The sequence below is a fragment of the Lepisma saccharinum genome, unplaced genomic scaffold (assembly GCF_977018435.1).
Source record: "Lepisma saccharinum unplaced genomic scaffold, izLepSacc3.1 HAP1_SCAFFOLD_182, whole genome shotgun sequence".
NCBI classification, from domain to species: Eukaryota; Metazoa; Arthropoda; class Insecta; order Zygentoma; family Lepismatidae; genus Lepisma; species Lepisma saccharinum.
Genome location: NW_028142979.1, coordinates 600,836 through 672,924, shown reverse-complemented (window position 1 = coordinate 672,924; position 72,089 = coordinate 600,836). Strand labels below are relative to the sequence as shown.

The 72,089-nt window shown below is 38.5% G+C and overlaps 1 protein-coding gene and 1 pseudogene across 1 annotated transcript; both read left to right on the top strand.

Moving 5' to 3' along the window:
- The first annotated feature begins 12,841 nt into the window (after positions 1–12,841).
- Positions 12,842–15,829, top strand: LOC145982463 (dynamin-1-like protein pseudogene; annotated as a pseudogene).
- Positions 15,830–19,635: 3,806 nt separating this feature from the next.
- LOC145982455 (uncharacterized) lies at positions 19,636–46,018 on the top strand. Its single transcript, XM_083115930.1, has 6 exons — positions 19,636–19,700; positions 22,978–23,182; positions 27,678–27,859; positions 35,739–35,812; positions 41,206–41,300; positions 45,881–46,018. Exons 1-5 carry the CDS (start codon positions 19,636–19,638, stop codon positions 41,247–41,249), a joined length of 570 nt encoding a protein of 189 aa, XP_082972056.1. The 3' UTR covers positions 41,250–41,300; positions 45,881–46,018.
- The last annotated feature ends 26,071 nt before the right edge of the window (positions 46,019–72,089 follow it).

Genomic DNA, 72,089 nt, shown 5'->3' with positions numbered 1-72,089 from the left:
TACAAGTAATCAATAACATAATCAATAATGAAATTAAACAATCTGGCCCTTTCCCTTGTCTTTCACCATACAAGAACAAAGACTTGTGCAATAATTACAGGCATAAAATACCTATAGATATACAATTGTAGAATATAATGGAAAATAATGGGGAAAGTAGTGATACCGGAATGATTACAGTGTATTTTTGTCATAATTCTGATTCAATCATTTTTTTATATAGTTTGAATGGCAATGATAAATCTAAGGCCTGGTTATTCATTGAAAGCGTATTATACAAATCACACATTCTACTTAATGGGCTGCTTTTATATTTCTCAGTTTTAGGAATTTTCGGAATCGGTAAGTTTCGCCCACGTAAATTACTTTTTTCTCGTATTGAATTGTAGTTGACTGAGGAAATAACTATTGTCTAATATACCGTTTTATGTAAGTATAAGTGATACAGAATATTCCGCCTATTACAAAGGCTCTTCAAATTAAATTCATAGAGCAAATTTTGATATGGCACATTATATTGTACTGGCTTAATTTTATATAATATAAATACCTCAAAAAATTCTTCTATGTTCTCTCTACGGTATTTTCATGTGATTTGTAGATTGGTGACCAGATAATAGAAGCATATTCCAGTCTACTTCTTACAATACTGTTGTATATGGTTGTTATACAGTTTATACTTCTGAAATTCTTAGTATTTCTAAAAACAAAGCCTAGTATTTTGTATGCGTTATTAACAGCATGTGAGATATGCTGTTTGAACATCAAGGAAGAATCAATAAGAACACCAAGGTATTTTACTACGTACACCTGAGGAAGCAATTGACCATTTACAGTGAATGTATAATGAATGGTATTTATCTTATTTGTTAACTGCAAAAAGCAACACTTGTTTATATTAAAACTAAGATCATTTATACAACTCCACTCATATAATGCATTTAGATCTTCTTGAAGATTTAATGTATCCTCTACACTAGTAATTTCTTTATATAATTTTACATCATCAGCGTAAATAAGGCATTTTGAATACTTAACATAAGATGGCAAATCATTTATAAACAACATAAATAATAGATGCCCGAGATTTGATCCTTGGGGCACACCAGAGTTCACATAATACTCACGAGATATTGATTGTTTATATGTTACATATTGCTTTCTTCACTGAAGATATGATTTGAATAAGTTTATTAAATTGATTGTGAACCTAAAACTTGATAACTTACGTAAAAAAAGATTATGGTTAATTCTATCAAATGCTTTAGCAAAATCAATATAAATTGAATGCACACTTGATCTATTATAAAAGGCATTGTGGACATCTTGGACAAAATTTACTAGGTTAGTTGTAGTGGATCGGCATGGATAAAAGCCATGTTGATTGCTACTTATATAGCTTCTAACATATTTAAAAATACATGAATACAAAATTTGTTCCCACATTTTTGCTGGAGCACACAGAATGGCAATCGGTCTGTAGTTTTCAATTTTTGCATTTTCACCTGATTTAAAGATAGGACATATTCTTGTTAGCTTCCAGATTGTAGGAAAGGTTTGCGTCCTCATAATTAGATTAAATATTAAACACAGAGGCGTTTCAAGCACTTCAGCGCACCCTTTAAGTAAATATGGAGGGAATCCATCAGGCCCACTAGATTTCTTGGGTTTTAATTTTTTTATTGCCTCCCAGTATTACAGTTCAGTAATTTTGTTGCTTGAGAGTGAATTAGATACGCATAATTCCATTTGCTCTGTTACATCATACGTGCTTGGAAACTAGGATTAGACAGATTTAAAGTAACAAGCAAAGTTATTTATCGACCATGCCTTGATTTGTTTCTTTAACATTATCTATATATGTCCTACTTTGGTTTGAATAAGTATTTCCATGTTTTCTGGTTTTTACGTAACTCCAAAATAATTTACTATTATTCTCAATACTTCCTTCGGTTTCTCTTAGATACATATTATATGCCTTATCTATGAGTGTTTTTACTTTTTTACGAGTATCTTTATACTTAATTCTACTGTCGCTATCGTATTTCATGCGCCTTCTATGTCGTTCTTTAAGTTTAAGTGTTTCAATGATCTCTCGCGTAAACCAACAAGGATATTTATTATTTGCATAGATTTTCTTTGTTGGTACTTTAAGATTAAATATTGAGTTAATATTGTCATTAAAGAACTTTACAGCATCATCTACATTATCCATGCTACTAATAAGTGCCAAGTTTACATCACGTAACATTTCGTAAATTCCAAGAAAGTTTGCCTTTCTAAAATTCAACGATCTGACTGGGTTATTTTCTATATTATTTGTTGATTTTGCGAAATGTAGAATTATTACTAATGCTGGGTGGTGTGCATCTTCCTTAACAAGAGGGAGTTCTTCTCTGTTAATAGTAACACCATCATTCACGTTAGCTAAGATTAAATCCAGTGTCCTATCATTATGATTTTGTATGTTGTTTAATGAGCGTAAGCCATATAGACTCAAAAAGTTATCTAGGGCTCTGTAACACGGTTCACCTAGTTGCGGGTTGTAACTCGAATCAGAGATTTTTGGCAGATTAAAATCACCATCAATAATAATGTTGGCATTATGAAATTCATTACAATTCTCAAACAAATTATAAAAATGCATATAATTATCAATCGTTGAGGAAGGAGTAAAATACACAGCTACTATATAGTATACCTTATTTCTTAAATTCATTCTCACACAAAAAACATCGAAATTATCATCTAAAATAACATTCCTAGATGTTATGTTTTGCCTCACTGCTATTATTACTCCACCTCCTCCATTTCGGTGTTTCTTATCGTGACGAAATATTGTATAATTATCACTAAACAACTCACTACTAAAGGCACCTTCATGTAACCAGGTTTCTGTAATAATAACTATGTCATAGCCATTTTCAATATTGTTTACATAGAATTCTTGAGTCTTTGTGTTAAGCCCCCTTACATTTTGATAATAATCTGTTATGTTATCAATAGTCGTCATCTAGAAGTAATTAGTGGCAATTACATCAATTTAAGTTAAATACATCTTCAAGTGTTCTCAATATATAGCCTATACATTTTTCTCTCCCTCATTCTTTCGCAGTTTAATAGTGTCTGTATTATCCACCCATAGGTAGGCGTAATTTCTTTCGCGTTTAAGTTTCCTAGCTTCACTATAAATATTCCTTCTATATGGGGTAAGATTCTGATTAACATATACCATCTCATTGCTTTCATAACCTAAATGAATACAATTTAAATTTATCTTCACCTCTGGCCTTTCCAGAAACCTATCCGTGTCTGCACGTCTTACAAATTTAACAATTATACCTCCTGCTTTTTGAGTCGGTAGTTTTCTTAACCTATGACACACATCTATCATATCATTTGTCATCTCAATATCCAATGCCCTTCCAACACATTTTACAATTTCATACGAGTCTTCATTTTTCTTCTCCGGAATACCATAGATTTCAAGCGTGTTTCTTCTTCCATATTGATCGAGATCATCGTGTTGTTGCTGAGTTTCCTTCAGTTGTTTTTTCAAGAGAAGATTCTCCTCCTTCAGTTCCTGAATTTGTGCTGGACAAGCACTGATACTCTCAGATTGTTTCTTCATAAAGTTCGCATTCTCGTCATGTGCCAGGTTTAGGAATTTTCCCAGCTCACGCTCAGCCTTCTCATTACCCTTCTCTACTTCTGTCTTTAAATCCCGTAACATGTTGTAAACATCTGATATTGATGGAGTTGATGAATGCGAAGGTAGTGACATGTTATTATCTTGCAAGCTACTCCTCCTCGTATTTGAGCATTTTTTGCACCGCTATGTTTCATTTACGGACTCCATATATTCTACATCAGTTTCTTTTAGACAAACACATTTTATGTGAAACCAATTGTAACAGTCACAACACTGTATTTTTTATGTGATGTCTTGTCTTGGTAACTATTCTCTATTGTCAGAAAATAAGCAGCAGTAAATAATCTTTGCACCTATCAATTTTCTTTTAAAATGTTGATTGTGAACGGATATTAGGAGGGGGAAGCCAAAACGTATGTCAAGACCTTTATTTATTTAAGTCCACTTTGTGCTCATATAAGCTAATTGAGACTGGACCTTCAGTTGAAAGTGTGTATTCGAACTTCTGTGTAATATCCCTCTACACTGGAAGCAGAGGCGTATATTCGGGGCTACCTAGGCTATCTGCGAAGCCCAGACTCGGGGAATAAAATACAGAAAAAATATCTATCAGAAAATGTGCATAAAATTGTTCATTTCAATAAGAAGATGGACCTGATTTCTTAGAAGTTGGAAACATTGCCCGCTTTCTTTGAATTCGCGAGACGGCTGACCCAGCTGGAGGGCAACTCCACGGGGGTGACGGGTAAGCTTGACAGGGCTCCGATCAATGTTGCAAACCAATTTTTCCCACCATGTAATTTCCCCAGGATCGGTGAATTGTGGAGTCAAACTGTTACAGGAGAGAGAACAGGGTTGAATATGGCGGGGAAAAAACTCTCTGAACTTCCTCAACAGTCTGGGTCAATGTTGCAAACCATTTTTTCCCAGCATGTATTCTTCTCAGGAATGGGGACTTTTGAAGCCAAATTATCGCGACCAAAGGGGAAAAGTGTCATGCCGCAAGGACAAGAACATCATTGAACGCTTGCAGAGGAGTTGAAAAAGAGATCGTTGACCTTCAAACAACTAGATACAGTGGGGAGTAGAAAATTGTTGGCTGAGCGGGAATGGTTTACCGAAATGACAAGGACCAGTTTTAGTCTAGATCGCGTCGAGTGGACTTGGTGCGTGGAATTTATTTAGAGGCAGCGTGTGAATACAGTAGTGAGTGGATTGTATTTTTGTGAATGATATGTGCTGTGTGTTGTGTAGTGAACTGAAATGAGGCACATAATTAACAAGCTGTCTTTTCGGCTTACGAATTACGATAAGCTCCAAATCGTTGTGGATTTTTCTTGTATGTCCACTTTATGAACAGATAAGCTAATGGGGATCGGACCTACAGTTAAAGTGGTATCTAAACCACCATGCATCGAACCCGTAACCTCTTAGTTTCAAGGCAACGACGTTATTACTGCGCCAACAAGGAGTACCCGAACTTAAAATCGTGAAAATAGGTAGGTTGAAATTTTATTTTTATTCTCGTATAAAGGCCTATATAATATTTCACAATATGGACCTCTCATTTATGCAAATAAGAATGAAATTCTTGAAATCCGTTCCTTACTGACAGTGTATATTTCCATGTTTTATTTATGAGGTATATATTTTTAATCACAGAGTCACATCACTTCAACTCGCCACCCCAAATGAATTAAAAAAACAAAAACATCCCCACCAACAAATGTTTGTCCATTCGAACACTATGATATGGTGCGATAGCCCAGGTTCTTAACCCAGTATACGCCACTGACTGGAAGGTTTGATTACAGGGCAACATCGAATACATCATCGGGGAGGTTTTTAAGAGGAACCCAAAAACTAACTTTACTTTCTCATACAGTAATGTTGGGAAGCAGAAAGGGTTTGTCTCCCAGCTCCTCATCCCAAAGTCAGAACTCATGTAAAGATTGATTTTTTTACCTTTATGTGCAATGTTACCACAACCGCAATGCACAATTTTCCTTTAAAAGTTTCCACCAAAATTTCCCCTTCAACTTAGATTTAAAAAATAGACTCTACTTTATGCACAGATTAAGCTAATCGAGACTGGACCTAGAGTTTTAAGTTAAATCGGAACCTCCACCAGGGATCTAGAAAATCCGAAACCATAGTCACTTTATTAACTACAATTATTAATACTCCGAATGAAATTTCCCTTTATTTGGCAACACTGATTATGAGGCAACTCATTTGACATTCGCCGTATACCACGGGGTTGCGTTCGTTTCTCGTCTCAGCGTTGAACTTTAGCATTCAGTGTCACAAAGGAGAGAAAAATGGAGCTAAGCACTGAAGGGAACGAAGAAAGAAATGCTCTCCGTCACTCGAGCAACCCCCTCCCCAAAAAAAGGAGGGGGTTGAAGTTGATTGTTTTATACTCGCTTACAGTCAATGGATTCCATCTTCCAGCCCAATTTCAGAGTGTAACAACCTCAATTTCTTGCCACCCGAGCACTCCTAAAGGGTAAATGGGAAACACAATGCAACGCAATCTGCGAAAACTCTTGCTGAAAATACACCCCCCATTATAGGAAGTAATTAAAGCGAACCTGGCGGTGAAGAAGGGAACTAACTCAGTCGAAGCCTTTGATAAGTTCATCATTAATTATTTTCTTCGTCAAGAGATGTCGCTGTAGCTATTTCAGCATAAAATTAAACTTGGAAGCGTAAAAGCAAATCATGATAGAGATAACTTCATGCAAAAGAGAGTACTAATTTTAATGAGTAAATATTGTGAAGCTATTTCTTAAATTATGCTTTTCAAGCACATAAGAGTGAAATAGATATTCACTGCACATGCAATAAAGGCACTGTCCTGCTTCTATAATTAAATTTAAATTCTAACGGGTTAGGGTGTCGTTTTCAAAATGGACGTATTAAAGTTACAGTAGAGTAAGTCACTTTTTTAAAAAAAAACAGACACAGAAACCAGATCGAGATAAGTCAATCTGCTAACTGAGCACGTGAAGTAAGTCAGAGATTCATTCAACTGCCAACAGATGGCAGTGGAAGTTCAAGTGATAAAGGTAACAGCTGTTGTGTTGATCAGCAAAGTGCTGTTTTACTCTTTTTTTTACATTTTCCTTTCGTCCTAATAGCACAATAATTTCAGGTCCATTTCTCTCTCTCCCTCTCTTCCCTATTTCTCTTTTTTCCCTCTCTTTCCTCTTCTGTCTCCTCATTTCTGTGTCCCTTTATCTTTTCCTTTTACATTTTTCTTCGTCTGTACCTCTCCATCTCCTTCTTTCTCCTAATATTTATCTCCACCTTTCATTCTTTAATTTGTTATTTTTCTACCTGTTTCTCCCTTTCAATATTTTATCTTTATATCCTCTATTATTTCCCTTTCTGTCTGTCCTCTACTCTCTATGTCTGTTTCTATTACGTTCTCTTTCTTTTTTCTGCCTTGCTTTATCATTCTACATGCTCTTTCACATTGTGCATATTTCTCAGGTTTTACGGCATATCTGCATGCACATTTTGCATTCATATAATTCCCCAGGGTTGTCCCACAGCCTGATATAAGAAAATCTTCCCAGAAACTTAGTTTGGTTGGCGGAAACAGTCGTCTCTGTTGCGGAAGCAGCGTCTCTCAAAAGCAGAAGCAGACCAATGACGTCACAGTGCGGACTGGCAGCCTGCGATGTGAATCAGTGAAATACGAACACCTCTCCGAGGGCATCGATGTATGCATCGGTGATTTCTGGCAAGTGGACGATTTGCTTCACTTGCAAGTTTGTATTTTGAGACGTTTGGCCTCGCCAGATAAGAACGCTCTGGCCAGAGTTCTTGAAGGTCGAAATTGCATCGATTCTCAAGGGCTTAATGCACCTTAACACCTTCGCCTTAATCAGCTTGGTAACAGAATCCTGTTTTACACATGGTCGCTTATATTTCGGGGTAGTCTGGAGATTAGTAGTTTAAAGCTGCTTTAGAGGATTGGATGTTTCCAAGCGGTCCTTTTACAGGAAGGATTAAGTTTCTTTTATTATTACTAAAGTACAAGGACATATTCAGAGATGTGTGGGAATATTAGCCGAAAGAACCACATGGTCTGATTTGCGGCCTTCAGAACTTTAGAGCTGGTTAGATAAATGGACAGGAAGAGGGGGGGTGGGGAGGTTACTCGACCGTAACCCTGGATATGGGAATGTTGCTAATTCTTCTGTTCTTTCTTTTGTTTGTATTCCTTTTCTCCCTTTTAAGTCTTTTGTATTCCTTTCAAGATATTCGCCTTCCTCTTTGTGACTTAGAATCTACTGCTACATTCTTACTGCCTCTTGTTGGCAGTTTGTTTTACTTCTCTGATTTTCATATAATTTTCTAGATTATCCCCTCTATCCCTCTCTCACTCTCTCTCTCTTTGTCTCTTTCTCACTCACTCTCTCTCTCTCTCTCTCTTTCCCTATCAGTCTATGTGGACTACTTTCTTTCCTTCTCTGTGACTCACTCACTTATCACTAATTATTTTTTATTTCTCTCTCTCTCTCTCTCTCTCTCTCTCTCTCTCTCTCTCTCTCTCTCTCTCTCTCTTCCTCTTTCTCTTCCTCCTTAATCTCTGAATGTATTTTCTCTTCTTCTCTCTTTTCTGTGAGCTATTTGCAACTTTCTATTTCCTTCTCTCTCTTTCTCTCTTTTGATCTGGTTTCTTTCTCCCACTTTTATTTTCTTCTTTGCTCACTCTATATGTCAGTTTTCTTCTCTCTCTCTTTCTCTCACTTTTATTTATTTCTTTCCTGACTCTGTTTTTCTGTGTTTATTGTTCTTCTATTTCTCTCTCTCTCTCTCTCTTTCTCTCTCTCTCTTCCTCTTTCTCTTCCTCCTTAATCTCTGAATTTATTTTCTCTTCTTCTCTCTTTTCTGTGAGCTATATGCAACTTTCTATTTCCTTCTCTCTCTTTCTCTCTTTTGATCTGGTTTCTTTCTCCCACTTTTATTTCCTTCTTTGCTCAATCTATATTTCATCTTCTCTCTCTCTTTCTCTCACTTTTATTTTATTTCTTTCCTCATTCTGTTTTTCTGTGTTTATTGTTCTTCTATTTCTCTCTCTCTCTCTCTCTCTCTCTCTCTCTCTGTGTGTGTGTGTGTGTGTGTGTGTGTGTGCTTTTCTGTTTCCACAGACGGCGCGAACATAGCGTCGTGTATGTAAAGTCACCGGCAATAACAAATGGGATACCTAGATCCTGAAATACCCGCTTCCCCGCAAGGCGTTGTGGGAAGCGAATATTTCAGGATCTAGGTCTCATTTTTATTGCCCGTGACTGTACGTCTATAATGAAACATTGCATGCACGCTTTCCTGGGCTAAAGAAAATGGAAAAATTGAAAGGCATGTCATCTTGAAAAGGAGAACGGCGGATAATTTACGTTCGATAATTGGTTTTTGATCTTCCGCGCGGGAGGAATGTAAGAAAGCGGCAATAAATTAACCTAATAATGGAATGGAAGTTCGGGAAACTAATCCCTTCATAAATTAAGCAAGAGACATTAATTGTAGCTTAAAAGTAATCGAATTTATGCGAACCTCACGTTCACGGGAGGAATTGCTTCCTACCAAATTTCCTGCGAGCCCCTCTAAGTGAAATGGGAATGCTTCAATCGGTGTTAACAGAAATCAGCGCAATTAGATGTCTTCTGCAATTGCACGAGCAAACTTAGTTATCTTTCTCTGAGAAGTTATTTAGTGTAGTTCCAATGAAGAGCTTTGCAGAAATAGTTTCTCGTAACCTGTAACCTGTAACAGAGCTCTAGTTTCAATTACAATAGGTATATGTAGAGCAGAGGCGGAGATTATAAGGGAGGGCTCTTGCCCCCGTGCTATGCAAAACCTTATCTACGAGTTTTGCCCTCCTAGTTTTGGAACCAAATCGCTGCCAATCGTTTGAGTAGCCTAAATAATGTTTGTAACTGAGGGCGTCCTGTGTTCATGGCGCTTGCTTTCCCAAATTGAATTACCAGTTGTTTTTTTATTCGTATAATTTTGAAAAACACGTATTCGCCCCTCTGTCGCCAATCCAAGACCCTTCAACTAGTTCCGAAAGATGGCAGGAGATGGCGCTATAGGACACCAGCAGACAGTGACATCTACGGCCAAGTTGAGAACTGTTTGCGCTGTGGAAATTTATTCTGTGTTGCTGTGGTTGATGATAAAACTTACAAAATACATGCTATAGCATGGTTCTCAAACTGTGCTAGGCGTACCCCAGGGGAGTACATGAACGATATGAAGGGGTTACGCGATCAGTTCGGAAGAGAAATATGGGGAATACCCACACGACAACATTTTTGCTGAGGTGTGTAGAGTTCATAGCTTTAACACTCATCACAAAAATAAGGCTGATTTTTTCACTGACACTCTAATGTTTGTTTCATACGTTTTTTAAACAAATTACTCGTTCGAAATCTATTATAGACTAAATTTGGAGCCGAATCTCTGCTTGAAAGTTTCAGGTGCACAATCAGACATCAAGAAACTATGTCAGGCTATGCAGGCACATACTTCTCACTAGAAACTATAAAGATTTGCAATAAGAACTCCAAAATTATGCTTGACAGTTTGTATACAAATTTATTTTTGTTATTTACTTTTTTCAATAGCTCTTGAAAAAATATATGAAAATTAAAGTTGGTTATATACTTAGCATACACGTGTTTCACATTTTTATTCTTGTAATTAATCGTAAAGATTGAAAACGTAGGAACACCCAATAAAATATTAAACGTAGATTTCTAATCCTTATTTGTTTACCATCTTCCCTTTTATCGTTACAATCCACAACTGCCTATGACTGTACTCGCAGGAATGGAAATGGACATTTCCAATACAGTTCAGAAAACTTCGATCCCAAAAGTCGGGAAATGCTTTTGTCAAATAGGGTTCGCTGAAATTTCGTGATCTTGCACACCCCAAGTGACTTTCATAAACTTGGAGGTCAAAAACAAATTAGTTTTAACTTACTTCTCGAGCTCTCTTTTAACTTGAGTGGGTTTAAAGTTTAATGAATTATTATTATTAAGGCAGTGTCTACTGCCACGTTCTTGTTCTGCTGGAATCTCAAAAAGATGCGCGTGGCAGTAGACTCGGTCTTTGTTTTATCGTGATTTCATCATGCTATGTATGCAATTACGTCTGTAACACATACTGTGAAGTTGTAGCGATTACTTTCAAAAAAAGTTTTAAGATTAGATCCCTCAGCATTCTTCTAATAATAAACATAAATGCTCTCGTAGTTAGGTTAGGTTCTGTAATCATTAAAATAATATCGCTAAATGCTTTCTAAAGAAAAAGGTTCTAAATTGCCTGTACATTTATTCCCACTAATCATAAACTTGCATTTCTCTCGTCTTAATCTGTTCTTAAGATTTGTAGCAGACGAATTACGTGGCAGGAGCAAATTTGACGCTTATTCTTACTGCTGACACGTGCGTGGCAGCAGACTCGGCCTATTATTAAACACAGTGCAGTCAGTGCTTGCATAAAAATTGAAAACGTACTCGCCTTGAAATCAAGGGGTCCCAGGTTCGAAACCCGGTGGAGGAACATGGTAGTTCGGATTCCACACTAAACTGTAACAGGCCGCCACGCTATAACGGCAGAGGTTCCGGATTTGAATTCCGACCTGGTCATAGAGATGTTCTTTGTAATGTCCCTTCATCAATGTCGTCATATCGTCACTTCCCCTCACACACACACATAGAATGCTCCGGCCTGCCTCACCGTTCTTTTCTGCTTAAACAGGTCACTGTTTCGTAAAATAAACAAGTTATTACAACGTGGATAATAATCGACCGTCTTAGTATCTAAATTCAAATAGCAACCGTTAGGTGGCATATGCATCGACTGTGGAGCCAGAGCAGCGACTTAGTTATCATACTACTCCATAGATGGCAGGAAGCTTGCTTTTCATCTAGGTTTATAATAAAATGCACATTGCATTTCTTGATATATAGAAGGGAAGTGATCACTTAATGTGATCTTTTCCATTTAATTAAAAATATAAAAATTGTATGAAGTTATTTCTCATTATCCGTAAACAAAAAATGAAAAAAATAAGTAAAGAAAGAGATGAATACTTGTGAAATTTTAATTTAAAAAAATGCAATGATTAAAAATTAATATTATTAAAATTGTTAATGTTTGATTTAATTCAGACACACGTCATAACTTGTCCATCGTAATTCCTTTGATTTTCGTTTCATATATATTTCATTCATTTGTCTGTTACAATCTTCATACGTTAAGATATGGAATTGTGCTTACGCTGGAGCAGAAGTTGTCAACTGCTTCTTTGGCGTTTAGTTTAAATTCTTGAACCTTTTGAACGTAAAACCAATTAAATAAACATGGCAATGGACAATTTGCCTGGTATAATCTATGCGGGAATTTATCCGCCCTAATCTCCGCATAAAGCGGCTCCGGGGGTTAGCCAGCCTCAAATCAATTGGTACCGTGGGGCAAAGGCGGCTGGTGCGTGGTGCTGATCACATCATCTACAAAAATTGGCGAGGTCGAGAATTTGTGGGACCTTACCCCCACATCCCCTAAATGTGCCTTCATTGCATGGTGCTATATCGACGGGAAAGTTTACCTTTACCTTATTTGTTTAAAACATATTTTTGTTCTTATTTAAAACACAGTTTCAGCCGTTTAAATAAAGAAGAAAAGTTTATTTGTTTTGAGACAATGATTTTGCTAATCTTGATTTGTAACGTGAGAATATATCCTAACTTCTGTGAATGAAAATTTGTGGAATTTTACAGAAATGAGCATTATTTGTGGAGCATGTAACTGGCAACATTGAAAGAGTACAACCGTTGTGTTTGGTACAAATTATCTGCTTATCTGCACTGCTTGGTGTAATAAAAGAAGTGTTCGTTGGAATGAAAAGAGACTTAAAGTGAAGTAATATTGCATTATTCAGTTTGTGAAATGCAATAGAAAGCTGATCGTTTAATCTAGTGTACAGTTTGTGTTTCTCGTAACCTGTGAGCGTCTTCGTTCTCAACTTCATATGTGATGGGAGTTTGATTTATGTCTCGACCATTTTATTCTAAATGTTTATGACTTCTTTACTATTGTGTAAAGTATCGGAGATTATATGAAGATTGGATTAACTTCAAGATATTGCCGTAGTTTACCGAAGAATACTACTGACAAGGTAAGGCAATTCGCCATAAATTAAGATAAGCATTGTTTATTTTGTTCAAGTTTGGACAGCTTCTCTACAACCCAATTCGGTGGAACAAATATATTCGATATCGTGTACATTTTCTTTACAATTATGTACTTCATCAGTATCAGTGTTGCAAAATTGAAGGTGCACTATGCACATGTACTTTGGGAGTGAGTATTATAAACACTAAAAGCACAAGATTTTAGAGACACAAAGCATTGTATTTAGAAATATTTCTGCAGTGTCAAGTGTGGAATCATCACAGCTTCAAGGGAAGAGTGTAATGTAGACAGATAACGTTATCTTCACTTGGCGCAAACGTTGCAGTAACACATTTCACATCAATTGTTAAACCATGGTTTTCTCGATGTACAACTTCTGATTTAATGAACGCTTTTTATGCTAGTATGTTAATGTGCTCCAATATAATGAATCTGTGTCTCGCTTTATAGATTTGTAACTGTTGTTCAAATTGTTCGAAATGGAAGCTCTAATACCTGTGATAAATAAACTGCAAGATGTATTTAATACTGTAGGAACAGATGTAATCCAATTGCCACAAATTGTTGTTGTGGGGACTCAGAGTTCAGGAAAAAGCTCTGTTCTTGAGAGCCTTGTGGGTCGCTCATTTCTTCCACGAGGAACAGGAATTATAACAAGACAACCTCTGGTCCTTCAGTTAGTGTATTGTCCCAAGAATGATCATGAACGTCGCTTGCCTGAAGATGGAAGTCCCGATTTGGAAGAATGGGGAAAATTTCTGCATACAAAGAACAAAATATACACTGACTTCAACGAAATTAGAGATGAAATTCAAAATGAAACTGATCGAATGGCTGGTAGGAATAAAGGCATTTGTCCAGATCCAATCAACCTTAAAATATATTCAACCAAGGTTGTTAATTTGACATTGGTTGATTTGCCAGGCATTACTAAGGTCCCAGTTGGTGATCAGCCACAAGATATTGAAATGCAGATAAGGAAATTGGTGTTAAAATATATCAGCAATCCAAATTCTATAATTCTGGCAACAAGTGAAAGTTTAAAAATTTCAAAAGCAGTTGATCCAGATGGAAGGAGGACATTGGCAGTAGTAACTAAACTGGACTTGATGGATGCAGGCACTGACGCAGTTGACATTTTGTGTGGTAGGGTTATTCCAGTAAAGCTTGGAATCATAGGTGTTGTGAATAGGTCACAGCAGGACATAATGAATAATAAGTCGATTGCAGATGCTTTGAAGGATGAGGGAGCATTTTTGCAAAGAAGATATCCTACATTGGCTAATAGAAACGGAACTCCCTATCTTGCTAAAACTTTGAATCGACTTCTTATGCATCATATAAGAGACTGCCTGCCAGAGCTGAAGACACGGGTGAATGTGATGGTATCTCAGTTTCAGTCCCTCTTAAATTCATACGGAGACGATGTGTCCGATAAAAGTCAAACTCTTCTTCAGATAATCACTAAGTTTGCTTCAGCATATTGCTCGACAATAGAAGGGACAGCAAAGAATATTGAAACAACTGAATTGTGTGGTGGCGCTCGTATATGTTACATATTCCACGAGACATTTGGAAGAACTTTGGATTCCATTCATCCACTGTCAGGTCTAACAAGAGTGGATATTTTGACAGCAATTCGAAATGCAACAGGTCCCAGGCCAGCCCTTTTTGTTCCCGAAGTTTCGTTTGAACTTTTAGTGAAGCGACAGATTCGCAAACTGGAAGAGCCATCCTTGCGTTGCGTAGAGTTAGTTCACGAAGAAATGCAGCGGATTATTCAACACTGTGGGACTGAAGTACAGCAGGAAATGTTGCGTTTTCCAAAATTGCACGAAAGGATAGTCGATGTGGTGACACACCTTCTTCGCCGGCGGTTGCCTGACACAAACACCATGGTTGAAAACTTAGTAGCCATTGAATTGTCATATATAAATACGAAACATCCAGATTTCCATAAGGATGCAGCTCTAGTCTCTTCCATGTTGAAGTCTGTTGAAGATGAAATGGAGACACAAGAAAAAAGACACCACAAGATCAATGCTCCAGGAAGCAACTTTGCAATGCCCTTTACTTCAGAGGGAGACAGAGAAGTCTCAAGACCAATATCAAGTCATGGGCTTCGGTATATTGAGGAGACCATCAATGCAAGTGGTTGGCTAGATAAACTTCTTCCAAGTGGACGTGTGGATAGCAAGGATCCATCAGCAGAGAATTCATCAACAACCACTCCTGTACATCAGATGAAATCAAAATATACTTTGAGTCCACATAAACTAGTAAATCTCTTACCAGAAGTTCCAATCCAAACCAATAGGAAATTGTCAGAGAGAGAACAGAGGGACTGTGATGTTATAGAACGACTGATTCAGTCATATTTCTACATTGTGCGGAAATCGATCCAAGATAGTGTTCCTAAAGCAATAATGCACTTCTTGGTCAACTTTGTAAAAGATACTTTGCAGTCTGAACTAGTAACTCATCTTTATAAGACTGACCAAGCAGAGGAGTTATTAACTGAATCTGAACACATCGCACAGAGGCGCAAGGAAGCTGTTGACATGTTGAAGGCACTTCAACGCGCAAGCCACATTATTAGTGAAATCAGGGATATGCCCATGTGGTGAAGTTAATTCAGAAAATTCTATGATGTTGCTTTTTTTGCTTCAAAGATTGCACGGTGGTGTGCTGTTAAATGCAATTTCTATTTAGTTAAATTTGTTTGTGTCATACTGTTAAATTTATCTTTATTGCACTAGAAGTTAATCACTATTTAATGATATTTTGTGAACTAGAAATAAGTTACAATTTCATCAAAATTTGTTTTGATTCTGTTCTTAATAGTTATGTCAAACTGTTGTTTTGAATTGAGGATCTTACATTTCGTACAAATCTGTTACTACTGTTGTCTGGCACATGTGAATAAAAAACAGTGGTCATATTGAATGTAATTTTCCTACTTCTCAACTCGTTTGTATAGTTTTTGAGTGAGCAATATGTTTCATCATTTTTTCTTGTTGTAAAATCTAAGTAAGTCTTCATATTTTAATATTTTTACAGTTAATGATCATTCGTTGTGGGTAATTTCATTGTATGAAAACTTCCATCATAAGGTAACTGTAAAAGTAACTTAGTTACTTTTCAACTAGCAGTAACTGTAAGTCAGTTACTTTTTAAGAAGTACCTTTTGAACATTACAGAGCATTGTGTTATTTTTAAAGGAATGTATATTGAGTGTTACAAGAATGTATAACGTATAGTTAACAGCTCAGATTACACACATATATATAGGTTTACAGTATCCACGTACAAAATGTAAACTAAAGAAAAAGGCATGTACAGTGCAATGCCTAAATATTATCACCCACACAGCACAACATGGTTTCAGATATGTTACGGATACGTAACTCGTGAAACATTGTAACATTGCAGCAACATTGCGAAACATTACTGTGATGTTTCAGGTATGTTTCAGCAATGTAAAAATGTCCGCGAATCTAACATAACATTCGTAATGTTACAGAAACATATCAGTGCAACATTACAGAAACGTGTCAATGTAACATTGCAGAAACATGTCATTCTAACATTACAAATACATTTCCGTAAGGTTTTGTGATATGTCAGCTACATTACAGTGATATCATTTTACATTACGGTTATATTGAATGGAATCAGTACTGTATTCACGAGTGAAATATATAAGGGGGCCTATTAGGGTTAAGCCCCTTTATTTCAATATTTATTTGTAAATCATTTCCTGAAAATAAAATTCACAATGTTTGATACGTAATTAGGAATGATATTTAATTATATTTATTTTACCTCTCCTCAAATGACTACGTATCTCAATTGCTACAATTAATCTCGAGGAGGGGAAAAGTGCATAAAATTACGAAATACACATTCATTCACACCAGACAACAGTTACAACTAAAAAAAAGAAAAATACTCGTATTCGCCACCAAATCCTAAACTACCTTCAAATGTGTGTAAAGTTTTACATGCAATAATAAGCTCTCCGTGGTTTGTTACACCCTCTCACAAAGAAGGTGGGATTTGAGTGATGTGATCAGCATAATGCTCCCGTCCCCTACGAGACGAGACTTTAGTCTGTCTCGTCTCGTCTCGTGGAAATGCTGTCTCGTCTCGAAAATATTCGTTTGTCCCGTCTCGTGTCCCGTCTCGTGTCTCGTCTCGAAGGGTTCTGTCTCGTCTCGTTTTGTCTCGTCTCGTCTCGTAAAAGTAATGCAGGATATTATGCCAACAAAAGTTATAACTGGGAGACATCACAAAATATTAATCTCGAAAATGGGTTAAACCTGTAATCACTTTGCTCACTGTAGTTATAGTGAGAATAAATATGATTCCTTAATCATAAGAACATGAGTACGTATTTCAAATAAAGTTTGTTGATTATCAATAGCTAGATAGTGTATAGAATCTGCCTTGCTTTTCTGACTCCCATCCACTATTTATCCATCGTACTCGTAAGGAGCTTTCAGACAGAAGGAACACGCGACAGGCGACAAGCCACACGGGAGTTTACACTGAAGTGACATCCGACAGAATCCCCTTCCGTTCCGTCTATGATAAAAGTATTCACCGCACGGGCAGTATCAACAGATCGTGGCGATTCTACGCTCGATATTAAGAAAACGACCCAATTTGAGCTACATGAAAGCGACAAGAGACACGTGGTGCTTCGGTTCGGAAGGTTGTGTTTACTGAGGGTTCGTATCCAAGCGAAACATGTTGCTTGTCGCTTCTCTCCTGTGACTTGTTCAACGTGACAAGCGACACAGAAGTATCACATTGAAGCAACGAACGACAGGGACACTTCAGTTTATAAGCAAGCATGCATCGCGCATGCTCGGATAACAATCCTCGCGACTATACACGGTATCCAGAAAACGGCCTAAGCAGAACAACAAGCAAGCGACAAGCGACAAGCGAGACGTGCAGCTTCGGTTCGAAGAGTTTCCTGTGAGGAAGATTTCTTCACACCAAAGTTACAGGCGACAAGCGACACGAGTCGCTTGGAAGCAAACTTTCAGTAGTCAATGCAACCTTTCGAACAGAAGACACACGAAAAGCTGCACGTGTCTCTTGTCGCTTCGGTCCGTTTTTCACGGATGCGGGGTGAATGCTTTCCTTCAGACTGAAGGGAATTGTGTCGCTTGTCGCTTGGGTGTGAATTATACGTGGTGCTTGTCGCTTCGGTGTGAAATTTCCACAAGATAGCTAGCTTTCAGGTTGAAGCGACAGGCGACAAGCTACTCAGGGTTTTCGCACCAAAGCAACAAGCGACACGATCCTTTAGGGAGATTTCAGACCGGAGCGACAAGCGACACGCGGCACATGTTGCTTTGGAGCAAGCCAATTAACAGCAACGTTTCACAGCGTAGGAGCATGGCAGGCCGCACAAACCTGCGTTCGATTGGTGAAATCCTGAAGCGACACGTGTTATGGGTCGCGTGTCGCTTAGATGTGAAATCTCCCTTAGTATATAAGCAAGCTTTCACTGTGAATTCACTACCAACTGACAGAGGCGACACAATGCACGCTATTAAAAAACTGCCCAGTCCGAACGACACGCAAGCGACAAAGCAACAAGTGCCGCTTGCTGGTCTAGTCGCTTCTGTTCGGAAGGTTGCATTTATTACTGTGGGTTCATTTCCAAGCGATACTTGTTGCTGTCGCATGTCGCTTATTACTCCTGTGACTTCAGGCAATTTTATGTTCGTTACGTCAAAGCAGAGTATCTAATTGCACTAGCTTTTTACTAGGTTTTTAGAGCCGCGGTGGTGTAGTCGTTAGGGCGTCTGACTGCCAGGCGGGAGACCCGGGTTCGATTTCCGGAGTGGGTGAATAAAGGTCGGAATTATTCCGCACTGTTCCCGCATAAAGCAGCTCCGGGACTCAACAGCCTCATATCAATGGGTGCATGTGGGAATCCTGGAGGGCAAAAGCGGCCGGAGTGTGATGCTGATCACTTCGCCTCCAAAAAGACCTTTCCCTTAAATGTGCCTTTATGGCACTGTGGTGTGTTATATGCACTTGGAACTTTACCTTTACCTAGGTTTTTTGTACGAAATCTTTGGAGTTTGCAACCAGCACTCGAGGCTGCTGTGGATTTTGAGAAGAGGGTCGCAAATGAAAGAAGGGTCTGTTTGGGCGAGAAATTTTATTGCGATTGTCGCCAGTATGGCTGGAGCAGGGCCGTAGTAAACAATGGCAGTGACTACCTTCGGATTTTTGATGTGCCTGTTTCAATAATTTTGGGTGCTTATTTGCCTGCCTGTTTGAGAGCTTTTTAGACAAATCCGCACCCCGTACAGTCACGGACACTGCCGAGTTGTAACGATTCCATTGAAAGTCAATGTATTAATTACAACCCGCCAGTGTCCGTGACTATACATTACAATAATGATTTGAGCTTATAACAAAATGTAACGTACCCATTATACTTTTTCCCTATCTTTTCAGAACACAAAATGGTTGAAGCGTTCCTGAACAGCCAAGGTTATAGAATTCTAGGAGAGTATGGGAGGGGAGTACAGGGTATAGTAATGAGATGTTCAGATAAGAACAATCAGCAAGTTGCAGTGAAGATTATACCAAAGGAAGGCAAATGGAGAAGAAAATGTCCAGAAGAGATACTTGCACTTCAGCGCGCGCAGGGTCTGCGAAACGTCAATCAAATGATTTGCCACTTCTCCTCTCCCACCCATTGGTTTATAGTTTTAGAAGCTTGCTCTGAGATGAAACTCGTTGACTTTGTTAAGAAGAGCAACAACAGAGTGGAGACAGTACAAAAGATCCTACGGTAGGTAGTATTTAAAAAAAAAATGCTAATTTATATAATTAACCCTTAACTGGTAACGTGTTTTTTTTGTAGCGTAATTGGTAAGGTGGGGTGTTTCACATCCCACTTTTGCTTCCCCCCTCCCGATCACTATACACATCCCTTCCAATACAAACTCCCAACGCAGGTCAATTTTACTCATTATTTGTGATTTTTTTAATGATCTTAAATTCACTGTTGTTTGTGCTCTTTTTGTATTTGATTGAAGTGCGTACTGCTAGAGTAAAGCGCCGCCCGCTTAATTGTTTAATCTATTTGAGGTTTGTTCATTTTAGTATGTGTCAGCGCTGTGTCGCTGCTATAGTTACGTCAGGTCGCGTATGTGATTATTTGTTAAAGTATTTGCCTGGTAATATTAATTGCTCGTCGCGGCGAAATGTTGAAGTCCCGCCTGCTAGAGAGTATATGTTTGCGTCACTCAACGGAGGTTATTGTTATGTTTGGAACCACGTGAGGTGAAGTAAAAGGAAAACGTCCGCCCACGTGAGCGTAATTGCTGTTGAGACGCTTTTGTTTATGCTGGACAAATAATGTATTGTCACCGCACCCAGTGGCGGCTGCATAATACGTGCTACCGTGCTATAGCACGCTACTCAATTTACTAAAATGAAAAGAAAGGAAGGGACACATTTCATAGATTGAAGAAGATTAATAAAACACTGCAATGAAATGAAACTTCTCACGTTAAGAGGCTCAAAAATTTGCAGCGCGCTATGTATTTTCCTCACGCTCAACGCGATGGATCAAGGAGACGAGTTTGTCACCCTTACGTCTGAGACATCTGGTGGTGAAACTTCCGAATTACTAGCAGCCACCAACGATAGTTTCGCGAGCGGGCCCAACGCAAGAGTGTGGCTTATTCCGCGATGGAATATAGTTCCCCGTTCCATTTGTATTTTCCTCCGTCGCTGCAGTTCTTCCTCTACAATTTACCCATCCTTAGTGTAGCACACGAAACGTAGATGTACTTTGGCAGTATGTTATGCGTTAGACTAGACAAGATGCGAAAGGTTGTTTTACATTTCAATTTAATTTAGCGAACAAAAATGAAAGGTGAATGTTATGTTCCCAAACTACTATATGGAAGTGTTATAGTGTTATCTGTGTACAATGTTGCCATTTGATTCCTTTCCTAAAATATAAGTTACTCACTCTGTATTACAAACAGCAAAAAATAGTATACGCAAAAATAAAACTTTCACCCACAAAATACGAAACACGCGCCGACCCTCGTTCAAGCTCCCCTCCCCATCTTTCCGGGTCTGTAAATTCCTTCGTCGCAGAACATTCAACCAACACCCTTCGACTGCTTTTGTTTTGATTTCTGTCTGTCCCCGAGGCTAGGTTGACCAGCCACTCAGGTTGGGTTGGAATTTTCTATGCGATTGTTTTGGTGATGGTTATTCCGTGTTGTTACCAATAAATTCCAAAATCTGCATTTCAGGCCTCCTCGATAGCGTAGTGGATAACGGTGTCGCCCTGTGATCAAGGGGACTGGGTTCGATCCCAGGTGAGAACACATTATACAGTGGCTCGGAAACTGCATTGTACGTTAGTTCCGATTTGCCTATCTGAGCAACTAGTGAACCAAAACCTTCGTCTCTTTTCACGGCGAGGTTAAATGTTGAGCCGATGAAGCAGGGAATAGAACAAATGCACCAAAATATCCAAACCATGGCCATAATTCGAACCTAGAGCCTTTTAGAACAAAAGTCAGTTCTGCACCACCCAGGTGGCAGCTTTGGAATAATACACTCCTTGGTGGAAATATCGTCTGAGGTTTAATACCTGCCGAGTGGCTTATCTTTGGATAACACCTGCTCAGCGCAACGAGTCCAATTGTCTTTATCGTGTCGTGCCGACCTTCGTGGTCGAATGGTTAGCACAGCGCGCTACGACGCCAGGATTCCCGGGTTCGAAATCTTGGCTTGGGTATGGATGTTTTTTGTGAGTGTCGTCCTTTTACCAATTTCATAATATCATATCACTCATTCTCATTAGCCGAAAGTGGCAGAAAAACGATGAAAAATAAACCAAATAAAGCTTGGCCAACACTGACATTTGCGACTCCCATTGGGTATAGAAGGCCAGACAGTTCACACCGAAAGCAACATTTGACTACCTGGGACTACATATGAATGTATCATTGATATCGCTATTAAAAATCGAAATAGAAATTATGTTTCAATCTGAATAAAGTAGACATAAAAATATATTAAAGGCACAAATAAATACAACGTCAAGGCAAAATCAAAATATCTTGCGAACCATTGACGTGTGGTTAGGTTAGGCAAACAGTTAAAATTTCGTGTGGTAGTATCAGGATCTAAAAATTGCAAAATAATTGCGAACCATTGACGTGTGGTTAGGTTAGGCAAACATAGTTAAAATTTGGTGTCGTGGTAGTGTCAGGAATATATATATTCGCTTGTGAAACAAAAAATTTCGCGAAAATCGACGGTTACCATTCCGAAAACTAACGCCTTATTTTCACTTATTTTGCAATTTCTAGACGTTTCCGACAACTTCTAACTTCAGATTCGTGATTAGGAGGCTTCAATTAGTGAGTATGCCAAATATGAAGAAAATCGGAGAGGGGTTCGGTCATCTCAAGTCGTTCCTTTCAAGGAATGTGTTTCCGCTATATCTAACTGTTACCGAAAAAACAACTTTAAAATTACCTTACGCACTTCTCATGGACAAGATATTCTCAGTCGACAAGCGACAGTAAATATCGTAAAAGCGTGGGAATGAATGTAGAAGTAAATCGGAACCTTAGTAGAATGCATTTAGGGACTTTATTTTAATGCTATGGGAACCAAACCTAACCTGCCTAACCTAACCATGAAAGCATATATTGAACAAAACCTTAAGCAATCGCTAAAACGTTGCGGTATGTGATACGTAACAGACATACATCGAAATTGAATCTTGTAAAAATTATTTATAGGTGTTCCAGTAAATATTTGTACAATTCTCTCTTAACCCTTAAGTAGTGTCGTGGGTCCACTGGACCCATATTGAATATTTGAATAGTAGAATATGAAAATACGTTCCTGTATTTTCATTAATTTTCCTCTATCTAATTCAGTCTTTTATATTATTAGATTTATTAACAATAAAAACAAACTTTCCGCCACTCAACACTCCATCCTGATGCCCATGTATGTTTGAACTGTTTATTTAATGTGTAAACTGCACCACAACAGTGTGTGTTAAAATTTCTCTTTAATTTCAGGTGTGTGATCACTGCAGTGGCCGATTTGCACAGGGCAAATATTGGACACAGGGACATCAAAATGGAAAACGTACTATTGGGTCAAAATGATGTTCCTGTGTTATCTGATCTCGGTCAGGCTTTTCTGGCTGATCCCGTAAGTCAACGGTTCTCTACCAAAGGGGATGTTGGTACAATTGGCATGCAGGCTCCTGAAATATTGCGGGTAAGTAAATTTTCAGTGGGGGAGAAATTCTGCTTTTTGTCTAGAGTAGAGTTGGAAGTGGTCGGGAAAAATACTGCTCTTTTTGGGGAAAAAAACTGAGGTTTTTTTGGGCTTTTTTTTGGCATTTTTCACAAAAGTGTCTCGAATCCATGAAAATACAGGAGTTGGCAGTATTTTTCCTGTTCCATGGTTTTAGTTTATCTCCCTACTGTAAAATAGACACTCATTTCTAAATATAAAATACAATTTACATTATTATTATTATTATGGGGTGTAAGGGGTGATCCTTCCAGATAGTACACCCAGTTGTCAACCTCACTTCCAAGTAGTACACCCTGGACTGCATTTTGCAGACTAACGAGGCTCTGGTGACTTGCCATGTGCTGAGTGCCCCCTTTACAGCCTCCCCTTTTGGAATCACTTAACAATAGGGGTGATGGATTTCTTACTTTTTACAGGAGAAAGTACTTACGCAAATGTGTGGAAGTTCATGAATGGAGTTTTGATCCATTTTAATGCGAATGCATGTTGATTTCTGCGAAAATCTCTGTCCGACATGCTGTTTCGGTACTAGTTTACTATTGTTCGGACAGCTTTCTTCATTTACAGAAGAAACTACTTACCGTAATAAGTTCCTGTAGTATTGTCTAACATCGGGAAGGTGTTTTGTGATGCACTCCGCTCCCAAGTCCCGCCAACAGGGTTTTCATCCGTTGCAAGACGACTTAGCTGAATGAGGATCACTTCCGAAACCTGGAAGGGGGATGAGGTTTTCACCTAAACCCAACCAGGACCTTTTGACTGATAATCACACTCGGCTACCTTTTTCTCATTGCCAACAAGCATTTTTGATCTTTTCGCAGGCAGCAGCTACCTCAAGATATCCTACGTAAAGCTACAGCTTGGAATAGCGGTATCATATAAAGCTGGTAATATCAAAAGAAAGACGTTTTCCGTGAAACTGTTTTAAATTATTTTCTATTAATTTCGGTAGCCACTGCCACCATCCTCGTTGGAATTTGTTGTGTTGTTGCTTGGCGAGTTTCTGTTGTTTCTTCCTAAATCGCTGCTAGGTGTGCTGCTGTCGCTTGTATGTTGTCTGTTGTTCACCAGTGTTAATTGCTGCAGTAACGAAAGCCAGGCATGGTGTGCCTGACCACTATTTATGTTCAGTTCATGGTTGTAGTGCATGGTGGCGTGTGTTTCTTTAATTTTTGTGTTTATGAGAGTGTGTGCTTTGTATTTGACATGTACTTTCTCAATTTTATGGTTGTGGAATTTGATATGCTTGGAAAGTCCGGTGCTGGGTTTGGCAGTTTTTGTTGAATTCTTTCACTGATGGATCTGCCGATGCAATGAGCCTTGCACTCGCATTCAGCATCATAAGACACCTGGGTTGTTGAGGGGGAAGAGGAAGTACCGTTTATGCTTGTTTAGTTGTTCAGCTATTTTGGAGGTTGGTTTGTGTGCTATTTGGATGTTGTAGGGGCAGAGGGTTTTGGTAAGGTGGTTGGATGTGGTAGGATGGTAGGGAAAGAAAAACCACTGGCATCTGGTTGCGGGTTGTGTTGATGGTGCAGGTTGTGTGACTTGGATTTCAGCTTTGCTGCACCATGTGGAGAGTTGACATTCAGTATATCCATGTTTTAGTGCCAGTTCTGTGATGGTTGCTATCTCGTCCCTCAGGTCTTCTTCTTTGGAACAGTAGGAGGAGGCTTTTCGGAAGAAGTTTAGCCATACGTTTGCCTTTTGCTTGGGTGGATGGTTGGATAGTGCATGGATATATTGGTTGCCTATGCATCTGGTTTTCTGAAAACTGTGGTTGTAAATTTGTTGCCCCCACAGTTGATGGTGAGGTCCAAGATATTGATTTTGCTCTGCTTTTCATGTTCCATGGTGAATTTTAGTCTGGAGTGGATGCTATCTAGTTTTTCCAACAACAGGTTGATCTCTTCGGGTTTATTGTATATGACTATGGTGTCATCAGCGTATCGTACATATCTGATGAATTTGAGTTCCGGAGTTTGGAGTATGCTTTTTTCAGCCAAATGCATTACTATGTTTGCTGATAGTGGGTTTCCCATGGCAAGGCCTTCAGATTGCTCACAGAAATTATTTTCAAATTGAAAATAATTGTGTCTTAAACACACTTCTAGCAAATTGGCAGTTTCGGCTACTTCCAGTGCGGGGACTTTGTTTATGGTCAGCCACCTTTCAACTGATGTTAGGGCTAGGTTTATGGGTATTGCATTATACATGTCCACTATGTCGATGCTTGCGATTTTAGCACTATCTGCTTGCACTATGGATGTTACCAGGTTTTTTTGGCATCGGCACTGTTGCAAAATACATATGAGAGCTTGCGGTTGAATTGAGATATTTTGTTTTTGAGCCAGTTGGTAAGATGTATGGTAGGGTGGTTGAAGTCAGCCAGCTATTATGAGGCACATGGGATATAGTATGAAAGATTTGTGATCGAGAAACAGCAACAATATCGACTAAAATTAATCAGTAAATAGAAACAAGCCGTTCAAGTATTAAGAACGGAAGATTCCTACCTGTATCACTGGCAACGGACCAGGTGTTACCTTAGCCTTAAGAACAGTGTCCGGTCAAAAAAGGTAAAGATACCTGTAGAGTCCAAAGGAGCCAGACACATGACACAAAGGATGCCAAAAAAACCCTCTGCAACCTCAAAATATAGTTTTGCATGCACACACAGACACATACCCCTAACCCCCTCCCTTGCAACACAAGTGCTTCTCCCTGAAAATTTTCCCATTCCCACGAAACTTCCCTTCTGGGAAGAATGCCCCAGCGAATACCATTGAAGGACGAGGTTAAACACAATGAACCATATCGCGTGGACGACACACCGTCCTCTAGCACCCGTAGCATTGCACGTGCAGTGGGAGTATTACAGTCGACAGTGTGGCGTGTCCTTCATGATGATCTGCTGTATCCCTATCATCCACAGCGAGTCCACGCGTTGCAGGCTGGGGATTACCCACGACGTGTGGAATTCTGTCAACGACTGTTGCAGTTTTGTACCGACGATCCCCATTTTTTGCGCCATGTGCTTTTCACGGACGAGGCAACATTCACCCGTGAGGGCATCTTCAATTGCCGAAACAGCCATGTGTGGGATTATGAAAATCCACATGCAGCAGTCGAGGTGCACCACCAGACCCAGTTTGCAGTGAATATCTGGGCAGGTATCATCGATGAACAGATTATCGGTCCATACCTGCTGCCACCACGTTTAAATGGCCGCCTCTATCGCACCTTTCTTGCATCAGCCCTTCCAGAGCTGCTAGAAGATGTACCCCTCAACGTGCGACATCGTATGTGGTTTCAATTGGATGGAGCGCCTCACATTTTGATGGCACAGTGCGAAACCTTTTGCACCGTACCTACCCACAGCGCTGGATCGGCAGAGAGGGCCCCGTCCCCTGGCCCGCCCGTTCGCCTGACCTCACACCAATGGATTTCTTCTTGTGGGGCCATGTGAAAACACTCGTCTACGAGACCCCGGTGCCTGACAAGGAAACATTGGTAGCGCGGATACTTGCAGCATCGGCCGAGGTGTGTACCATGCCAGGGATTTTTGATAGGGTTCGCCAGAATTTCCTGCGACGCTGCAATGGCTGCATTGAATGTGGTGGTCGTCAATTTGAGCAACTTTTGTAACAACGTCAGTCCGGGGTACGACTACGTACTACGTACTATTCCTATCTGTAAGTGCACCTTTGCGTGGCAATAAACCTCCTGTGCCCGTAGTTGCTGTGTTTGTCCTGCTGGCGCACGACCTCTGTGTGATATCCCCTCGGTGCTGCTACGGGGAATCCCTCATCCCGCATTTGTTGTCTCCTTGACAGGTACCATTCCCCGTCCGGTCCTCTTTCTCTTTTGTTGAACCATGCTTTGTTCTTGCTGCGGTGTCTCCCCTCTGTGTTTGGAGACTCCCCACGCGCTGCATGTGTTTGTTTCCCCCTGTGCAATTGTTACTTCATGCTTCATTGCTTCTTTTCTCCCTACCGTTGTCTATCGCTACTCTTTCCCTTCACTTGTCTTGCGGGACACTCCTATTTCCTTTGTGGAACCCCATGCGCATGCGTTGCGCAGCTGCCGCCTAGTGTTTTTCGGATGGGCGACTTTGGTGTTCCTTTTGACTTCATTTGTTCCGCCTTTCTATCTTCACTGGTACTGGCTGTACAGAGGTGTGAAGTTCATTTGCACACGTTTTCGGCGTTGTCTAGCTCCTCATGGAGGCATCTCTCGGCAAAGTGGAAGGGGAACTTTCGTCTCTATTTCATGGGAGGTATCTGTGGTTTTCGTTTGTACTATACCTTTAGAATCACCCTGTATAAATAGTGACCCTTGTATAATGCATAGAATTCATCTTCAAATAGTTAAGGTAAGTTATTTTTTTTTTAACCATTTAACCATTTTTGTTCATAATCACTATTTTCCAATGTATTCTTCTGTTTTTCAGAGTCTGGTATATGATAGTCGTCATCTAGACATGTACAGCGTAGGCTGTTTGGCATACATGTTGCTGTACGACAGTCTTCCTTACATAGGTACCACTCAACAAATTGTACATCAACAATACCTCCACATTCCATCTTTTCCATCCAACCCGGTTGTAGCTGACTCTGGAAAGGATTTTATCCGGTATGTCTAATTTTTTTCTATATATATTTTTTATCTTATATTTGAAGGGTACAGGGGAAAAAAGATGAATGTCACAAAATCACAAAAATTGATATTTTGCTTCCTTGATATTAAAGGCAGTCCACACTAACGGTTAAAATGTCAAAACAGGCTTAAAGTGCTGAGAGAGACATATTTAATGAAGGTTTAAAAAAACGTGTGCAGGGGAAAAACGATAGATGTCCTAGGTTTACAGGGCAAAAATGATGATTGTCCATCCATTGTGTAGGAACAGATCGTCGCGTACGATATGGACTCATTGCGCAATATAACAACAACAGCCTTTACTTGACAGACGCATTGTCGTCTCAGTTCTGACATTGTCAGTTTGAATGCAGGTTTTGTTGGTTTCACAGTGTTCGCCATGAGTGACCCAGAAGTGGATGATAACTTTGGGAGAACAAAGGGTGAGTGATGTTAGAAAGAAAATGCTGTGCAGTACTCATGAAACAGGGACAGACTGCAAGTGCTCTCATTTGAAACGCTTTGCGGTGATACCTCCTACAGAAAGAAATAACATAATTGTGCAATTTAATAGAATGGACAATTATAATTCACAAAACTGTTATCTAGGGGGTTTAATTACTGTTAACGATGTTTCACGAAGAAGGCCAAGACAAAATCAGGATGACGCCAATTTACATACACATTCATACAGTTACAAAGTCCGTGTACTTGGAGGTGGAGTAATGGCTGAGTTACCTGTTTGTTACAAGGCATCCGTGAGCTTCAGATTGTACTCACTCAACCAACTCAACTTGTACTACACAGGAACACACATAACGGCGCTTGGTCTTCAAGTGTGACAACACTTGAAAAATGCAAGAGAAACATCCAGCCTTATTTAGAAGAAGCTGAATTTGTGTATCCATCAAGAAAATATGATATGGCACTTCCAATTTCTTTTGAAAAATATAAAGACTTGCAAGACTTGAAGAAATTCTGTCGACAATATGCAAGAAGGTTCTATGAAGAACTTCCTCATAGTGACAAATGAGTGACTTTATGAATTTGCATTTTGTTCGTGTATTTCACAAAGCATTCATATTCTTTATTGAGGTATTTACAATTCAAATGGACATTCATCTTTTTTTGCTTTTTTTTCTGTGCGAATAATGGACATTCATCATTTTTCACCTGCAAAATGTGCATTAAGAACGAATTTTGCCAAAAATGTGTTTTTTGTCTTTACATTATTAGACACACTGTTATATCATTAGTTAAACAATATAATGCTTCAGATTATGTAAAAATTTCATACAGTGCTAAGCCACGGCATCTCGGAAACGCCGGACGAAGATACGATGAAGGTTGTCATGGATACTTTGTCCACGGAACTTGGCATCAGTTTTGGTGCCTCTGATGTGGATCGCCTGCACAGGTTGGGCCCCAAATGTACTCGTACGTCGGCTGAAGTTGTACAGCAGGGGCACCATCCGATCATCGTGAAGTTCCTGAGGTACCAAACTCGGGAGCACGTGTGGAGAGCCAAGAGGAAACTCAAAGGAAGCGGCCTCCTGATAACAGAATCCCTGATGGCAACGAGGCAACAACTTCTCCGCCATGCCAAGGAGACGTTCGGGGTGAGGAGCTGCTGGACGTCCGATGGCCGGATCATCATCCAGGGCAGCAATGGCAGGACAAGCATCAACACAACTCGCGAGTTTGAATCTCTCCTACAGCGCTAAGGTGAAGCAGCAAACCGCAACGACGGAAGCGAAACAAAAGGGAACGAAGGACATCTCATAAATCGCCACAAAATGTACTGCATCTCTGAGTTTATGTACTGTGTTTGTTTCAGTGTGTTCTTTTGTGTTTTCGTACTTAAGTGTGTGTGTTTTTGTGTGTGTGTGTGTTTTAATCATATTTCAAGTGTTTGTCGAGTGTGTGTGCGTTCATGTCAAATCTGTGCAAGTGTTAAAAATAACATGCGGGTGTTCTCCAGTTTATTTTGGTCATCCACTTCAATACATGCAGCAAGAGAATCCTGGTTTCAGTACTGGTAAGTCCAATAACACTGATCGGCATGAAAATCCTCCCACGAGGATGAAAGGGTGTACCCTATAGATTTCGAGTCGCTGATTACGAATATCGCATTGAAAAAGTTCCAGCACGTAAGGTTTTTTTTAGGGGGCATTTTCCATAAAAATTTACCGAAATATTGTATTTTTCTAATGAAATTGTATTTTTTATGCTTGGAATGCATAATTGTGTATTTTTACCTTAATCCAAGAATTGTTACTATATCCTAGGAACATTCTTTCTCCTGCCCCCACAACCCCCCACCCCGAAATAGAAAAAAATCCAAATACACCCCACCCACTCCAAAAAAACAGTGAATTCTGCCACAACACACATTTTTTTGAGAATTCCAGATAAATGTCAAAACAAAAATGTGAATAATATTGCATTTTAACATTACTGCTGGAAGAAATATTTTCACGATGTCCCATGAGCCATAAGTGACTGGCTCTAAAATGGATGATATCTTACAGTTTTTAACTATGTGTGACAGGCTTATTTGTGTACATTGAAGTTCAATGTTTTATTTTCGTTACACTCTTCCTACACTATCACCTCGGCTTCCTTCACGGTAAAAGGATTCGTAATCACTTATGGTCATTCGTTGGCACCCCCTTGTCTAGACGACAAACAGGATGTAGCTGGAAAAAGGTGCCAAGACATCCACCTCGTTGTCCCATGAAGCAGATATTTTACTTCCGAGGTGATCGTGGTGTAAGAGAGTCGCGTTACTCTGTGTCTGTTTATATCGTTAAGGAAAAATATTTCTGCGTGAAATATTGACATTTGTGTTAAACCAACATGCCACGAACTTGCAAAAAGACGGTAGATTCATTCTTCTACATATGTGGAGAAGTGGTCTTCAAGGGGCAAAGTAGGGCATTGTCACCGTTCCTAAAGACAGCGTACCACCTGTACTTTGGGTGTAAAGTCGGCGACCAGGATCGCGATTGGGCTCCCAAACAAAGTTGTAACTCGTGTGCGCGTACTCTAAAAGGATGGTTAAAAGGTACACATAAATCGATACCATTCGCCGTACCTATGGTTTGGCGCGAGCCCCGGGATCATGTTGCAGACTGTTACTTCTTCCTGACCAATTTTACAGGTTTCTCAAAAGGCACGAAGCATAAAATACAGTATCCTGACTTGGATTCCGCGAGGAGACCTGTCCCACATGATGTTGTTCTGCATGTAACCGTACCACCAGACTCATACACACTGAGCAGTGTTTCATCCGACGAAGAACCTGCGACTTGTCAGGATGTTGCACAATCTTCGAGTACGCATTCAGATCCCAATTACGCCCCAGTGTCTGACACTAAGGAACACATGTGATAAGTCAGGAAGAACTGAATGTTCTGATCAGAGACTTAAACCTTCCGAAGACCAAGGCCCTGTTGCTTGCATCACGACTTCAACAATGGAATCTACTTGACCGAGATGTGAATATATCGATGTACAGAAAAAGAGAGGTGAGCCTAGTTCATAATTTTACAAAGGATGGTGATTTGGTGTATTGCAGTGACATTCCGTCGCTTATGGAACAACTGAAATTTGACTATATCACTGAAGAATATAGACTGTTCGTAGATTCGTCGCGGACTAGCCTGAAGGAAGTGTTACTACACAATGGCAATCAATATCCTGCCATCCCTGTTGCTCATGCTGTGCATATGAAAGAAACATACGAGAACATGCGGAACCTACTACAGAAATTAAATTACGAACAGTTTAAGTGGTGTGTATGTGCTGACCTTAAGGTTATTGCCATCCTCACCGGTTTACAAGGAGGTTACACCAAACACTGCTGTTTCTTGTGTCATTGGGACAGTCGAGCCAAAGAGCAGTATACCATCACAAAATGGCCACCAAGGAACCAACTGGTCCCAGGAGAGATGAACGTGGCTAATGAACCTCTTGTGGATCCGGAGAAAGTATTCTTACCACCTCTCCATATAAAATTAGGTCTAATGAAGGTATTTGTCAAGGCCCTGAAGCGGGATGGTGAAGCATTTACTCATATCAAAAAACTGTTCCCAAGACTGAGCGAGGCCAAGGTGAAAGAAGGTGTTTATACAGGGTCTCAAATCAGAGACGTTTTGAAGGATCTTACATTTCCTTCTAAGCTGAGTGATGCGGAACGTGTGCAGTAATTTTCTCAGGAATCATTAGTCACCTAATTACAAAGACATTGTGGGCAGGTTAATTATTTCATTTCGTACCATGAGGTGTAATATGTCCCTCAAGTTACATTTCCTGCATTGTCACTTGGACTTCTTCCCTCAACAGTACAGCTTGGGGGAGGTCTCCGATGAACACGGTGAAAGATTTCATCAACAAATAGCCACCATGGAGAGGCGCTACAGTAGGAAATGGAGTGTGAATATGTTGGCCGACTTCTGTTGGAATGCGACACGCGAGACACCCTGTACAAATTACAAGAGGAGCAGGAACACCAATTCACATGCAAATGTTGAACTTTTACTCTTTATGTAGTTGTATCTGCTTGTTTTATATTGAAATTCTGATGATAGCATGCAATTCTATATGGGGGGAGAATAGCACCTTTGCGTGGTAATTGAAACCCGCCCCCACCCCCTCCCTCAAAACTGGTACGTATTGGAGAAAAACGGGTTGCGGATTCAAACTCAGGAGCTCGAAATCTATAAGAATCACCTAATTTGGTTCATGGGAGCGACAAAAAGTTTAATTTTGCCGAACAGTGTAATATACCTTATTTTCACTCCCGGACCAGGCTAGTTGTTTTTGTATCTATTTTAAAGAGATGGCAACACTAAGCCCAACCACGGCCTATTTTAAGAAGCTATGCCAAATGGAAGTCGAGTCCAGCGCCCAACCCTCTGCCGACCCTCCCTCGCTTTCTCTTCCCCATTCCCACCCTGCTGTAACGGTACTGAAGGAGGAGCTAGCCAAACACCCAAGGGCATTCCATGCAGCGCACGTCAACTGTCAGAGTCTTTTGTCCCACTACGACGAATTCCTAATGTAAACAACCAAAAAATCCTCCTCAGCAGAGTGTATCGACCCCCGAAAGCTGATTTTGAAAATTTCGAAAAAGAAATATCAATTTTTTTACCGATATACGAACATTGTATTATCCTGCGTGACGTAAACTTCGACCTCTTGACCTTAAAACCGGAAGTACGGAATTACAAAGACACCATATCGTCTCTCAACCTATCAACCTGTTCGTTAAAAGCCACACATCGTTCTCACCAAAGCGAAACGCTTATTGACCATATATTAACAACCAACCCACTAAAAATTCTAAATTTCGGCCAATTTCCAGTTCCAGTCATATCGAAGCACGATCTTATTTTTCTGTCCTATTCTCTGAAAACATATAAATATAAACCAAAAGTAATCTCCTTCAGAGATTTTAAACGGCTTGATATTCAAGCCCTGAATATTGAAGCAGGAAACATGCCATGGCACCTCGTGTCCTCTTTTCAAACAGTTAACGAGAAAGTGAATCTCTTAAACTCCCTCATTCTTGATATTTACAACAAGCACGCGCCCGTGAAAAGAAAGAGAGTTTCGAGACCTCCCAGCCCGTGGATCACCCCTGAGATTCTGCAGCTGATGTCCCGTAGGGATGCAGCATACAGGCGGTATAAGTCCGCACTCAAAGCAAACCTGCAATCAATACATGATTATTTCGAAGAATACCGCATTCTTCGGAATCGGTGCACGCAGGAAATACGAAAGAGAAAGTTTTGCTTTGCAGGACAACTATTAAACTACAGATCGCAGCCGAAATCGCTGTGGAATAAACTTGAAATGTTCGGCGTTGGGAAAAAATTTAATAGTAATGAAATTGTTGGCATCTCCACAGAAGAACTAAATGGCCACTTCCAAAACGTATCAGGTATAAATCCTGAAATTAAGAAACGTACAATCGACTCCATAAGTGTTCATAAAAGCAACAACAACAATAGTTTCGATTTCTCTTTTATAACGCATGTAAAGGTCCAAACTACAATTAATAAAATCAAATCCAATGCAACCGGAGCAGACGAAATTTCAATTAACGTGTTAAAATATATTGCTACCCACATCTCACCCACAATTGCAGATATTTTCAACACATTTGTGTACACTGGCACATTCCCAAGCATTTGGAAACTCGCTCACATACGCTCCCTGGCTAAAATCACCAACCCAGTAACCGCTGAAGATTTTCGACCGATCAGTATTCTCCCAACTTTGTCAAAAGTATTTGAAAACATCGTTCACGAGCAAATTTTTAGCTATGTGCAATCGAAAAAATTGTTAAACCCCTTCCAGTCCGGTTTCCGCCCACATCACAGCACCAGCACAGCGCTCATTAAAGTGGTGGATGACGTAAGGTCGGCGATGGATAAAAGATATTTGACAATGCTAGTTCTCCTCGATTACAGCAAAGCCTTCCAAACCGTAGACCACGATATCCTTCTGGCGAAATTGTCATCTTATTTCAACTTTTTCCAACCCGCTCTTGACTGGGCTCGCTCATATTTAGCAGCCAGACAGCAACGTACACTCGTTTCTGACAATAAGTCGTCGTGGCTGCCGACGAATTGCGGTGTACCCCAAGGTAGTGTTCTTTCTCCGCTGCTGTTCTCCATGTACGTAAATGATATATCTGGAAACTTTCAATCGACAAATTACCATCTGTACGCTGATGACGTCCAATGTTATTTGTCGTTCCCTAAAACAAGCATCAATATGGCCATCAAAGCCCTAAACACTGATATTATGAACGTCTGCAAGTGGTCTCAGGCAAACGGCCTGCGAGTAAATGCTGAGAAAACGAAATGTATTTTAATTGGCTCACGTCAGCTCATTTCCACAACAGAGAAGTCCTCCATCCCTGACGTTCTTGTCAAAGGAAACCCCATTTCGTTGTCGCTTTCGGTCAAAGACCTGGGAGTCGTTGTGGACGAAAACCTCACTTGGAGTGACCATGTGAAGGCCATATGCAAAAAATCGTACGCAGCATTACACTCGCTGTACCGCCTTAAAAATATTTTACCACAAGAAGTAAAGAAAACACTCGTGGAGTCGTTAGTTCTGTCCCAAATAGACTACTGTGACTTGACATATATTGACCTCAACGGTGAACTAGGAAGACGTCTACAGCGAATACAAAATGCATGTGTGCGCTACATTTATAATATCAAATTTTTTGACCACCTGACCCCGGCTTTCAAGGACCTAGGCTGGTTCGACCTTTCCACTAGCCGCCGCTTCCACGCTATTACAGCGCTCTACAAAATAGTAAACTCACGAGAGCCCTCCTACCTACTTTCTCGATTTCAACCCCTAAGTTCAGCACACACCTTTGCCACCCGTTCGAGAGACAACTCTCTGCTGGCCATCCCCTCCAACAAGACAACGTTTTATGGAAATTCCTTAACGGTCACTGCTACCAGAGCGTGGAATGACCTCCCCAACGACATAAGAAACTCGTCTTCTCTCGGCCAATTCAAATCAAAATTAACAAATAATCTTCTGGAGTGAAATTACAAGTACTGAAAACAGGGAAATAAAATTAAACCTTCGTGTAAACTTGTAGGACCAACACCCACCGACTTTTTCTGTAATTTGATTATGTTTGTTGCGTGTGTGTTTATATTTTACGTATTTTTTTACTTAGTGTGTATGTATTTTTGTTTTTATTTTTTATGTTTTTTTTGCATCTTTCTCTTTTATTTTTTCTTGTTTTTTTTTGGTATCTTAATGTTCTTAGCTTAAGTGTAGAATTCCTCTGAATTCTGGGAATTATGCATAAATTATTATTTTTTCTTTGTTTCAGTTGGTGCCTACACCCATTGCCAAGTTATAGGCTAACTCCAACTGAGGCTTTGCAAAATAATTTTGTGAAACAAGGTAAGAATTGTTTCCATTTCAATTATTAAATGTTGCTGTTTTACCTGTGTGGAATAAGCGAAAAATCAGGCGAAACCAGGCTGGCTCAGTAACTCAGTGGTAGAGCAATGGCACGGTATGCCAGATACCCAGGTTTAAGACCTGCTCCAACCTGCATTTTTCATTGAAATTTTGTGAATGTCCATTCATCAATTTCATCATTTCATCACTCATCCCCATCTTTGCAAATTAGCCAAGAGGCACAAAACGCGAAGTAAAATAAACTAAATCAATCAATCAATCTATGTAGTACATTCCCGTGTGAATTAATCGGAACAAGATATTTTTATGCATGATAGTCTCAAACTTGACTATGGTTTCATGATAATGAATCTATGACAAATCGTGTAATACAAATTATATAACAGAAAGAAGAACATATTAGCTATTAAGTATAATAGGAATTAACAATTATAGGGGGCGTTTATGGGTTCGAAATCTGGTCTTCCGTTAATTAAGGCATGGATGTTCATTCACATAATAGAAATTTAAATGTACCATTAGAATTAGAATTAAGACACGGCCATGTACAGCTTGTGTTCCCAGTTCATTTCTTCACCAGCTGGCAAGTCAAAGTGTGTTTTTACTGCATTGTCAATGGGATAATTTAGCTGAAGCTCTATGGGTGCAAAACAGTGGAATGGTTGACGCTTCCGTTCAACAAGTTAACAACTTTAGTGACATATTCTGGCCAAGCATTATGCGCGCCTTCACAGACCACTCGCATAACCCGGTTCAAATCTTTGTGTATCCTCTCTACTAGGTTACTGCTCGGTTTGTATACCGGGGTGTAAGCAACCTTTATGCCTAGAGAGGCTAATGACTGTACATATTCATTTGCCTTGAACTGGACTCCATTGTCACTTACTATTAAGTTTGTTATCCCGAAATGTAAAAAATAGATATCAATTAGCTTCCGTAGTATGCTGTCGGTAGTACTGTTACGTAATGTGTATGCGGTTAGAAACCTAGTTTTTGCATTTTGAATAGTTAGTAAGAACCTTTCACCTCTCTTACCCTTGGTAATGGGCCCTGAATATCTATGAACAAAACAATATCTCTACCTTCCATACTGTGCATTAACAGCGTTCGTCTAGGTGGGTGTGTGTTATCTTTAGTACTTTGACATGTAATGCAGTCTGCAACATAAGATCTGACATCTTTCCTCATATTTCTCCAATTATACAGTTTTAAAATCCTTCTCATCATTTTATCTACCCCAAAATGTCCTAAATTGTCATGGTAAGCTCTAAGAACTACTGGTACAAATGATTCCGGTATGCAGAGCTTCCATTCATTCAAAAAATGATAATCCCTAGTAACTAATAAGTTGTTTGACAAAATTTTGTAAAACTTAAACCAATTTCTAGATCTAGTTGAATTTTCTGTGTGTGTACCATCAAAAAACTGTATGATAGGAAGAAGTATGGGGTCTTTCCGTTGCTCCGCAGCTACGAAGTCAACGGAAAAGTCAAGTATCTCGTTATGGAACGTTTCACTTGTGGCATTTATATGTAAGTTTTCAGTTTCTTTATTTTCAAAAGTCCTGCTTAACAGGTCTGCCAGACCATTTTCTTTGCCCTTGCAGTAATGTACTTGAAACTGGAAGGCTTGCAACTGTAAAGACCACCTGGTCAGCCTAGCATTCCCGTTTTTTGAGCTGTTTAGCCACTGCAAAGCATGGTGGTCACAAATGACTGTAAATTTAGTACCACCTACATATTGTCTAAATTTAGAAATGCAAAAGATTATACTCAAACACTCTAGTTCAGTAATAGTGTACTTTTCCTCATATGGTCTCAATGTTCTACTTACATAATAGATGACACGAGGCTCCCCGTTATCAATTTGAAATAGATATCCCCCTATGCCAATTCCACTCGCATCTGTCTGTATGAAAAATTCCTTTTGCATGTCAGGGTGGTGTAATGTAGCATCCCTGGCTATGGCATCCTTCATAGATAAGAAACTATTTTCTTCTTTTCTACCCCACTCCCACTTTTTGTCTTTCTTAAGCAAGTCTGTTAGTGGTTTACAGATTTCTGAATAACTGGGAATGAATTTTCTCAACCAACCAAAAGCACCTACAATTTTCTGTAGTTGTTTCCTAGTTCTAGGTCTAGGAAGTTCAACTATTGACTGTATCCTATCTTGATTTATGTGAATCCCTTTCTGATCAATTGTATGGCCTAAATAGTTTATTTTCTCTTTGCAAAAGGAACTTTTCTTCAGTTTGATGGTCATGTTAGCAGCCCTAATCTTCGAAAATACTTCTTTTAAGAGCTCTATGTGTTCTTCGAAAGTCTCTGTCCTAATACACAAATCATCTACATAGATCATTACTTTATCTGAAAGTGTATCCCCCAGTGTTCTATTCATAGCTTCAGTAAAAGCTTGCACTCCGTTCGAAGAACCGAAAACTAACCTTTTATACTGGTATAGTTTACCATCGAAACTGAATGCTGTAAGTGGTTTAGACTCTTCTGTAATCAAAATCTGGTAAAAACCTGAAAACATGTCTATGGTGGTTATGTATTTCTTGCCTTGAAAACCTTGCAAAGCCTCATCTATCCTAATAGGCTTTGTTTGAATCAATTTCTGGTGCAAGTTGACATTACGCATGTCAGTGCAAATGCGTAGCAACCCATCAGATTTCGGTATTACCACCAGGGGGTTGAGGTGACAAGATTCACTAAATTCTATTATATCCCACTCTAAAAGTTTCTGTAAGTGTTCCCTGACTTGAGATTTATAGTTATACGGTATGGGATAAGTCTTCGCTACCAAAGGTTCTGTGGTATCTACCTCTATTTTATGCACATACTTATTGCAACACCCAGGCTTATCATCAAAACTAACTAACTAACTAACTCTCTAGCTTTCTCAAACCCGAAGGTTCATGGCTGCAGCAACACAGGCCTTCCATCCTTCCCTATCCTGAGCAAGTTCCATATACTCTTTTCCATCTCTACCGATTTCCCTTAGGTCCATCTCAACGTTGTCCCTCCATCTTCGTCTTGGCCTTCCTACAGGTCTCTTACCATCAGGTTTCCCAACAAGAATCCTGTAAACTCCTCTTTCCTCTCCCATTCGTGCCACATGGCCTGCCCACCTAAGTCTTCTTGATTTAATTATTCTAATAATATCTGGACATGAATACAAATTATGTAGTTCTAAATTATGTAACCTTCTCCACTCACCTGTTTCCTCATCCCTTTTAGGTCCAAAGATTTTCCTAAGGATCTTATTTTCAAATACTCTCAATTTATGTTCCTCTTTCAATGTAAGGGACCAAGTTTCGCATCCATATAATACTACAGGCAAAATTACGGTTTTGTATATTTTAACTTTTAATTTCTTAGATATTAAACGAGAAGACAAAAGTTTATGAAGAGAGAAGTAACATGCATTTCCTGAATTAAGCCTACTTTTTATTTCCTCTTTAATATAATTTTCATTTGTTAATATTACTCCTAAGTATTTGAATTTGGGAACTGGTTCAAACGAGTTGTTATCAATAATTAGATCTTGATTATTACCTAACACTTGGTTTCAGCCTGTAAGCATATATTTAGTTTTCTCTTTGTTAACTTCCAAACCTATCTCTCTAGCAGTTTTGAAAAATATTTTAGCATTATTCTTAATTGTAATCACATCATCCCCTAGTAAGTCTACATCATCTGCATATGCTAACATCTGAGTCACACCATTTAATTTTAGTCCTTCTTTAGTTTCTTTTACCTTCCTAACAGCATATTCTAAGGCAAAATTAAAGAGCAATGGAGATAATGCATCTCCTTGTTTTAACCCATCATGAATTGTAAATTTGTCAGACATATTAATACCTACACGGATTTTACTTTCTGTTTCACTGGTGCATATTTTTATCATACTAACAAGCTTCTTAGGTATTCCAAACTCTACTAATATATTATATAATTTATCTCTTTTGACCGAATCATATGCTTTTTTGAAATCAATGAATAGCTGATGGACATTTTGATTATATTCCCACTTTTTTTCAATTGTCTGTCTGCTGTGAAAAATTTGATCTGTAGTTGATCTGTTACGTTTAAATCCACATTGATAATCACCTATAATTTCATTAGCATATGGGGTTAGTCTTGTTAAAAGAATGTTAGACAATATTTTGTATGTTGTTGAGAGTAGAGAAATTCCACGGTAATTATTGCAGTTCATTTTATCACCTTTTTTAAACACAGGAACAATTATGGATTCTTTCCACTGTTGAGGGATTTCTTCTTTATTCCATATTAAACAAATTAATTTATGAATTTGACATATTAATGAATTTCCACCATATTTAATTAACTCAGCTGGTATTAAATCAATGCCAGGTGCTTTGTTATTCTTTAGCCTTTTAATAGCATCTTTAACTTCAGTCAAGTTAGGTTCTGGAACTAAAGGTTCTGCTGTGTGTACTTCATTTACTTCTGATTTATCTCCTACATGGACATTTAAAAGGTCATTAAAGTAGTTCTTCCATCTATTTAGAATATCGCTTGGGTCAGCTAGAAAATCACCGTCTTTATCTTTTATCAAGTTTACTTTAGGTTGCCACCCCTTTCTAAACTCATTTATACCTTTATATAGATCTCTGATATTTTTATTTTTGCTGTTTGTTTCAATTTCGTTAATTTTGCTTTTCAAGTAATCTCTTTTTTTACTTCTAAACGTGCGGTTAACTTCTCGCTTTATTCTATTATAATTGTTTAGATTTGTATCATCAGAGTTATTTAACCACCTAAGTCTAGCCTGATTTCTTATTTCTATTAGATTATGACATTCATTATCAAACCATGGCTTACTTTTTCTTGGTTTATGGTATCGTATACTTTCTTTAGCTGCTGATTCTATTGCATTACGTATGTGCTCCCAATTCTTATTTACGTCTGTTTCATTTACATTTTCATCATCATTTAAATCCTGCAAAACATCAAATCTATTTGACAGTTTAATTTGGTAATCTTTCTTAATTCTTTCATCAGCAAACTTTCCTGTATCAAATTTTATAACTTTTAGATTTTGTTGCTTATGATTTATCACTGAGAGTCTTTCTCTTAATTTAGCAATTACTAAATAATGGTCACTGGCACAGTCAGCACCTCTATGTGTACGAACGTCAATTATACTAGTATGCCTTCTCTTATCAATGAGAATATGATCTATCTGATTATGAGTTTTACCATCTGGAGAAGACCAGGTATATTTATGGATATCTTTATGTTTAAAAGTGGTACTTTTCACAATTAAATTCTTTGAGGTTGCAAAAGTAATCAATCTTATACCATTATCATTACTTGATTCATGAAGACTTTCTTTACCAATCGTAGATTCACATGTTTCTTCGGAGAAGCCAGGGGACAATGCAGCCTAGTACGAGCCCAGTGGGCTTTCAAATCTTTAGTCAGAATACTTTAAAAGAATGGTAAGTATTTTATCAAACAAATACATCCTCTGAAAATGTAGTTTGAAAGTTAATCATTGTGTAGTAGGTGATTGTTTGGTGATCAACATACTTTCATTGTAAAATGTGTCTGCAACAAGTTAAATCATGATTGAAAATAAAGCTTTGTTTCATCATCAAATTGTTTGTTCCTTGCATCACTTGATTTAGAATCTGTGGCAGCAATTAGGAGGGAAGGAGGGGGGGGAGTTATTGCCACTGCACTATGCTAAACCATATGTACCAAGGGAAAGTAAACTGCCCTTGCCCCCTCCTCCCCTTCAGTTTTTGAACCCAATTGCTGCCACTGTTTGGAAGAGTGTTCTTTAGTTAACTTTCGTGTTCAAGAGGTGCTGTGGGGCACATACATACTTTTCTTCCTCTCAGTAGGGCCAAAGAATAGTTGAGGAAATTAATTTTAAAAAATGTTTGATTAGTTAAGCTCGTATGCAATTAATCTTTTTTTAATATAAAAAATATGGCTGTTTATTGCAAAGAATTAGTGATACTAATTTAGTATAATTATATGTGAAAGTGAAATTTGATGGGGTAATTCTATTGTTGAGTATCTTAACTAAAATTTTGAGAGCCCCCACCAAATGCAAATTCTTGTAAAAATTACTTATTGGTTTATTTGTGTGTAAGAAGAGAATTTGTCTTTTAAACCAGTTTGGAGGAAATTATTTCTATTCTTTTTCAAAATAATCATACCTGAAAATGTATGTTGATATATTTCGTGCCTGTGGCCTCCTTTTACTGATGTACAAATCATTCTCAAACAGTGCCAAATAAGATATAAGAAACTGTCTTACCCCTTGTGCTGGAAAATACATTATTATTCATTATATATTTATAAACAGCACATTGATTATTTCACAAACTTCTCATTTGCATCACCAAATTAAAGCTAAAAATCGAGGACCATTTCATCATGTCATGGTGAGGATGTTTATCAAAAATTGATATTGAAATAAAGAATGTATGGTTGGATGTGGTGAGAGCCAGTATACAAAAGGGCTTCCTTATATTTGAGCTTAGTATTTGATCTAATTTAATTTGAACTGTATCTTCCAGTAACTAACAAAAAAAGGGGTGGGGGAGAGGTTATTGAATGTTAAACAGATTTTTGAGTTTCCATTGTTTTTCTGGATTTCTTTGATGTATGGTTTGTTTTTTTCCAATCCTGATTGTTTTATAATTTAGGATACATTTTTGCTTTTGTATTTAAAGGTTTTCTTTTCTTCTTTTTACAATGCTGCCTAATTCATAATTGGGAAAAGAGAGACACGGCAGTATATAAATACGGAGAAACTAGTACTCACTTTTATCCGCGGAGCTGTTTTTTTTCTTTTTCGATTAATTTCAGTGGCCACTGCCACCATCCTCCTTGGAACTTGCTGTACCGTTGCTTGGCATGCATCTTTTGTTTGTAGTTCTCTGGCTGCCGCTAGGTGTGCTGTTGTTAACTGTGCATCTGGGTCTGTGTCGACTTCTATTTCCGGGCAATAACTGTTGTTGTAGGGGAATCCAAGTGTGGTGCGCTTGCCCGCTATCAATGTTTAGCACGTGCGGGAAGTGCATTATGGCATGCGTTTCCTTGATTTTGGTGTCTACAAGCGTGTGGGCAGTGCGTTTAACTTGAATCTTTTGAATTTTATGGCTATTGTATTTGATATGTTTAGCAAGACCAGTGGTGGATTGGGCTTTTTTCGCATCTGCTAGGTGCTGTTGGATTCTTTCATTGACAGATCTGATGGACCTGCCGATGTAATGTGCCTTGCATTCACATTCTGCATCATATACATTATCAAGGGGGGAGAGGAAGTACCTTTTGTGTTTGTTCAGTTTATCAGCTATTTTGGAATTGTGTTTGTTTGCTACTTCGATGCCATATGAAAGAAGGGCTATGGATATGCGGTTGGAAGTGGTGGGATGGTAGGGGAAGACAAACCATTTATATTGGCCGCTGGAGGTTGATTGTGTCTGGGTTGCTTGCGGATGGGTTGATTGTGGTTGGTTAGGGTGTCTGCCCTGTATTTCCGCTTTACTGCACCAAGTGGAAAGTTGTGCTTCAGTGTATCTATGCTTCAGGGCTATTTCAGTGATGATGGCTATCTCCTGTCGTAGATCCTCTTCTCTGCAACAGTAGGCGAAGGCTTTTCGATAAAAGTTCAGCCACACATTGGCTTTTTTCTTGGGAGGATGGCAAGAGAGAGCATGTATGTACTGGTTGCCTGCATCCGGTTTTCTGTATACAGTGGTTGTGAATTTGTTAAGTGCACGGCTGATGGTGATGTCCAGGAAGTTGATTTTACCATGTTTTTCTTGTTCTACGGTGAAGTTGAGCCTGGGGTGGATGCTATTTAGCTTATTCACTAGAAGGTCGAGTTCTTCTGTCTTTTTGTATACGACTATTGTGCCGTCCGCGTACCTTCCATATCGGATGTATTGTAGTTCTGGAGTGTGGAGTATCTCTTTTTCAGCCAGGTGCATGGTGATGTTGGCTAAAGGAGCTGATAGCGGATTACCCATTGTAAGGCCCTCGGATTGATTGTAGAATTTATCCTCAAACTGAAAGTAATTGTGTTTTAGACAAACTTTCAATAGCCTGGTTATCTCTTGTACCTCTAAAGCAGGGATTCTGTTTGTTGTCAGCCATCTTTCGCAGCGCTAGGTCTATGGGGATTGAACTGTACATATCTACTATGTCAATGCTGGCAAATTTTGCACTGTCAGCTTGCTCTATTGAAGTCATCAGATTTTTAGCATCAGCACTGTTGCGGAACACATATGTTAGTTTGTGGATGAGATATTTTGTTTTTTAGCCAGTTTGTTAGGTGGACCGTGGGGTAATTGAAGCCAGCTATTATAAGGTGCATGGGGATTCCGTATATGCTAAATTGAACAAAATGAGTGGTGCTACTGGAACCTAACCTAACAGGCCTAACCTAACCTCGTAGGCATACCTCGTTCCCGTGATGGTTCGTGGGGCTATTGTGAATTTTTGGGGCTAACGTCAATGGTTTTTGTGGCTACCCGTGGCTGGTTTTTGGGGCTAACATCAATGGTTTATGGGGCTGGCTACCCATGGATGGTTTTTGGGGCTAACATCAATGGTTTCTGGGGCTAACGTCAAAGGTTTAATAATTACTCTTTATGTCAAGAATTGAACTTTTTTCATGAAAAAAGCAAAATAGCACATTGAAGAATCTTTTGCAATGCAGAATAGGTAAGTATGTATGTTAAAAATGACGAAATAAATGAGTGAGAGGTGTTGGGACGCTATCGAAGTTTTATCTAATTTTCTATCTTAGTTGTGTAGCAATTTGAGTTAAATATTCAAATTGTAGATTTTTAAAATCTTATTCTCCACCAACAAACACTGCTTAAATGCATATTTATACGAGACATGACATTTGAGATTAACTGAAGCATTTATTTAGTCAATGTGCTGGCTCCTGTTATTTTGAAGATTTGAAGTTTTTTCAAAAAAAATATGGACAGTTGTGTGGCTATTGTATTAAAAAATCAATTATTACGCATTCATCCAATCTATTTTGGAATGATTATTGTTACGATGTATGGGGGATAATGCATCCATTAACCTGGGGGGGATAGAATAGTGTAGGGGGAGGGGCAGATGAAATATAGGGTTAAGTAAAGCTAAAAAAAAAGTTACTTTCACTAGATACGCTGTTGTAATTAAATACTTTAGGGGAATTATGACATGCTTGGGGGGACATGCCATTGACCTTGGGGGGAATGGGCACCCCTGTTCATACAGGTATTGTACCGAGGAAGTTCCAGCATTGAATGTCTAAAATTAGCTGTATTTTTTACCCTCCCCCCTGCCTCTGTAGCATAACAGTTTGTGAGGGCCAGTGCCTACACATCGCCTGACAGCCTCACTCCCACCGGTGGGAGATCATCCAACAAGTTACGGGGTGGCATGGGGTCCGCACAATGAACCCCCAGTCGTTTTTGTAGGTTTTCTATGACCGGGTTACACTACTAATTCGTAGCTCCCCAATTTCTTCACAATGGTGGGTGGCTACCGTTACCATACACGTACCAAAATCTCAGGAGAAAAGTTGTTACGCTTACGACTTGAGTCCTTATCAGAGAACTTATTAGAAATTTTGGTGAAAAATGAAAGCTCGACCAGGACTCAAACCTGGGTCTCTGCTGTACCATGCCATTGCTTAGTTGGTAGAACAAAACCAGCCAGAAACCTGGGGTTTGAGTCCTGATCGAGACTGCATGTTTCACTAAAATTTCATCTCTGTGTGCGAAATCGTAAAGCGTATTTATTACCTTATTCCATTACATGCCTGAATGGGGATGGGATTATTGATAGAGGTTTAATACTCCTTTCACAAAACTTTCCAAAAAGAAACAGCAGATTCATGAGAAAATGGTAAAATATACAATTGGCTAGTAAAAGAAATTAAAAACTATTATCTTAAGAACACCATTATTCTATTAATAATGTATATTAATTAATTATTTTTCTCTAAATATTTCGGCACAAGCAACCACTGATTCATAATATCTGATTCCAGGTTGATTTACTGGTTATGGGTGCGAGCGTTCTCAGCATCCTTTTTATAGAACTACATCTTACGAATATGGTAAGCTTTCTCCATCAGTGCACACAGTGCCATCATGTTTCTTCCCCAGGAACCAGCAGTTTACCAAGAAGTACTCATCAGGTGGGATGTATCGCAACTATTCCCTCAACACTTCTTTGGATCCAAGCCCCTTGGAATAGTTTATCAGATGCTTTGTTGAAAAACTGCCTATGTTTAAGTCAACTCATTCTTCCATATCAACTGACAAAACTTAAAATCTAGCCACTGTCTTTCCATAACACATCTCTGGAAGTACATAGCTTTCCTTCATGAAATTTTTAGTTTTGATTTGCATGTTGTAAATATGGTGTACCCGCGTAATTGAAAGCAGAATGTGATTTTTTATTAATCTTAACATGTTATTTGTTGGACATACTTTGTCACGGTGCTATGTACAAATTGTAACTGTAAATGAATAAAAACGAATATTTGTTGTTTTGTATTCTCATCTGAGTTTGCATGTAGTGTTGAATTTTATTATATTTGTTACTGTTTCTCAGAACAGTTTTAAAACTTTTTGTATCGAATAAAATACATATATGTATTATTGTGCACTTATGAAGTAATGCCTGAACATCTATGTGTGTTTTGTACTACATAGAATTTTTCATACACATAGTAATGTTACTAAAAAATATACAGTTAATCTGTTTTTAAACTGTTTATTGTAGCACATTTTTTAAAATATGTTATTGATTGCATATTTGTGGTTTTGTGAATAATATCTATTTGGAAGAACAAGTGTGAATGCACTTTAAAAACAAAATGGAAAGATTTTAATTTTTGGGTGTGAACAGTTGAATTTCTAAGAACTTATATGTTAAATTTCTCTTTGATCCTATGAGCAAAAGTTCAGAAGTGTTGGATTTAAGTGTTCCAATGAAAAATTACTAAGAGAATAGTTTTCGTGTGATGATATAACAACAGTAGAAGGTGAATTCATCCATGAAACTAATTCGGAACTATATTCACCAGTGTCGATATAAAAAGTGTTAAACAACAATTGAACACATGAAATCTGAATACACAAATACACATTTCCTGATGTCAGATGCTTTCCTCTTTATTAATAACAAACCCATTTACAGTTTCTGGCTTCAGGTAAATTGAAAATGTCAATGGAACCTCATTAACCATGACAAACTATAGCCTGATAAACTTTAGTGAAACATTTCATGATTTGCATGTTAGCTGTGGGCTAATCACAAAAACCTAATCAGGGCAGAATCTATTACTTGTCTGTGGTTTTGTAACTTGAAGTTCCCATCCAACTCTGATTTGTACAAGTGACATTTGTGTTCGGTTTTCCGTGTGGTTCTTGGACAACTTTACATAGAAGTTTTCCTGTTCAAGCATTTATTTAGTAATATCTGCACATGGCAACGCTCATTTTATCATTTTGCATTGCAGTGATACATTATTTTATTGTCATTATTCCACTGTACGTACACAACAAACTAAAGTTGTACCTCCCCAATGGCATAGTAGTAATGCCATTGGCTTGTAATGAAGGAGTACCCAGTTCGATACTCAGTGGAAGCATTTAGTGGTTCAGATCCCACTTTAAACTGTAGACTCAGTCACAATTATGTGTTTAAAGTGGACTTAAATCAAAATTAACTAAAAGTGTCACTTTCTACTCTTTAGCGAGAGGCTGGCATTGGTTCCAACATTCTGAAAACATTCATATTAACTGTGACATGTTGCACATTAAACTAATGACTTCTCTTCCGTAGCATCTACTTAATAGTACATGTGAATACATAAATATCAAATGCTTTAATAGTGGTTTTTAGACATAAAAAGTCAGTGCTTACAATAATGAACTAGCATAAAGGTATTGAAAAATAATGTATTCATGGGGGTACAGGGTAACATGGAGGTCACAGGTACAGGGCTACATTGTACCCCTCCCCCTTTCAAATTTTTGAGAGGGGCACATTAACCCCCTAAATCCTTTGATCCAAATTGTACCCATTCTACTAACTCCCCTGAAATAATATCTTTTTTAGTAGTTAAATGCGAGAAAAGCATTTTTTGTCCACATTACCTCCCCATTCAAAAGAATTTAAACTACCACAAATCTATTATACTACAGTATGGTACTAATTAACTCACTTTATCTTTTTTGATAAGGAAGTAAAAGTAGATAAGGCATAACTTACACCACATGTCATCATTTCACTGAGTATCTGAAGTCTAGTAGGCATTATACATACTTTTTCAGTTACTCAAGCTTTCACCACATTATGCGGCTTCTTCAGGAGTTAAGACAAGAAAAGTCAAAGTTTAAAACATGTGAAGGTGAGTTGGTTAAAAAAAAGTTTAAGAAAATGGAACGTAAAAGACAATGCAGAGTGTCCTGTCACAGCTTCCTACTCCATCTCTGGCTGGCAACTGACTAAAGAATTTGAACTGGCAAACACATAATTTATGACTTAAAATGTAAAAGAAATATTCTAAAATCAAAATGATTCTTTTATTACCACTTCAGATACAATCAGTTGCCGCTATGCCTGTCATTTTAGTTCAATGTTTGGGTTGCAGTATGTTACAAAGATTTTCTGCAAGTTTAGAAAGATACAATAAACAGTTGGCTTTCATTTCCAGGAAGGTCGACCTATTAGCCAAAATAGAGTGAGGAAAAATTAATATTTTAATAAATCGTTAAGTGTAAAAATATTTAAGCCTCAGAAGTAAGAAAAAGACCTAAAATACTATATTGGACAAAAAAATCAATCTTAAAAGCCTTAATTTGTCACAAAAGTATATACTGAAGCAGGTACATTTCTGGATTACGAGGGTCACTATTTATATTTTGAGCCTTGGCAACACTGATTGAAGTTAGGCGCGATTTGATGTTTGCACGGAATCGTCTGGCATTATTGACCATAACGTACTTCAAATGTTTTGTCAATAGCTTCATTTGTGTTGTTTATGTTGCCTTGGAGATTGCGTGACAACAATAAAATTGAATTAACTCTTGAACATTTTCGTGCGATGATTTTTTACGATTTTCGACGTGGATTATCAAGACAAGAGTGCATCGATGAACTTACTTCCACATTTGGCGATGAAGCCCCATCCTTTGCCACTGTGAAACGCTGGTATAACGAATTTAATCGTGGCCGCCATTCGCTCACCGACGAGATTCGCGAAGGTCGTCCAAAATCAGTTGTTCAAGAAAACATTGATGCTGTGCAAAACCTAATACAGCAAGATCGTCATGTGACATACTGTGAGATTGAAGCAACCATAGGCATTAGTTCCACCAGCATATATAAAATATTACATGATCATTTAGCTGTGAGAAAGGTATGTTCTCGTTGGATCCCACACAATTTGACAAAAACTCAAAAAGACGCCCGCGTCAATTGGTGCAAACAAATGCTCAATAAATACAATCGGGGTGCTTCAAAAAAACGTATATAACATTGTAACACGTGACGAATCATGGATATATGCATATGAGCCGGAACGTAAACAGCAGTCGACTGTATGGGTGTTTCAAGATGAACCCAATCCAACAAAAGTTGTTCGTGCTTGAAGCACATCGAAACTAATGGTCACCTGTTTTTTCGGATGTGAGCAGGTTTGTCATTCCTTAACCGGTTGGATGATCTCCCACCTCTGTTGAGACATGTGGGAATGAGGCTGGAAGTCGGTAGGTAGTCTGTTGCGCCACAGGTTTTAGTCATATGGAGAGAAGAAAGAAGAGGTCCTTAAACACTTGGATGCATAGAAGTGTAGAATGTAAAAAATGAGAAATGAAATTCAGTTTGAAGAAAAGTTAAACTTTGGCAATAACAAGAAATTAAAACAGGAAAAGTGGTAACATTCGATAACATACTGGTAATGTGCTGATTGCTCACAATTAAATATCAACTAAAGGTTAAAAGATTAAAAATCAGTAACTTACGTGTGTGAGCATGAGATTTATTGAACTACGTTTCAAAGGTTATACTACCTCCTTCTTCAGGTTGAAACGATGTTTTCAGGTGTCTGAAAACTAACACATGTACAGAGCTTTCAATGGGTGAGAAGCATGATAAACAGGAGAGGATACACTAAACAGAAGGCAATTAGGTGCCAGCTCTGCAAACAATTTTATAAAATTTCTTAATGCAGTGTGGTGAGACAATCATATCCATGCCCATATAGAGAACGAAATAATGGGAAAGATTCAATTTTCAACATCCCAAGGATATTATAATTTTAATATTTAGTCTATTAATAATAATGGTATAATAATATATTTCCTTTTAAACAATCTCATTGTATATACAGGGTGTTTAATAAGTTCGTTTACAATGCTTGGGAGGTGATTGTACGAGTGAAAATAAGGTGGAAAGTTCATGTAATGAAATTCCGGAAACGGCTTTGTTGCCGAGTTATTGATGTTTGAAAACATGGGAAAATGATTTTCCGAAGTGAAGAATGGCTAAACGGGTGGAGAGAAGTCGTTGGTGTTGGGCGGTCCACTAAGAAATTGGGTACGCTCTTGTCAAAAAATCGCACGGCAATGTCAGCGCAAGGGATTCCCCAAAGGATGCGAACAAAGATGTTGACTGGAGTGGGGTGGGTGTGCGTTGTGTGAGCTGGTATCGACGAAAATTGTCATGTGTTGAATGGCACCAAAAAACAAAGAAAATTTCCTGAGCAAAGGGCACCATGAAGTAAAAACGAAAAAAATCAACTGTCATAGGTTGCATACCCTGAAGGGCACACAGTATGCTTAATGGAGATGTGAAGGGAACCTCATCACAGACGGTTTTCAATGTGTCCACCATGTGCTTCCAAGCAGAGGCGACAACGGCGAATCAAGGATTGTCTAGTGCGACCCAACAACCCCGGCGTTTCTGCTATCGATGCTGCAGCTACATTGATACGGGCAACGAGGTCCTCGGCTGACACAACAGGTGTTTCGTAAACGAAGCGTTTCATCTCTCCCCAGAGGAAGAAATCCAGGGGCGTAATATCAGGCGATCGAGGTGGCCATGGCACAGGCTCTCCCCTGCCAATGCACTGGTTGTGGAATTCGGTATTGAGGAAATGGCGCACATTCCGATCGAAATGTGGGGGTGCACCGTTATGTTGAAACCACAGTCTTTGTCTCAGTGCCAAGGGCACGTCCTCTAGTAGTTCAGGCAAAACCTCACTGAGAAATGCTTGATAAGTGGGTCCACATAGACGAACAGGGAGAATGTACGGTCCAATCAAATGGTCATACAGTATCCCGCACCACACATTCACTGTAAATCTGTGCTGAGATGTGCCTCTAGCAGTGCATGTGGATTTTCATGTTCCCACACATGAATGTTTTTACTATTGAACACACCAGTTTTCGTGAAGATAGCCTCATCAGTCCATAGTACCGTATTCTGAAAATTGGGGATAGTTTCAATTTGATGACCATTGGCAAAAGTCCTCACGTGGGCCAAAGTCCCGAGGTAAAAGGTCTTGCACTTTCTTCAATTTGTACGTGTGCATCCCCTCCTCTGCCAGGACTCGCCACACATTCACATGGGAGGTGTTTCGTTCGAGGGCTAGTGCGTGCGTACTGGTGTCTGGATGATCCATCACTGCAGTTAGCACATCTTCCACAAACCGTCGTGTTCGCACACTTCGCGGTCGCCCAATTTCTGGATGAGGTGGCAACACTGATCCTGTTTCCCGAAGTCGAGTGTCTACAGTTTGAAATAAGGTGTGTGATGGTAAGACGCTATTTGGAAAACGTGCCCCATGCAGACGCCTTGCAGCACGGCTATTACCTCCAGCCTCCCCATAAATCAGATGCATGTCCGCCAGCTCTTGGGACGTGTATGCAGCCATCCCTTACACCGGGCTACAAGTGTTTATGACCGTTAACACTAGTACACTTCACAGAATACGATGGGTTGTGGCTAAGAATTAACACGTAACACTGCTAGGTCAAATGTTTGCCCAACACTACTGTCCAAGAACCTCACGTCTTTCCATTCAACCGTGAATGTTTAACAACCTGCTGCTGGCACAGCACCTGAAGCACGAATGGCACAGACACGTGCGCTCCTTCATGAGGAAACCTACACTGTTGGCGCCCCTACAGGGAAATGTGGTACTTAACGTTAGATCACACAGACACCCATCTGCCCTTCAGGGTATGCAACCTATGACAGTTCATTTTTTTCGTTTTTACATCATGGTGCTCTTCGCTCAGGAAATTTTATTTGTTTTTTGCTGCCATTCAACACATGCCAATTTTCGTCGATATCAGCTCACGCAGAACGCACACCCACCCCACTCCCGTCCACATCTTCGTTCGCATCCTTTGGGGAATCCCTTGTGCCGACCTTGCACAACATTGCCGTGTGATTTTTTGACAAGAGTGTACCCAATTTCTTAGTGGACCTCCCAACACCAACGACTTCTCTCCACCCGTTTTGCCATTATTCACTTCGGATAATCATTTTCCCACGTTTTCAAACGTCAATAACTCGGCAACAAAGCCGTTTCCGGAATTTTGTTATATGAACTTTCCACCTTATTTTCACTCGTACAATCACCTCCCAAGTGTTGCAAACGAACTTACGAAACACCCTGTATATTGAAGTGCATCTGTTAAGAATGACATTATCCTTCATTATGTTTATTGTAGGAGTGCATTCATATTTCTATTTTTAACTTTTGTAAAATCTATCAAAATGTGTGTGAATTTTCACTTTTTGAGAGTACATACAATTACTTATTGCCAATTACATATACACATATATTTTTTCATAACAAATTCTGAATCATGCCAGGGCTGACGGAAAGAGATGGGGGGGGGGGGGGGTGGCAAACCGTGCCACCGCCCAGAGTGGCAAATTTTCAGGGCTGCGAAATTTGAAGAGAAGAAAAAATAAGCCTATTGAAAACTTGAAAGTTATAATATTATATTACAAGGCACGTCCAGAAAGTAAGTTCCGTTTCAATTTATCTCTGCTGCAGCGCTGCGATCGCAGTTCTGCACATGCGCGGTAGATGCTCTGTATCAAGGAGAAGAAACGTGAGCCATTTGGAGATCGCTGTCAGTCACGTACGCTTTGTTGTGCTTCTTTACAATGTCGGTGTTGATTGAAAATCCCGCCGCTTGTGAAATCAGATCTGTGATTCGTTTTCTGAATGCGAGGAAAGTGAAACCAAGTGAAATTTATCGGCAAATTTGCGATGTTTACGGACCAAATGCGATGAGTGATTCAATGGTGAGAAGATGGGTCCGACAGTTCAATGACGGACGTAGTGATGTGCACGATGAAGAACGACAACGACAACAACGCACGACCACACACTGCAAATGTGACGAAAAACCTCCTACAGGGATTTGGCTGGGACGTGTTTGACCATCCTCCGTACAGTCCTGACCTCGCTCCTAGCGACTTTTATCTGTTCTTACATCTCAAGTCTTTCCTTGGCGGTCAACACTTCAACAATGACGACGAGCTGAAAGAAACTGTTTCCAACTGGTTGAAGACACAGGCGGCAAATTTCTATGAAGAAGGTATACAAAAACTTGTGCCACGCTATGACAAATGCCTGCAAAATTTCGGCAGTTAGTATGTGGAAAAGTAGTTTAAGAGTTGTAGAATTTTGTGCAATAAATAACTTTTCTGTATCTGTACACAATTTAATTTTATTACCAAACGGAACTTACTTTCTGGACGTGCCTTGTATATAACTTGGAAGTTAATATATGCCAACCCACCATTTTGAAGGAACATATCAGTAGTCTCACTTTAAAACCACTGATTGCCACAAGGTGGGAAAGCAGATTTGATGCCTTAACTCCGTTGAGATATAAAATGGCAGAGGTCTATGATGCGTTCCTTCAAATAATTGGCGATAATAAAACTGTCCAAATGGCCGCACATGAGGCTCAGTGTATTGCAAACCAGTTGCGTGGCTTTACATTCCTTTGCTCACTAATTAAATCTGGTATGACTTCTTATTCCACGTAATGTAATGAGCAAATGCCTTCAAAACATTAATCTACAATGTGTTAGATGCTGTTAGATTTCTTACAAACATATCAAGTGCTTTAAAAGAAGCAGGAGTGATGAAAAATTCAAAGTTTCTTAGACACCACTGGCAGCTGGCAGGGCCTCCCTCCTTCTACTTGTGGAGGTGTCGGTTGGTGGCAACCTGAGAGTTCCAGTTGATGAGAAAGAATTGACATGGTATTTTGATATAGATGATCCAAAGATAGGAAACACTGCTGTACAGGGCCGAAATCGAAAGAAGCAGCAGTTTCAGTATGATGAAACTGTTGAAGATCCACAAAAAACAGTACAAAGTTGATTTTTATTACCAGGTCTTAGATGATTATTTTAGCTCTAAGAGAAAGATTTGAGCAGCTTAAACATCATAGTGAATTTTTCAACTTTTTTAATGATATTAGTAAGCATAAAACATGCCAGCTGATCTTTTGTCTGAAAAGTGTAGAAAACTTGCCGGAATGTTAGCACATGAAGGCTACTGAATTAAAAGATGAACTAAAAGTGCTTTGGGCTACAGTATAATAAAACAATCACACAAAGGAGACCTTAAACTGATAAAGCGTCATGATTTTGCACCTAATGTGACTGGTAGAACTTCGAATTTATTAACTTTTGTCGGTAACCGTGGCAAATAGCGAACAAAGTTTTTTTTTTTAATTAAGGCTAATAAAAATAATATCTTCTGTCAATCATGTCTGAAACATGCTTGTTTCCATTTTATGCAAGATAGCTTTATACGAAAAAGAATATTACATGCAAAGGTAAAGGTAAAGTTCCCTGTGCATATAGCATCATGTCATGAAGGCACATTTAGGGGATGTGGGGGTAGGTCCACACACATTCTCGATCTCTGCCATTTTGGAGGTAATGTGATCAGCACCACTCTCCGGCCACCTTTACCTCCCAGGGTTGCCCCCAGGTACACATTAATGTCAGGCTGGGTGAACCCCAGAGCTGCTTTATGAGCCGACAACGCAGGAAAGAATTCAGACCTTAGATGGCCCATGTGGGAGATCCGGGAATATTACATGTAATTCTTTTAAAAATCCAATCATATATTACAGACCTACAACGGTAAACATATAAAGTCAAGCCTTCATTTCTTTCCTAATACTTGTTACATTTAAGATACGTTTAAGAAAGAGAGAGAGAGGTTTTTGTAATAATATAAAATTAGTGTCACATTTTTTAAAGTTTAACTGTGGTTGAGCGAGATTATTTTGTGCTTAATAGTACTGAACTGGCGTAACAAGTCTTATTATTTATTTTATAGTTTGATGTTTTACTTAGGATTATTTCAATTTCCCCTTGCTGCGTAATGACCAGGGGGGGTCGAAAGGGAGCAGCATCTGCCGCCACCGCCCAGGGCGGCAAAATTACTAGCGCCGGCCCTGAATCACGCTTAGGTTATGAAGAAAATAACATTGAAGAATATGTGACCATCCATAAATTTTTCAAAATTCTTCCAAGTAACATAATGAAGTGATTTCTTGTTTTGATCATATAATCAATGCAATGTTTTACTAAACCAATGGGGGGAGAGGGGTTGAAATATCTGATTTCTAACCTGTGTGCTCTTTTCCCAGATGATGGTCCTAAAAAGAGATCAAAAGTATGGAATTAATGTTTTAATTTGTTCTGTGCTCTGTTTATTAAGTTAACAGCTCCCAGTTAAATCAATTATTTTTGTAAACAAGTGAAGTGTCAATTATCGAGCAAAGATGTGTTACAAGAGTTGTAAAGAAATTTAGGTTTATTACATATTATTATGCAATTGTAGCATAAAAGTACTCCCCAGTGCTTTGCACCACACCATGAAGGCATATAGGGGGTGTGGCTACACACTTTCTTGATCACGGCCGAAGGTGGGGGTGATGTTATCAGTACCACAACCCTGGCTGCCTTTATCCCCTAGAGTTTCATCCAGGTACCCACTTTATCGATGCTGGGTGGATGCCAGAGCTGCTTGTACAGGTGGAAAAAATCACAGTTTTTCCCTGCTGGGGATCGAACCTGGGTCTCTGGCATAGTGCAATTGTAACATATAATTTAAAAATTAAACAAGGGGAAAAGGTGAGAAAGGATGCAGACAACAGGAATGAGAAAACAGAAGAATAGTATGAATTACAAAACAAGATTTGTAATGAAAGTATCAAGAAAATAATGGTGGTACTGACATATGACAAAGATGAAGAAGATGATGCTACCAAGATAAATGCACAATGGTCTATGTAATGGTTGGCTCATATTGTATTTACTTGGACTTGTAACACTGTTTTACTATTAATAATAACGTACCACTTTATTTGTAAAAGTGAACTTCTGTGAAACAGTGATCTTACTTTTACAAGAACTACTCTTACTATAGCATTTCAGAGACAGAGACTTGTACTGTTTCAGTCTTCAATAAGCCTGAGTCAATGTATCGGTATCAGTCGATACAAGTTCTATTGCTGTCAGCAGGCACATAGCCAGAGGGAGGGCTAAGGGAGGTGAAGCCCCCCTCAAAATCCTACAAATATCTAATTTAAATCATGTTCAGTGGTAATTAATTTTAATTCCATAGCAAGAATAATCATTAGATCGAAAAAAGTTTAGTGTATAATAGAGGAATCAGGTTATATTTTTATGTTCTACCATTTAATCCAAAGAATAGCTAAATGGATCCACAGCTCCCTAAATTTATGGTTTTCTTTGTGAGAGGCCACATAATATAATTATGAGTAAAGTTTGACAATAACTTGTAAAGCCTCTATATTAACAAAATGTGTAAAAGTTAATTTAAAAAAATACAATAACTATGAATTTCAGTACACAAACTGTACTTGCGTTGAACATTCACTCATATGGAGGATCAAGTAGCAATGTCTCTCAATTTATATAATAATAATAAATTTGGATTATTTTTAATTTTTATTAACTTATAATATTTATTATTGTAAAATGACAATTAGGCCTATAACCCTGGTAATAATTATTATTGTTATTATTAATTCTACTAATCAAGTTTTATCAGTGGCCTGCCCTCCTTTACAAATATTTCTGGCGATGTCTGTGCTCATTAGGAATGAGCCTTCTCCCCGAAATAAAATCCTGGCTACGGGCCTGGCTGTCAGAAAGCATGGGTTGGATTTTGTTGACCGTTACCACCTGATACTTTTCCAGCATTTTGGTCTTTTGCAGGCTCCTCAAAAATACTATATGACATTTTCATGAAGCCTCATTATCCTAGGAGTTAAGCAATTCAAAAATTTTCTTTTGCACCAAGATTGTGCCTAAAGCAGTATTTTGTGATTTCATAACAGGTATTTTAACATTCTCATGTAATTCTTGGTGCTTATAATCGGAGTGGAATAGTCGGCCACTTATATTAACCAATATTTTCAACAACTTTTAACTGTTAACAATTTTCAAGCATTGGTAACAGTGGGAACTGTTAAAATTATTTGGCATCGGTTTGGGTATCACAGGGTGGCTACTCAACGGGAATTCCCTGAATTCCGGGAATTATGCATGAATTATTGGATCTGGGAATTTTGCGTGAATTTTTCTCTGTAGACGTGAAAAATTGTAGCTTTTATTAATCAAAATACCATTGAATTAATACATATTTATAAATGCTCTGAGGTAGGTTTTCACTGTTTAGCTTCTATTTTTATCTAGGAAGGAAAAGAAAGTTGCGTGGGAAATAGAACAGAATTCACTCAATCCGTTTATTTTGTTAGTGTTCTTTGCAGAACAGTCTGTCTGACAGACAGAAGATTATTACAAGTTAACATATGTTGAAGTTCATTAGTTAAAAATTCTTATACAATTAACAGTTTTTCATAGATTAGTATATCCCATAACATTTGTGACTTGTGTCTGTAGATGTATTTTGAGTCTGAGTATGTGAAATAGCAAATGTAAATTCTACACCTTAAGTTTAATATTTTAAATGTATATACCGTTTAATTGTATTGGATTAATTGGATTGGAATTTTTGGATTGGATTGGAATTTTTGGATTAATTGGAATCACGCAGACCCTTTATATATTATTGATATATTTGCCTTTGTATGTGTGAGGATAGTGAGAGGCGATATTACGTAAGGTTAAAATAGAGAAAACGTATGCTTGTAGCCTTGAATTTTTGGAAAGTTCGCCTTGAAAACCGAGTATTTTACTTGAATTTTATCGTAGTCCTAGAGTGGCCTCTCTGGTATCAGTTCTTGGGAGAATCAGCTCAGACCTTCAGGGATTCAATAGTAATTTATATAGTCATCTAGATATGTGTTTCAGGACCAACACATGTCTGCTTATATATATGTACGAGTCGCATCCAGAAAGTAAGTTTCCCTGTTTTTTTTAAAAAAAACAACAACACAGTTTCAGGGAACCATTTATTGGCAACAGGTACAGCAAAGGTTCAGCTATTTTTCAACATAGCAACCACCAGAATTGAGACACTTGTCGTATCGTGGTATCAACTTTTGGATCCCACTGTCGTAGAACTCTGCTGGCTGTGAATGGAACCAGCTTGTGACAGACGTTTTCAGCTCTTCGTCGTTGCCAAAACGCTCACCGGAGGACAGGAATTTCTTGAGGTGCAAGAAAACGTGAAAATCGCTGAGAGCCAGATCAGGACTGTAAGGTGGATGATCAAACAACTCCCAGCCAAATTCCGTCAAAACAGCTGCTGTGTGCCGAGCCGTATGTGGACGAGCATTGTCATGGAGGAGCACAACACTTGCAGTAAGCATGCCACGCCTCTTGTTTTGAATGGCACGTCGCAATTTCCTTAGTGTTTCACAGTAATGGTCATCGTTCACCGTTTCACCTCTGGGGAGGAAGTCAATGAGCAAAATGCCCTTCCTGTCCCAAAACACGGTGCACATCACTTTCTGTACTGACAGCGTCTGTTTGAATTTCTTCTTGACCGGAGATCCGCTATGCCGCCAATGCATTGATTGCTGCTTGGTTTCCTGGGTGAAGTGCGAAATCCACGTCTCATCGCCCGTGACGATCCTGTCGAGGAAATCATCGCTGTCATCATGGTACCGTTGCAGGAATGTCAGTGCTGCTCCTGAACGTTTCATTTTGTGTTCGGGTGACACGTTTTTCGGCACCCACCTGGCACACAATTTTTTGAACAGAAGGCGCTGCGTGACAATCTCATGCAACACGGACCGTGATATCTGCGGGAAATGGCTACTCAACTCCGTAATCGTGAAGCGACGGTTCTCTACGATGCGCTGCCGCACCAGCTCAACCAGATCATCAGTGATGAGGGACGGACGCCCACTGCGCTCTTCATCATGGACACTTTGACGACCTTCCGAAAACTGCCGACACCAGCGACGCACCATCTGCTTACTCATAATGTTCGGCTCATAGACCTCACAGAGCTGACGATGAATGTCAATTGGTGCAATGCTTTGTGCATTCAGGAACTTTATCACGACCGAACCTCGCATGCGGCGGGAGAAGGAATACGAGCTTCCATTTCGGACCACTGCTGCCTCGCTACTGGCATGTGGCGGGAGAAGGAATACGAGCTTCCACTTCGGACCACTGCTGCCTCGCAACTGGCGCCGGGCGTGATCTGTCTGCCTGGCATATGATTGATACGTCTTAGCTCTGCTGCACATGCGCAATTTACATGGCTCATTATGTTTACTTTAACGGGAAAAAAATAGGGAAACTTACTTTCTGGATGCGCCTCGTACAAGGGTCGTTCAAGGTTGACCGGGATTTTCGTACGTAAAAAATCGATGAATAGCCGGATCATGATGAAACGTGCGGGTGACGTAATGTATTCCTTCGGGAGTAACTAGCGCCCGGCATGACGTATTTCGCGCATGTGCAGCAGTTGCAGCGAACATGGCGGCAAGCAGTGTGTCTGTGGCTGTGGAGCAGCGGTGTGTAATCAAATTTCTCGTGAAGGAGAAAGTGAAACCAGCTGAGATTTTCAGACGATTGCAAGCACAGTATGGTGAACAAACGATGTCGCGGACAAGAGTGCACGAATGGTGTGAGCAGTTTCGCGAAGGACGGTCTGTGAACAGCTTCTGATGAATCGGTTCGAGCAGAAGGTGATGAATTGTTGCAATCCATCATCACGTGTGATGAAACATGGTTGCACAATTCAACCCCAGAGACCAAAAGACGCAGCATGGAGTGGCAGCATAAAGGCTCTTCGCCCCCCAAGAAAAGCAAAACGCAGCCGTCCGCTGGAAAGATCATGGCAAGTGTCTTCTGGGACATGAAGGGCATTATCCATGTGGATTTTCTGGACAAAGGGAGCACGATTAATGCCCAGTATTACTCCACATTGTTGAGTGGTGCTGTACGAAAGTCCATTCGCAAGAAAAGACCTGGGATGTTGTCTGGAAATGTCATTCTTCTCCATGACAATGCCCGCCCTCACACGGCCAATGTGACAACAACAATTCTGGCCGACATGCGCTGGGAAGTTCTGCCCCATCCCCCCTACAGTCTGGATTTAGCCCCCAGTGATTATCATTTGTTTGCACCCCTTAAAGACCATCTGGGAGGGAAGAAATTCAAGACAGACGAAGCACTGCGGAGCAATGTCCTCCAGTGGCTACGACAACAACTAAGTTCTTTCTACGCCAAAGGAATTCGGGAGCTGCCAGAACGATGGCAACGGTGCCTCGGCGCACATGGAGAATACTTTGAAAAACTGACATAGTTTGATGTTTCTTCTGCTACCTATTTCCTCTGCAGAAATAAAAGTCCTGATCAACCTTGAACGACCCTTGTATATATACACCTAGGTATGTAATTATTGTTCAGTGGTGGCCAAGGCTGAACTGTATCTAGAAGAAAAGATTATTGAGGTATGCTGTGAATGACAAATTGATTTGTTTATTATTCTATTTGAAACAGCCTGGAAGGATTGTATCTCGGTAGCCAGGCTTCAGGAATGTTTGAACAGCAAGTTTTTTTTTCTGGTAAGGGTTTTCTCCTCCAGTGCTGCTTATGTGCAACTGTCAGACCCTAAATGAACGTGGGCGTGCAATTCTCCCAGTGCTTGTGCTACACTGTTCATCGATTGCACAGTAACAGAACAAATCAGGGTTAAAGATCTCAGCTCAGACTATATTACAATATGTGGTGATATATTTTATGGTTATGGGTAACCTAGGGAAGTATCGGTGGGAAGTTGAATATGTAATATGAAAGTAGTGTTAGAGACTCCCCAATGGTGTTATAGCGTTGTCGCCTTGTAATCAAGGGGTCCCGGGTTCGATACCCAATGGAGGCACATAGTGGTTTGGATCCCACTTTAAACTGTAGGTCCAGTCCCAATTAGCCTTACTGTGCATAAAGTGGACTTAAACACCAAAATGTGAAAGTAGTGTTGATGTGTTCTATAGACCACCTTCACACTGCAGCTTTGGCCGATCAAGTTTGAGACAATGTGAAAACAGTGTGAGTAGTAGATCATTTTAGTGAAATGGTGTTCTCACACTGTTGGGTTTCAATCAGAGATTTGTATTCCACTGGACAATCGACTGTACTATCAATCCCTGATACCAAGAGGGAAGTGAGAGACTTTCTCCAGAATGTCAATTCAACAAAAAAAATGTTGTTTTCTTTCATGTTGCAATCTCCTACCAAGTTTTCCATAGCTGGTAGAGCATGTTTTCATAATGTAAAAATTAATATTTGGTCAAACCTAGAGAATGCAATCCCGACGAGATTGAATGGACAAATCATTCATATCCTCCTCTCATCTTTGCTTTTAGTCATTCCATGCAGCTGCAAAATAGAGTTGGTATGTGTCTAAAGCAGCAATGCATAATGAATGTGTAGGCTGCTATAAAACATAATGGAAAGAAAGAAAAGAAAGCAAGTTCTGCAGAAGGTTGACAGTCTTGATGCCACTCAGTGGAACACATCATTCCATATACAGTATGTAACATTGTTATTCGTACACATAGAATTAACGAGGAAAAAATGTCATATCTACTAGTAAATTTAATCATTTTCATATGTACCTGGAAATTAATGTTAATGAAGGTTTCACCAACAAATTTCTATAAAAATGTATGTTCAAAGTGTATAAACAGAGCATATAATTTGTGTGAAAAGAAAAAAAACACGCTGTTTCATGCAACATTGTTATTCGTACAGGCAAGAGTTCCAATCTTCCTCGCATACAGCGCCACCGCTATTCGGGCGATTTCGAGCAGTTTGCAACTTCGTAACAAGTTTGAACATGCAGGCCCGCTCCCCGTCAAGTGGAATGCTGGCGTAGGAATTGTTGTAGGCCTATCGTCTATCTATCAGCACGTTCGAAATGGGCAAGGTGAAAGAACTTAGTTCCGATCTGAAGGATGTTATTATAAATTTGTTAAGAAAAATTGGACAGTCAATAAATCACACTCCACAGTTCAATACATAGTAAACAAATTTAGAGAGGAAGGTTCAACACAGAATGTGCTGAGAAAACCAAAAGAGAGACTGTTGAATAAACGTGATGAACATTTTATTTTAAAAAAATGTGCGAGAAAACCCTCGACTAAGTGTTCCTCAGTTACGACCGTTAGTAGAAAATGTTGCTGTCAAGATGATGTCCGATCAAACTGTCCGACGTGCCTTGTGGAAGCATGGATATCATGGCAGAATACCACGAAAAAGGCCGTATGTAAATAAGGTGAATCGCAGGAATAGACTTTCATTTGCGAAAGAGCACATCCACAAGGACCAGTAATTTTGGGATAGTGTCTGTCCTATGGTCAGGTGAGTCCAAGATTAATATATACGGGTCAGATGGGATAAATAGGGTCTGGAGAAAATCAAATAAAGACAATGATCACATTAACACAGTTCCAACAATTAAACATGGTGGTGGGTCATTAATGATTTGGGGCTGTATGTCGTCCAAGGATGTTGGTTCCATCCAGTTTATTGATGGTATCATGGATGCATATGTGTATTTGGACATATTGGAGAACAATGTAAAGCAGAGTGCCCAAAAAATGGACATGACGCCTATCTACAGATTCCAACAAGACAATGACAGTAAGCATAAGGCACGAGTTAATGTGAATTGGCTAATATGGAATGTGCCCAAACTACTACAAACACCAGCTCAAAGTCCAGACTTAAATCCCATTGAGCATTTATGGGCAATTTTGAAGAGGCGAGTCCATAAAGTAGGCGTCAAGTCCAAACAAGAGTTGAAAACCGTTGTGCAAGCCGAGTGGAATAAAATAAACTCTGAAACATGTCGGAAACTGGTTAATTCTATGAAGAACAGGTGTCAAACAGTAATTAAAGCCAAAGGATACGCATCAAAGTATTAGAACTGTCAGTCAATTTGCTCTGAATATACATTTTTCTTTTATATTATTAAGTGTACGAATAGAAAAGTTGTACAAAAAATTGCATGTTTCTCTTTCAATTTCATATAATTTATTATTGTCATTGGTTATACAAAATTTAGGTAAGATTTTATGTTCCTAATGATATTAGTTATTCAATTGTAAAGAAACAATTTCAAAAGAGTGTATTTCCTTTCAGATATTAAAGCATTTTCTTCGAAAATCCATGTGTACGAATAAGAATGTTACATACTGTATTCCACGAGTTCTTATGTAATTTCCATTTTGAATGAAAACAACATCTGCTATTGTTGAATCTGCTGAATCTTTGGAGAAATATGACTGTTTCTTCTTGTGAAGTATTTTTTCTATATACCTCTCTTGCTTCGTTGACAAAAACTTCAACATTAAATACGTATTATGTCTACTTTCAATATGTATAGTTTTTCCATTCACAATGATACAAACCCCTGACATGGAATAAAGATGACGATGATATGTTGTAGAACTCCACACATTTTGGCAATGCAGTGATAAGATTCCATGGCAAGCAGCAGATTGCATCACCCATACTCCTTTCACTTGCTTAGCGTTGAAAATTCAACATTACCAGAGGGTTTCTCTCGTCTTGGTCAATCTGTAACCACTCCAATACACAACATTAATTGAAGAAAAACACATCATACATTTTTTGTGTAGTTATTTATTAACACAAATGTAGTCTAGAAATAGTAAATGACAATTGTTAGGTACTAAGTACAAAATAATATTCAAGGGAACTATGTTGATATTATACAAGTTTTAGTGTACTCTTCTTCTTAGACACACTTATTCTATATTATACAGACTTACTTGTTTCTTTAGTTCTTTTTTATATAAAAATAAAAGTTCCTTACGTACAGATTTAAAAAATATAGACATTGTTTTCACAGCACTGTGTACTCAAGAATGAAAACATGAAATTATGTTAGTCGTGACACACTTACACACAAGCATATGTACAATCAATGTGAATTCATCTAAAATATATTTTTAAAGTTATTGATCATACTTGCAATGTAATGTCTCATCCAGCACCAATAAAATGTACTCCCGTACACTGAATCATCAACCATTTTTTCCTCTCTTTGTGACTATCACACAAAACATTTCTTTATGAAAAAAAATTATTAAAAAACAGTATATAAAATTTGGCAGACGAACAGTAAAATCATTTTAATTCCTTACTGACTTATCATTTGTTGTAAAAATATATATAACTAACCACCATCCATTGGAGGTGATAATGAAGGCACGATTACCATTGATCTCACCCCATTATAGTTACACTACAAACAGGTGGCTATATCCTTAAGCAGACCTGATTTTATCACTGCTTCTAAGGCTGTTAGTGCACTGCTAGTGCCTGGTCATCCACGTCCTCTCGTGTACTTCTTGATTTCTCTTTTGTAACCGGACACAATAAAGTCTGTCATTTACTACAATTGTTATTGTATTAGTATTTTTTTTACTTTAGTTTTCATTAGTCTTATGTTAATGGTCACTAAAGTCAAGTCATTAACTTTTTCTTTCATCTTTTAATGTTACACTTTCACTTTTTTTATATCTCAAAAAATACACTGTCTAAATCAAACTTTTCCTGAATAATATGAACCAACAACTGAGCCCGGTCCCCGTGAAGCACCTTTGTGTGATCCTGGAACCGAATAGCGACTTCCAGGTCTGGAGTGAACAATGGCATAGGGATCGCTGTTTGTGGAAACAGAGTGTGTGGAATTCATTGTAGAACCACCAGAAGTGTAGCCTGGCTTTCCATTTAAAGAATACCTCAGCGTAAATAGCAGGCTTGACCAGGACTCGAACCCTGGGTCTCCGGCATACCATGCCATATCTGTAGAATATCTACTGTGTGTGCCATTTAGTAAGGTGATTATGTCTCTAGACTGAGAGAAACTAGATGCCGTTGATGTCGACAGGGTTTCAAAGGCCTTGTTTCCATGATAACCAAAAAGGGTCATTCCATGTCAGTTCAACCAGACCATGGTACCCATGCTCCCAGATTTTGATGAAACTTGGCACATTTAATCCTTCCATGGTGGTGAGAAACCACATATTTTTTTTTTTGTCTATAACTTGTCTGGTTTTATTTTTATAGCCCTTCAAACTTTCAGTGATTCATTCTTTCTTCCATTACCAGAGCCTCCAAGTGAGAGCGGCACTGTCTTAGAAAAATAATTCTATCTCCCTTATAAATTATTCAATTTTTATGAAACTTCACAACAATATTAACCAAACAATAAGGATTCCAGAAAAAAATATGCCAACATATCATACTTATATTTTAGTACACTAATAAATTAATAACATTTTAATATGCGATTTTTATGGACCGAAAACATGGATTACTAAAATTTGAATTATTATTGAAAGGGAAAGGTGCAACGGCAACACAAATATTATTTAAAATGAACTTAGGTATATGATTTAATTTACCCAGAAATAAAATTGATGGTTTTTTCATTTTTTCTGAAAATATGACAACTTATTTCTGAAAAATTTTAAAAATGGCTACCGGATTTTATATTTTTCAAATTAACTCAAAATCTAAAAACCTAGCTTCAAAATATCATTGAAGCCAATTTTTAGAGTATAAAATTTTAAATAATATTTGCATAGATGCACGATCAGTGGGGCAAGAGGTGATCATGTCCCCTTCCATAGAAAATAATTTGATTTTCTTTTACTTTGCCTTTCTGTCACTTTTGGCTAATTTTCGAAGATGGGGATGAGTGATGATATGCTAATTAATGAATGGACACTCACAAACATCCATGCCCAGACCAGGATTCGAACCTGCGACCCCTGGCGTAGCACGATGTGCTAACCACTCCACCACGGGGACTGGCCCATAAAAAATGAATGTTAACCTAAAAGTATATATATCTCACACAGATAATTTTAATTCAGTCACAGTTGTTTGTGTTTATTATTAAAATAATATTGCAGGAACATGATAAAATCATATTGATGGAGTGTTTCTTTAAGGAGAAGACACTATTATAGGGGAATATGCCTCATTTACCCCTACCCATAGAAAAATCCTGCGGATGCCCGTAAGTGTTAGTGATTATTGGACTGAAAGCATACCCTTATAATTACTTATATTACGAATGTGAGTGGTGGTTTAGGAGTGATATGTCCGACAATACCCCTCAAGAATTATGTATTATTTCTTTAATAACTAAAAAATATTTTTTATTGATACATTTAGACTTTTATGTAATGCAAAATGTGTTTCCGAGTGCGGAAATCATAAATAACAGATATATTTGCTTCCAAAGTATGGCCCATGTAAGTTAAAATAAAATCTACCTCATAGTACTTTCAATGTACAGGACAATAATTTAATCTGCAAGGGGCTTCAATTGAGGAAAAATTGGGTTGAAAATGGCCACAAAATGAAAAAAATATTTTAAATGTGCTCAAAACATACTGACTATCTGAAGCAAGTTGGTTTAAGAGTTATAACTGAAATTGTGTATAAGGGGGTCCTCACAATGTTGTTAACCAGCCCCTCCCCTCTCTTTATATCTGTGTGGGGGAGGGGAAAGGGAGCTATTTCTTCCCCTCAGCTATCAAATAGCATGGGTTAAAAATTGGTGCAATTATACAAATTATATTAACAATATGCATAATTCATATAATAAGCAACATTAAAATATGCTGCAACATAACAAAATATATGACTACAAACACAAGAGAATAAAAAGCATTACACAAGCCTCGCCCATGGCATAGTAGTAAAGTTTCCCATTATCCCATCTGAGTATACAGGAACTAACAATATTTATCCAATAATATTCACAAAACTGTCACGTGATAGATTTTTGGAATATTCATATGCAAAGAAATTAATGTGGATGCCAAAAGAAAGGATTAAAAATCATAAATACTAGAGTTTGGACTCCAACTAAAAATTAACCAGTAGACCTACATAGAAATGATTTACATCAAAATTTAGCTTATTCAATTCTGCATTATTCTATGTTAACCAATTTTTCTCCAGTACGTCTTCTATTTTTTTTATCGGTATGAGAAAAAGAAGTGGCCTTCTTTTGAGTTTTGCAAATTATCCCTCTCTTTGAAATTCTATAAATAAAAAACTGGTGGTCCAATCGTGATGAAATTTTAATACGGTGCAGGGAGAATGGTTTTAAACACAATTCTTAATTTTCAAATTCAAAAATTGGTCAAAAAAACTGTTCTTCTCGATTTGTGAAACTTTTTAAAATGTGCCTTTTTCCTAATAAATGTAAATAAACTAATATAAGAAATTATAAGAATATTCTTTCACGTCAAATAATCATTAACAACAAAACAGTCATACAGGATTTTCTTTGGTGGGGAGTAAACAAGGTGTATTCCCCTAGTAATAGTGTCTCCACCTTAATGAAACACTCCGTCAATATGAATTTTACATGTTCCTGCAATATTATTTTAAAAATTAACAAAAACAACTGTGACTGAATTAAAATTGTGTGTGTGAAATATATACTTTTAGCTTTTAGGTTGACATTCATTTTCCAAGGAAGGGGACATGGCCCCCCTTGCCCCACTGTCCATGCATTTATGCAAATATTATTTAAAATTTTATACTCTAAAAATTGGCTTCAATGATATTTTGAAGCTAGATTCTTAGATTTTGAGTTAATTTGAAAAATATAAAATCCGGCAGCCATTTTTAAAAAATTTCAGAAATAAGTTTTCATATTTTCAGAAAAAATAAAAAAGCCATCAATTTTATTTCTGGGTAAGTTAAATCATATACCTAAGTTCATTTTAAAAATATTTGTGTTGCCATTGTACCTTCCCTTTCAATGATAATTCAAATTTTAGTAATCCATGTTTTCAGTCCAAAATATCGCATATTAAAATTGTATTAATTTATTAGTGTACTAAAATATAAATATGATATGTTGGCAATTTTTTTCTGGAATCCTTATTGTTTGATTAACATTGTTGTGATGTTTCATAAAAATTGAATAATTTATAAGGGAGATAGAATTATTTTTCTAAGACAGTGCAGCTCTCACTTGGAGGCTCTTGGAATGGAAGAAAGGATGAATCACTGAAAGTTTGAAGGGCTATAAAAATGGAACCAGACAAGTTAGAGATAAAAAAATGTGTGGTTTCTCACCGCCATGGAAGGATTAAATGTGCCAAGTTTCATCAAAATCTGAGAGCATGGGTTCCAACACCCACCTCCCCCTCTTTCTTGGTTGAATTGACATGGAATGACCCAAAACTCAATATGCTGACCAAGGCAGAAATTCATTTTCTTTTAAAACATAAACTAAACTACGTTTCAACCTTCTAGCAAGTTCTTCTTCAGACTCTGTACCAAAGACAAATTAAAATAAATGTTCATAAAAAAGTTTAGTTTATGTTTTAAAACATAAAATAAATTTCTGCCTTGGCCAGCATATTGAGTTTAGGGTTTCAAAGGCAACAAATTTGCAGGCAATTCCACACAAGTAAAAGAGCAAGAGAGAAGAATCTGGCAAAAGCAGGGCTGTCTCGGTAGCTCAGTTGGTAGAGAAATGGCAGGTTTGCCCGAGACACAGGTTCAAGTCCTGGTCGAATCTGCATTGTTTGCTAAAATTCCTATGTAGTACATCTCCTGTGTGTGCCAAACAGAAAAGTAACTTACTTATATGTAATGCAGTTGGGATTATATTGCTTTCTATCTTAATTTAGGTATTCGAATTCTGGCAGACAGACAGCATTGCATTGAATATATACATATTAGAGTAATGCACCGAACCACTTTCACTCCCTCAAACTCAATTGAATCTCCCACGCTATAGTGTGATTCACTTGAATATATAGAATATCAAATATCATTATAATGTGACAATAATCGTACAAATATGTGTAAAATTAGTGCTGGTATTTCAGCCCATAATCATCTATTCATTTTCATATATTGCTATGTATTGGTAAGATAGACTAAATTACAATTTAACATGGAGAGGATGACTATGTTCACTTGAGTTTTAATTTCACTGCATCTTTCACTTCATGAAGCATATTTGAAGGTCCACTACTACAGACAAATTACTGATGTACGTGAACTACTGGGCTTCGAGCACCGATCGTTTGCCTGTTCGAGCATTATTCACTCGAGCGAAGAAACAGTAAATTCCATAAGTCATCTAGCATCATCCGTGTGAACTATTAGACGATCGAGCAAAAAAAGCCTTGATGCAGCACTAATATATATGCATCTTGCATTGCTTGAATATATATGCATATAAATAAGTATTCTGCTAACATTATAAACCAATAAAATCACACATTGCGCTGAAAAATGCAAATCCCATAGAACAAGTACAAACAGAACTAACAAAAATTGGGAATTCCTATATGCTATAGCATGACTAGCATGTACAAGGTGTCCCATAAGTCTGGAACCATAGGAGAAGAACAAAACAAGTTAATATTTGGAACTTATTATTGTACAATACAGTTAAAGAATGTGTTCAAAGTCACCACCAGCAAAATAATTTGGATTCGCTCCTCCTTAGTCAGTGCCATGGTTTACCTGTAACAGAAAAATGGTAATATGAACTATACCTATGGTTCTAGGCTTATAGGACAGCCATATCATTAGTGGTCAATGTTTCGAAAAAGGAATGTCCTAGAAGAGAAAGACACAGCTTATTACGATGAAACATGCAGAGGGAAGCAACATTGTTAGTCAAACACCATTTTAAAGCAACACATTCTTCCACATTCGGATTATCATCATTTATTGCCTTTACTCGAAAAAATAAATCTGAAACAGAATTGCCAAATCAAAATTTTGAAAATATTTATTATACATATATACACATCACATATAAATGATGAACATTAATTTTAATGTAATTTACTTACTTTATATTTCATTAAGACATAAATAAAGCTTTTGCTATCTTGGAACAACATAGCCATAACCTAATTTAAAAAACTTCCAAAAATGGAGCATGGCATTTAAAAGGTTAAAGAGGAAATCTAATTATAGGATTCAAACCAGTTTTCTCTTCTGTATTGATGAAATTAATTCTAAATATATAAGTGCACATCTCTGCCTATATCATTATCCATTCTGCAGTGGGTTCAACTACACAGAAAATCCACAAGGATTTAAGTTGTGTTTGATGTAAAATAAAACAGATGTAAAACTATACAGGAGATGTACTGTGTAGAAATGTTATAAGGTAAGGTTTCTCTCCATGCTGGAAGAAACTATACACTGCCAACATCCTAGTGTTTCCAAGGCAACAGATTCCGTTGTGGTAGCACCTACAGAGATAATTCCACACAAGTATATATATATATATATCAAAGAAGGTAAAAGGAAACACTCACCGGACAGTAGAAAGATTCAAAATTTTCGCTAATTTATAGCATCATCGGTGTGAGAAGAAATAGACGGAACCGGAAGTTGGGGCACTGCAGAGTTGCCAGGTCCCCATCGAAGAAGAAGCGGTGCGTAGAACGAAAAAACACTGTTTCGTCACCAGGCTCGTCGTAAACTGTGAGTGTGTAGGAAGGGTTGGGAGGGCGGGAGGGACGGGATGGTTTGGGGGGGAAGGTGGGTGAGGGATGGGTATTACTGGGTGGCCTTGTTCAGGCCAGGTGGAGTGGTTGCACTCATGGCTGATATATAGGCCCTTTCCCATCTTTTGCGAACAGAGGTGTTGGCTGGTTTGGGTAGGAGATGGATGATCGCTACCCGGAAGCAGTCGTTGAAACTGATGTTGTGGTGGTTGGTGTGGACGGCGACAGTGAAGTCCAGGTTGTGGGTAGAGGAGCGGTGGTTATTGATGCGGAGGTTATTATATACAGGGATGTTATTGCAGCATGCCACCGTAAGAGCGTCGGCCGCTTGCCGGCCCAGTCATGCAACAGGTGCCGGCAAATTGCATAACAGATAGCCCGTTACACAAACCGCTTGTTTTGTAATGTTTCCACTTTTCACAATTATAGTTACAATTACAACTTAAATAAGCACGTACCTTGCCGCAAGGATGCTGGAAAAGGTGTCCTCTAAAATACAAATATTTCTGGCACTTTATTTCTGCCCATATCGCTTCTGACAGCAATGACTCATCCAACATAAAGGATTCAATTTTTCATTCTTGTCTTGCCTTCGAATAAACAAAACCGTGACTCTTATTTTGCAGATAACACAAGATTAATCCTTTTGAAGACTAGAGTCAGTGGCGTGCCCAAGATTTTCGAGGGGGGAGGTTACGTATACATTATTATGCAAAACGAAAGCGCAGATAAACGAATTATTTAACAGTGTCACTTAATTTTAACGTGTGAATATATTTGAAGTAAAGTAGCGATCATACACTGTGTGCGTTTTTCTTTCTGAGAGCGCCATTTGAAATAAGCACTTTTCCCCTTTTGCTACTATGGGATAAACTGAATATAAAAGGCTATAACTGCTCAACAACTGCATCTTTTTAAGAAATTTAAATTCTAAATGTAAGAATGAACAAAAAGCAACATTTTATGTAAATTCCGACAATTGTGAGTCCAGGGGGAAACGGGGGCCAAATCCCAAAGTTCTATTTTCCCCGTAATTACGCAAAATTTCTGAACGTCTTAATTTCCATATTTTTTTTTTTTCAAAGTTGCGGCAGGAGCATTACATTTCCTCATAGAGTAGTCTTTTGTTGTACTTCCCTCAAAATTTGGTCCATCCAGTGTCTATAGAGCCGACGCTAGAAGCGA

Coding starts and splice junctions, on each gene's coding strand:
- LOC145982455 (XM_083115930.1), top strand. CDS start 19,636: ATGAAACTCGTTGACTTTGTTAAGAAGAGCAACAACAGAGTGGAGACA. Junction 27,860..35,738: donor TCTGGAAAGGATTTTATCCG/GTATGTCTAATT, acceptor TCTTTGTTTCAG/TTGGTGCCTACACCCATTGC. Junction 35,813..41,205: donor AAATAATTTTGTGAAACAAG/GTAAGAATTGTT, acceptor TACCAATCGTAG/ATTCACATGTTTCTTCGGAG.